General features: G+C 46.2%; 1 protein-coding gene and 1 long non-coding RNA gene across 2 annotated transcripts; one reads left to right on the forward strand and one right to left on the reverse strand.

Moving 5' to 3' along the window:
• The first annotated feature begins 18,353 nt into the window (after positions 1-18,353).
• LOC119878562 lies at positions 18,354-36,013 on the forward strand. Its single transcript, XR_005386999.1, has 2 exons — positions 18,354-18,725; positions 35,342-36,013. It is a non-coding gene; the product is annotated as an uncharacterized LOC119878562 (long non-coding RNA).
• OR4A40 (olfactory receptor family 4 subfamily A member 40) lies at positions 23,095-24,040 on the reverse strand. The gene is given in 2 exon segments (NM_001389174.1): positions 23,095-23,474; positions 23,476-24,040. Coding segments are annotated over 2 exon segments (945 nt in total).
• Positions 36,014-71,777: the final 35,764 nt, after the last annotated feature.

Here is a 71,777-nt window from a genome sequence, read left to right on the forward strand (position 1 = left end):
GTTCAGACCCTATTTGTGACCCAGTATGTGGTCTATTCTGGAGAAAGCTCCATGTGCACTTGAGAAGAATGTGCATTCAGTTGAGTTTGGATGTAAAGTTCTGTAGATTTCTGTGAAATCCATCTGGTCCAGTGTATCATTTAAAGCTCTCGTTTCTTTGGAGATGTGCTTAGAAGACCTATCGAGGGTAGAAAGAGCTAGATTGAAGTCACCAAGTATAAGATAATTATTATCTAAGTATTTCTTTACTTTGGTTATTAATTGGTTTAAGTATTTGGCAGCTCCCATATTCGGGGCATATATTGAGGATTGTTAAGTCCTCTTGTTGGATAGATCCCTTAAGTATGATTTAGTGTTCCTCTTCATCTCTCACTACATTCTTCGGGGTAAATTTTAGTTTATCTGATATAAGGATGGCTACCCCTGCTTTCTTTTGAGGACCATTTGAATGGTAAATGGTTCTCCAACATTTAATTTTCAGATTGTAGGTGTCCTTCTGTCTAAAATGAGTCTCTCGTAGGCAGCAAATAGATGGGTCCTGCTTTTTTATCCAGTCTGAAACCCTGGGCCTTTTGATGCGGTCATTAAGCCCGTTCATGTTCAGAGTTACTATCGATAGATATGAGTTTAGTGTCATCATGATATCTATTCAGTTCTTGTTTTTGTGGATTGTTCCACTGAACTTCTTCTTAAAGGGGAATTTTAAGAGTCCCCCTTAAAATTTCTTGCAGAGCTGGTTTGGAGGTCACATATTCTTTCAGTTCCTGCCTGTCTTGGAAGCTCTTTATCTCTCCTTCCATTTTGAATGAGAGCCTTGCTGGATAAAGTATTCTTGGTTGCATGTTCTTCTCATTGAGGACCCTGAATATATCCTGCCAGCCCTTTCTGGGGTGCCAGGTCGCTGTGGAGACGTCTGCTGTTACCCTAATGCTCCTCCCCATAAAGGTCAGGGATTTCTTGTCTCTTTCTGCTTTAAGGATCTTCTCTTTATCTTTGGAATTTGCAAGCTTCACTATTAAATGTCGAGGTGTTGGATGGTTTTTATTGATTTTAGGGGGGAATCTCTCTATTTCCTGGATCTGAATGCCTGTTTCCCTTCCCAGATTAGGAAAGTTTTCAGCTAGGATTTGTTCAAATACTTATTCTGGCCCTCTGTCCATTTTGGCGCCCTCGGGAACCCCAATTACACGTAGGTTTTCTTCCTCAGGCTGTCGTTTATTTCCCTTAATCTGTCTTCCTGGTCTTTTAATTGTCTGTCTCTTTTTTCCTCAGTTTCCCTCTTTGCCATCAACTTGTCTTCTATGTCACTCCCTCGTTCTTCTACCTTGTTAACCCTCGTCGTTAGGACTTCTAGTTTGGATTGCATCTCATTCAATTGATTTTTACTTTCTGCCTGATTGGATTTAAATTCTGCAGTCATGAAGTCTCTTGAGTCCTTTATGCTTTATTCTAGAGCCACCAGTAGCTGTATAATAGTGCTTCTGAATTGGCTTTCTGACATTGAATTGTAATCCAGATTTTGTAACTCTGTGTGAGAGAGGACTGTTTCTGATTCTTTCTTTTGAGGTGAGCTTCTCCTTCTAGTCATTTTGCTCAGTGCAGTGGCCAAAAACAAATTGTATTGGGAAAAGGAGAAAAAGAGAGGAGAGAAAGAAGGAAAGAAAAGAGAAAAAGAAAAAAGAATAAAGGAAGATAGAAGGAAAAAAGAGAAAGAAAAAGAAAGAAGGGGGAAAAAGGGAGGGCGAAGCAATCAGAAATAAAAAAATAAAACATGGGGGAGTATCTTCTGATTCTGTATACTTTAAGTCCCTTGACTTCCCCTGGAACTTGTCCGTCTAGCTGGACTTCTGGGGCGGGGCCTGTTGTGCTGATTTTCAGATGTTAGCACTTGGGGGAGCTGCTCTGTCCACTGCCTGGTGCAGGGCTCAGTGGGCGTAGTTTACCCCGTGAGGCCTCTGGAGGAACAACCCCAGTGGCAGCGGCCAGCTCTGGATACCTGTATTCAGCACCCACAGTAACTCCAGAGCAGTCCATCTGCAGGGCCTGGAGGCTCTGGGGCGGGACCGCTGATCTGCTCAGCTCTGGGCAGGAGCGTCCTTGCTGTCCTGGGCCATCCGGGCCTCTGCCTGTCCCCGGGGAGGCCTAATCCTGGGCTGTGTCCTGGCGCCCTGTGCTCTGGGGCCTGCGCTGTTGGATTCACGCTCCTGTCTGTGCAGCCGCCTCTCCCCGGAGCTGCCGCCCAGCCCCTCTGAGCTGCTCCTGGTCGGGCAGCCCCCTCAGGGAGCCGCCGCCTGAGCACCTCCGAGTTGCTTCCGGAGCCGCACAGCCCCCTCTGCACGGAGCCACTTCCTCTGCTTGAGGCACTGCCACCAAGCTGCTCCCGGGGCATGCAACCTGCTCCACGCAGAGCCCTGCCCGAACCCCTCTGAGCTGCTCCCAAGTCAGTGCACGTGCCCTGCAGCACTTAGGGAGCTTGGTGCACTCTCCTGGGAGTGCAGGTGTCTCTTAGTGTCCCAGGGAGCCCGTGGGTATCCCCGCCCTCCTGGGGTCCTGCTCTGAATCCCTGTGGGCGCCATTCTGCCCAGGAAGATTGGTGCAGATCCTGCTTCTCTGGAACAAAGCTCTCCTGACCAGGGGGCACACCGCCTGGCCTTAGCCCGGCTCCTCGTGGGGCCCCTCCCCTTGGATGCCTTTTGTTTCTTTATTTCTTTTTCCCCAGTCATCCTACTTTGATAGAAGCGCGAACTTTTCTCACTGTAGCATTCCAGCTGGTCTGTCTTTAAATCTCAGGCAGAATTCGAAGATTTTCAGGATGATTTGAAGGTTATCTAGGTAATTTGGAGGGGACAGGTGACTTGGGGACCCTACTCTTCCGCCATCTTGCCCCTCCTCCTGTATGTTGCCTTTTAGCTTTGGTTGTTTCCTTCACTTTGCAGAAGCTTTTCAATTTGATGAAGTCCCAATAGGATTTTTGCTTTTGTTTCCCTCACCTCAGAGGCATATCTAGAAAGAAGATCCAATGGCCAATGTCAAAGTCATTGCTGCCTATCTTTTCTTCTTTATATGTTTTTTGGTCTCACATTTAGGTCTTTCATCCATTTTGAATTTATTTTTTATATATATGGTGTAAGAAAGTGGTCCAGTTTCATTCTTCTGCATGTGGCTGCCTGGTTTTCCCAACACCATTTGTTCTTATCCTGCAGTCAGGGTTAGGGTTTGTTGAAGAGACTGTCTTTCTGCCATTGGATATTCCTTCCTGCCTTGTTGTCCATTATGGGTCATAGATACATGTTTGTATCTTGTTTTGGCTTTCCATTCTGTTCTATTGATCTAAGCATCTCCTGTTGGGAGATTCTTGATTCCTGATTCAATTTCTTTGCTGGTTAACTGTCTGTTCAAATTTCTTATTTCTTCATTTTTAATTTTTGCTATGTTATATATTTCCAGGAATTGATCTATTTCTTCCAGGTTCTAGGTTGCTGGCATATAATTTTTCATCATATTCTCTTATAATCTTTTGTATTTCTCTAGTGTTGGTTTTTATTTCTCTTTTCTCATTTGTGATTTTATTTGGATCCTTTCTCATCTTTTTATATTTTTTCTTTTTTAAAGATTTTATTTATGTATTCATGCGAGACACAGAGATGCAGAGGTATAGGCACAGGGAACATGAGGCTCCATGCGGGGAGCCTGATGTGGGACTTGATTCTCCAGGACCCCGGGATCATGACGTGAGCCAAAGCACATGCTCAACCACTGAGGCACCCAGGTGCCTTGCTGATTCAATTCCTTTGCTAGTTATGGGTATGTACACATTTTCTATTTCTTCCTATTTCAGTTTTGCTCATTTGCACATTTCTAGGGATTTGTCCATTTCTTCCAGGTCTCCCAGTTTGTTAACGTATATTCTTTCATAGTATTCCCTTATAATTGTCTAATTTTTCTGGTGTTGATTGTGATCACTCTTCTCTCATTTGTGATTTTATTTATTTAGGTCTTTTCTCTTTTCTCGTCCATAAGGCTGGATAGGGCTTGATCCATTCTATTAATTATTTTGAAGAACCGGTTCTTAGTTTCATTATTCCATTCTACTGTTTTTTTTATTTATGTATTGTTTGTTTCTGCTCTCATCTTTATTTTTTCCCATCTTCTGTAGGCTTTAGTCTTTGTTTGCTATGCTTTTTCAGCTCCTTTAGGTGTAGGGTTAGGTTGTGTATTAGAGACTTCTTGTTTCCTTTTTTTTAAAAACATTTTATTTAATTTTTATTTATTTATGATAGTCACAGAGAGAGAGAGAGGCAGAGACATAGGCAGAGGGAGAAGGAGGCTACATGCACCAAGAGCCCGATGTGGGATTCGTTCCCGGGTCTCCAGGATCGCGCCCTGGGCCAAAGGCAGGCGCCAAACCGCTGCGCCATCCAGGGATCCCAGACTTCTTGTTTCCTGAGGTAAGCCTGTATTGCTATGTACTTCCCTCTTTGGACTGCCTTTGCTACATCCCAGAGGTTTGGAGAAACATGTTTTCATTTTCATTTGTTTTAAATTTCCTCTTTAATTTCCTGGTTGCTCCATTCATTCTCTAGTAGGATGTTCATAATCTCCACGTATTTTTGGTCTGTCCAAATTTTTTCTTACTGTCGACTTCGAGTTTCATAGCATCGTGGTCAAAAATATACAGGTTGTGATATCAACCTTCTTGAACCTGTTGTACCTGTTGAGGGCTGATTTGTGGCCTATGATATAATCTGTTCTGGAGAATGTCCCATGTGCACTTGAAAGGAATGTGTATTTTGCTTTAGGAAGAAATGTTCAGACTATATTTGTTGGGTCCCTGTGGTCCAGTGTGTCAAGGCTATTGTTCCCCTGTTGATTTCTTGCATAGGCAATCGGTCCATTGCCATAAGTGGGTGGGTGTTAAAATCCCCTGTCATTGTATTATTATCAGTGTGTTCCTGTACGTTTGTTGGTAATTGTTTTCCATATTTAGGTACTCCCATGTTGGCAGCATAAATATTTAGTTGTTTGATCCTGATAGAGAGTCTTTTTAACTATGAAATAATGCCCTTCTTCATCACTTCTTACAGTATTTGTTCTTTCTTTTTTGAGATTGAATATTTAATTTATTTATTCATGAGAGATACACAGAGAAGCAGAGGCAGGAACATAGGCAGAGGGAGAGAAAGGCTCCCCAAAGGGATGCCGATGTGGGACTCAATCCTGGGATCCCAGGAACACACCCTGAGCCGAAGGCAGATGCTCAACCACTGAGCCACCAGGTGTCCCCCAGGGTTTGGTTTCAAATCTAGTTTTTCTAATATAAGCATTGGTCCTCCAGCTTTCTTTTCATAACCATTAGCATGATAGATTATTTTCCATCCCCTGACTTTCAATCTGCTGGTGTCTATAGGTCTAAGGTGAGCATCTAGTAGGCAGCATACCTATGGACCTTGTTTTTTTAATAACGATTTTATTTTTGAGAGCATGAGAGAGAGAGAGAGAGAGAGAGAGAGAGAGGCAGAAAATTAGGCCAAGAGAGAAGCAGGCTTCCCACCAGGAGCCCAATATGGGACTCGATCCCAGACTCTAGGATCACATCCTGATTCAAAGGCAGAGGCTCAAACCCTGAGCCACCCAGGCATCCCGGATCCTGTTTTTTAAGGCACTCTGATACCCTATATCTTTTGATTGGAGCATTTAGTATCAGCATTCAGAGTGCTTATTCAAAATATGAACTTTGTGCCTTTGTGTTACCAGTAGAGTTGGTGTTTCTGGTGACGTTCTCTGGTCCTTTCTAGTCTTTGTTGCTTTTGGTCTCTTTTTTCCCCCACTAGAATGGTCCCTCTGAAAATTCCTTACTGGACTGATTTAGTGGTCATGAACTCCTTTATACTTTGCCTGTCTGGGAAAATCTTTCTCTCTCTTTCTATCCTGAATGACACCCTTGCTGAAGCAAGAATTCATACAAATTGGACTCCAATAAAAAGAAATATAAAAACTTAAAATAAATTTTTGCTATTATAATTGTGGAAAATGGCATTTAGTAGGACAAGCAGAAGCTGAAATAGAAGAGGAATGATTTCACCATCCATGGCCTTCACAGGGACTGGTGTCCTTTCCTAGGAGGGCCCCCCCTTCTGTAGGATGCTTCCTGCCCCTCTGCGCTCCTTTTTGGAACACAGCAGGCACATCTCCGTGCCTCCAGCACCTCTGCAGTCATGATTTATAGCATCTTCCAGGTATCCTATTGGGGACCACGGCATCGTGTATATAACCATCCAGCTGCTGTTTGACAACATTGGGGGGATTCTGACTTTTGTTGGTTGTGGGGTGTGTGTGTGTCTATCACATGAAGCTATCACATGCAGCTATCAGATCTTCCGGCTGGGTCACCCAAATGCCGAAACGGTTGGTACAACATCATTTCTGGTGCTGATGTTGGGTGGCTAGCTGGGCTCTCCTGGCTGACCCAGGGCTCGCTCCTGAGGTGAATTTCAGCCAGAGGGTCAGCTGAGGTGGAAGGTCTGGCTCGGCCACAATCCCATGTCCGGCAGTGGGTCTCCCCTAGCGCCGCCTGCTTCTCCTCTCCCCGATGCCTCTCCAGCAGGGAGCCGGACCTCGGGGCCACCCTGGGGGGATCTCCAGAGGTGCCGGGTGCCCATTACAGGGAGCCATGGGGCAGCCTGTGTGTGGGAGTAGGGGTGGTGATGGGGCTGGTGTTCCTCGGTCCTCTGTGCTGCCTGGCCTTCAGGACAAGCCCCATGCTCACCCAGCCCCTACTCACTAGGGTGAGGAGGGTGCCCTCTACACACTGGTGTGAGAGATCCAGCACCACAAGGTGTGCACAGTGAGTCCACCTGGTGAGGTGGCCCAGGTGCATGATCTTCAAGTGTGGGGCCCAGGAAATTTATCAAAAATCCCCTACCCCTGGACAAGCAGAGCAGGACTGATTCAATTTTGTGCTACAACCGCCACCTCCCCTATGACCCCCACATGACCTGCTTATGTCTTAAGGCGTTGCCCCAACCCAGTCAAGCCGCTGGGCACACCGTAATCGTAAATCAGCTCATAACAATGTAACCCTGCTTTGTGCCTGCCAAAACTGCATGCCGATTCTGACCAAAGAAATAGGCCAGGTCAAGTGGATCCTATAGGGTAAGATGTAATTCAATCGGCCACCTGCATGTGGACCGACACGACTGTGCAACTTTCTGTGTATCCCATGGGCCACTGGCCCCTATAAAGCTGCTACGCCTCTTAGTCTCAGGGTCCAAATCCCTGCTCCGCTGTGTCGGCTGCACTAGGACACAAGCTCCAGATTGTAAGGAACCCTTGGGAGTTTGCATCGGTGTTGGCTCCTCAGTAGTTTCTCTGATTCACAATCTTGAGCACAACTCAAAGGCCTACTGTCCTAACTTCCCTTCTAGGACCATGCTGACCACCCGGTAGGCCCTCTCTGCCCCAAGCACACAGGCACAGGAATGCGGGGAGGGGAGGAAGTGCCCCGTACCCGGCCAGCCACGGCCTCCTGGACAGAGGGAGCACAGACCTCTGGGTCGCTTTGCATAGACCCTGGTGACCTGAGGCTTCCTGGTGTCACTCTGTCCCAGGCCCTCCTGGCCCGTGGGGCACAGCCTGAGTCCCAGTAAAGTCTGTTGGGTCCTGACCCCGGCATCTGGCCACCCGTGGAAGGCACGTGGGGACGTCAGCTGGGCGTTCGTGGTGGCGTCCCTGCAGGGGCTGGTGGGGCCTAGGTTGTACCCCCTCCTCCTCTCTGGGGGTCTCTCCATGCCCCGTGAACAGTGTTCTGGGAGACACAGAAGCGGGCTGGCTGTGCATTTTCACACCACAAGACTTTATTGACTTTCTACAGTAAACGGGCTCAGAGCTGAGGGTGCACGCCTTCCCCTGGGGATGGAGACCTTTCTGTCCTTTAGGGAAGGGCAAGAATGACATGGGTTGGAGACGGTTGCCGGAGTCCCCCACCTGGAAGATGTGTGGACTCTGGGTGGGGGCGTGTGTCCTGAGGTTTCAGTCTGAGAGACGGTTCTGAGGACAGCAGAGCTGACCTGGACCTGCAGCTCATGGGCTTCTGTGCTGGGTCTCCACAGGGCAGCTGGACCCCGGCCTCAGGCTCCCTGGGGCCCCAGCACCTGTAGGAGCCAGCCTCCTTGTGTGGGTGCGGGTGGGGCCCACCGTCCAGCTGTGAGAGGGCTGGCTCAGCCCGGGGCCAGAATCCAGGGCTAGCCAGGGCCGTGTGGGCTGGATCCCATTAGTGTTTGTGTTGGGCCTGTGGTGGGGGCTCAAATCACCCCAGCCCTCACAGAGTCCAGGGCCAGGCCAGCCCAGATCCCCATGGGTTAGGGGCTGGTGTCCTGTGCAGTGTTTGACGCCCTAAATGAGGGACAGTGGGCGGAGTCAGGGCACAGTGGGTCCTCTGCACCACTCACCTGCACCCACGCTGTCGGGGGCTTCCTGTCTTCCCTCCTCCCTGCAACCCCCGAGAACTCTATGGGACACCCGGGCTTCTGATGGGATTAGGGTATCCAGAGAACCCCGGGGAGGCTGAGCTTGTCCCACAGGGGGCACCTGCATTGGTTCATTGCTGGGGGCCAATGGTGTGGTAGTGGATGGTGTGGGGGCAGGGGTATGATGGTGGTGGAGTGTGGGGGATTGTGTAGGGGTGATGGTGTTGGGGTATAGTGGGAGTGCGGATTGTGTATGGGCTGTGGTGGTGTGAGGGGGATGTGTATGTGGGGATAAACCATTGGGGATGATGATGTAGGAGGATGGGTGGTGAGAGGTGGGGAAATGTGGGGGATTGTCCGTGGGGGGGCCGGCGGACACAAGGAAATATCCTTCCTCTATGATGCTAAGGAGACTCTACAGTTAAAGGCGACTAGTCTGGGTTGCAGTGACCCTGTCCCTGGGGCTCCGTGGTGGTCAGTGCAGGGCCTGGCTGGACGGGGGCATTATCTGGGGTAGGGGCTGCCCTGGTGGAGACCTGTTCTCTTCCTGCCCGGGAGGGTGTTCTCGCACTCCTGGCCTTTGCTGGTCTGTCCCAGGAACTGGGCCCCATGACTGCACAGGGGTTTGCAGCTTATGGCCACACAGGGCAGACAGCTCGCCCGAGCCCTGCTGCTCTCAGCCGGGTTCCTGCTCCTGTGCCTGGGAACAGTTGGCGCCACCATCCTTGGGACCCCTGGGATCCTGAGCCCACCCTGTAGCTCCAGGGACTGCCCCCCACTTCTCCACTTGAACACCTTAAGGCTAGTGTGTCCCCCACTCTAGGAGACTTCTGAAAGTTCAATTTTTGTGCACTGCTGCTTATAATATTGTGAGTAGATTCATCAGTTGGCTCTCTGCCCTTGTGGGATCCGGGGCTATGTCTCTCCAAGATCAACTCATTGATTTTTTTAAGATTTTATTTTCTGTAATGTCTACAGCCAACATGGGGCTTGAACTTGTTACCCCAAGAACAAGAGTCCCATGTTCTTACGAACCGCACAGATCCGGTCAGACTCTCTTTGATTGATTGATACATGTTAATTGAAGCAGGGGTCTTGCATGTGTCAGGGCAGAAACTGAGCCCACGCTTTGAGATGTGGTGGAGTCATTTGGACCTGATCAATGTGAAAGAAACCATAGCTTCCCTGGGAGCCCAGGGAGCAGGGCCCACACACGTGAAAAGTTGATAATTTCCTTTACTGTAGTAGTTATTTTACTATTTATTTAAAGTGCTATTCAATGGTAAATGTCAATCTAGGATTGGGATACAGTGAGAACGTTCTAGGATTCGGGGGTAACTAAAGCTTCCCATCCAGGACTTAATGTTCCAGTTGGATGCAGAGATAGGCAAGGAAGCAAAGAGTTATGAAACATGGCAGTGGGGTGCCTGGCTGGCCTGGTTGGGGGATCTTGATCTCAGGGTTGTGGGTTTGAACTCCATGTTGGGTATAGAGAGGACATTAAATGAAAATATTTAACAAATAATAAATGGATGAACAAATAAAGCATGACATCAAAGGTAAGTGTTTGCTTATGTCTCACCTGTGAACTATTCTTGATCGCCCCGCTTGTACTACTTAGCCCAGATGACGTCCTCCACAAGGGATAGTCCTGCCTCAGTGTAAGTGGGCGTTTTTCATTGTAAGACCTGTGGTTCCCCTCATTCTGCAGGGAGAGAAGAGCCATGAAGGCACGACTTCAGGGGATCAGCATACACCTAGGCAATGACCATTTCTGAACCCGGTAGCCAGAGCTCGGCCTCCTTTAGGACGCGATGTCATAACGAAGCCTCTTTGGTCATTGTCTTGGATGCAGGGTGGAGGCTAAACTAGAATTAGGAAAAACAAAAGAGGAGGAAAACCAGAAGCTGAAAGAGAGGAGGACAGATATCACCATCTGTAGCCTTCACAGGGACCTGGTGTCCTTTCCTAGGAGGGGCACCCCGTCCGTAGGATGCTTCCAACCTCTCTGTGCTCCTTTTTGAAACCCAGCAGGCACATCTCCGTGCCTCCAGTACCTCTGCAGTCATGGTTTATAGCATCTACCATGTATCCTATTGGGGACCACAGCCTCGTGTATGTAACCATCCGACTGCTGTTTGACAACATTGGGGGATTCCGACTTTTGTTGGTTTTGGGTTGTGTGTGTGTCTATCACATGCAGATATCACGTGCAGGTATCTGATCCTCTGGCTGGGTCACCCAAATGCCAAAATGGTTGGCACAACATCATTTCTGGTGTGGCGCTGGGCAGATAGCTGGGTTCTCCTTGCTTACTCGGGGCTCGCTCCTGCAGTGACTTTCCTCTGGAGGGTCAGCTGAGCTTGAAGTTCCCGACTCGGCCAAATTCCCATGTCCTGCAGGGGGTCCCGCTGAGCGCAGGCTGCTTCTCTTCTCCCCGATGCCTCTCCATCAGGGAGCCAGACCTCAGCGCTGCCTGGGGGAGATCCTGAGGAGCTGCCCATGGCGGAGAGCCCTGTTGCTGCCTGTGTGTGGGAGTCGAGTTGGGGTGAGGGCTGGGGTTCTCGGTCCCCTGTGCTGCCTGGCCTTGTGGCGAGCCCCATGCTCACCCAGCCCCTACTCACTAGGGCAAGGAGGGTGCCCTCCACACGTTGGTGTGAGAGATCCAGCACCACAAGGTGTGCAGGCTGAGTCCACCTGGTCAGGGTAGCCGAGGTGCATGAGCTGCAAGTGTGGGACCCAGGAAAGTTAACAAAAATCCCCTACTCCTGGACAAGCAGGGCAGAACTGATTCCATTTTGTGCTACACCCGCCACCTCCCCTATGACCCCCACATGACCTGCTTATTGCTTAAGGTGCTGCCCCACCCTAGTCAGGACGCTGGGCACACCCTAATTGGAAATCGGCTTATAACAATGTAACCCTGCTTTGTGTCCCCCAAAACTGTGCGACGATTCTGACCAAAGTAATAGGCCAGCTCAATTGGATACTATAGGGTAAGGTGTAATTCAATCAGCCACCAGCTTGTGGACCGGCATGATCGTGCAACTTTCTGCGATTCCCATGTGCCACTGGCCCCTATAAAGCTGCTATGCCTCTTAGTCTCGGGATCCACGTCCCTGCTCCGCTGTGTTGGGTGCAATTAGACCCAAGCTCCAGCTTGTAAAGAAACCCTCGGGAGTTTCCATCGGTGTGGGCTCCTTGCTGGTTCCCCTGATTTACAATCTTGGGCACAACACCAGGGCCTGGTGTCCTGGCAACCCTCTCAGGGCCACGCTGACCGCCCCACAGGCCCTCTGTGCCCAAGGCACACAGGCACGGGGATGCGGGGAGGGGAATAAGTACCCCGGAACTCGGCCATCCTCGTTCATCAGGACAGAGGGAGCACAGACCTCCCAGGTCGCTGTGCACAGACCCTGGTGACCTGAAGCTCCCTGGCTGTCACTCTGTCCCAGCCCCTCCTGGCCCAGTGGGCAGAGCCTGAGTCCCAGGAAAGTCTGTGGGTCCTGACCCTGGCATCTGGCCGCCCCTGGAAGACACGTGGGGACGTCAGCTGTGTGTAACTGGCGGCGCCCCTGCAGGGGCTGTTTGGGGCCTGGATGGTGCCCCCTCCTCCTCTCTGGGTATCTCTCCACGCCCCATGCAGAGTTCTGGGAGACACAGAAATGGCCTGGCTATGCATTTTCACACCACAAAACTTTATTGACCTTTTACAGCAAACGGGCTCAGAGCCTAATGTGCGCCTTCCCCTGGGGAGGGAGACCTTTCTGTCCTTTAGGGGAGGGCAAGAATCACACAGTGTGGGGGGGCGGGTGCTAGAGTCCACATTGTGGGAGCATGTGTAAACTCCGGGTGGGGGCGTGTGTCCTGAGATTTCAGCCTGAGTGACTGTTTTGAGGACAGCAGAGATGACCTAGACCTGCAGCTCATGGGCTCCTGACTGGAACCCACAGGGCAGCTGGACCCCGTCCTTGGGCCCTCTGGGGCCCCAATACCCAATACCTGGAGCCTGCCTCCTGGTGTGGGGTCGGGTGGGGCCAACCGGCCTATCCATCTTCTCCCCACACTGGGTTGTCCCGGGATCCGCCAGCCTGCCCTAGGTCAGTGACCTGGATCTGTGGGGCACACACAGGGCCCAAGAGGCCACGTCCAGCTGTGAGAGGGCTCACTCAGCCTGGGGCCAGAATCCAGGGCTAGCCAGGACCATGGGGGCCTGGATCCCATTAGTCTTTGTGTTGGGGCTGGGTGGGGCTCAAATCACCTCAGCCCCCACAGAGCACGGGGCCAGGTCAGCCCAGGTCCCTTTGGGTTAGGGGCTGGTGTCCTGTGCAAGGTGTGCCGACCTCCAGGAGGGACAGTGGGCAGAGGCAGGGCCCAATGTGTCCTCTGCACACTCACCTGCACCCACCATTTCAGGGATCCTTGCCTTCCCTCCTCCCTGCAAGCCCTGGGTTCTCTATGGGACAATTAGGCTTCTGATGGGAGCAAGGTATCCGGAGAACCCTGGGGAGGCTGAGCATGTCCCACAGGGGGGCAGCTGCACTGGGTCCTTGCTGGGGGCCGGTGGTGTGGTGGTGGATGGTGTGGGGCAGGGATATGATTGTGGTGTTATATTAGTCCGGTACTAATATTAGCTAATGAATCAATATTAAAATAGTCGCATTAACCAAAGACCATACATTATACAGATTTCCTTAGATTTTGCTAAGTTACTATCCTTCATCACATTCCATTTGTACTCGTGTTTTCTTAGGATCCTCTGGATTGTGACAGTCTTTCAGCCTTTCCTTGTTGTCGTTGAACTGGAACACTTTGAGAAGTAGAGTATTTTGTAAAATTTACCTCAGTTGGGACATGTCTGTTGTATATCTCATCATTGAACTGTTTTTGTGGATTATATACAGAGATATAATGCCATTTTTATTATATAAAGGATAGATATTATCAACATGATTTATCAGTCTTGGTATTGATCTGATCATCTTGCTGAGGTAGTGTTTGTCAGCTTTCTCAATAGTAAAGTGATTTTATTATTATTTTTTTATTTTTATATTAAGATTTTCATATTGTATTTTGTAGAAGGAAGTTACTATGTGTATTCCACACATAAGAGTGGGAGGCTATGCTAATCAACTTGAGGGTGGAATGTCTGGACAACTTCTTTGAAATTCTACTACATGGGAGATTTCTCTTCCTTCTGTTTGTTTCTTTTTCAGGATGTTATTTATTTATTTGAGAGAGAGAGGAGGGGATCCCTGTGTGGCGCAGTGGTTTAGCGCCTGTCTTTGGCCCAGGGCGCGATCCGGGAGACCCAGGATCGAATCCCACATCGGGCTCCCGGTGCATGGAGCCTGCTCCTCCCTCTGCCTGTGTCTCTGCCTCTCTCTCTCTCTCTCTCTGTGTGTGTGACTATCATAAATAAAAAATTAAAAAAAATTAAAAAAAAAAGAGAGAGAGAGGAGAGAAAAACCATTAGCGAGAGGGACAGATGGAGAGGGAGAAGCAGGTTCCCTGCTTCAGAGAGCCTGCCTTGGGACCTGGATCATGATCTGAGCCTAAGGCTGAAGCTTAACTGACTGAGCCACCCAGATGCCACTTTTGCTTTCTTTCTTTCTAATAATAAATTTACTTTTTATTGGTGTTCAATTTGCCCACATACAGAATAACACCCAGTGCTCATCCCGTCAAGTGCCCCCGTCAATACACGTCACCCATTCACCCCCACCCCCATCGTCCTCCCCTTCCATCACCCCTAGTTCATTTCTCAGAGTTAGGAGTCTTTATGTTCTGTCTCCATTTCTGATATTTTCCACACATTTCTTCTCCCTTCCCTTATATTCCCTTTCATTCTTATTTATATTCCCCAAGTGAATGAGAACATACAATGTTTGTCCTTCTCTGATTGACTTACTTCACTCAGCATGATACCTTCCTGTTCCATCCACATTGAATCAAATGGTGGCCATTTGTCTTTTCTAATGGCTGAGCAAGGCCCACCTTTTCTCTCTCTTCATCATCTGAGTCTCCTATGATATGAATGTTATTGTTTTAATAAGTGGCTGAGTTCCCTATGTCTGCCTCTGTGGTCCATAACCTTTCTTGTTTTGAAGGCTTCCACTTGGCACTGCATCTCAGTTATAGCATTTTTAACATTGGCCTGACTAGATTTTAGTTCTTTTATTTCTACAGTAGGAATTCTCTAGTTTTCTTCTGTGCTCTTTTTCCAGCCCAGCTGCTACCTTTATAATCATTGTTTTAAACTGTAGTTAGACATCATATATGTGTATTGATGAACTTCCTGGCTGTGAGTACTACCTCATGTTATTTTATGGAGTTGAATTTCTCCATATCATTATATTTTCCAGAAAAGAAAGAAGGAAGAAAAAGGAAAACCAAGAAAAACAATAACAACTACCCTCCCAAAATAAAAAACACCAGATTACTTTGGCCTGCTTGTTAAAGATTCTAAATTCCAAAATAAGAAACACAATTAAAGTACCATGATAGTAAAAATAATAAATATATAAGGTACATACATAAAAATTAAAATAAGGCAATTAATAAAAAAGAATCAAAGAAAATAAATGAAAATAAAGCACAAAGAACAAAGGAAGCTAGACCCTACTTTCCAGGCAGAGCTGAAGCTCTGCAGCCTCTGTGGTCCGACAACTTGGTGGCAGTGAGTGTCTGTGCAGGGTCTTGGGATGGGCCATGGCGCTGATTCTTAAGTGCACATCTGCCTGGGAGATGCAACTGTGGGGTCAGAGGCTGGGTGGGCGTCAGCGCCTCTGGCCTCCAGTGGGCGGCGCTGTGCTGCTCCCTGAGACTCTCCTGATGGGCGGGATGTGGGTGGGGACGCTGAGTCCTCTGGCTCTGGGGCTGAGCAACCCCCCAACCCCCACCCCCCCACCCCCGCCCCCCCACCCCTGTCTGCAAGGGCTTACACAAAAGACCTGCCAACACCCCGGGTCTCCACTGATTCTCTCAGAACCTTGCTTTTACTCTGCCTGCGTCCGAGCTTCTTTTGGTTTTGTTTTTTTTCTCAGACTGTTTTGCCCAAGATTGCGAATCCGAGAAACCACCGAGAAGCCAACACCAATGCAAACACACGAGGGTTTATTTACAAGCTCGAGCTTGTGTCCAAGTGCACCCGACATAGCGGAACAGGGACTTGGACCCCGAGGTGGGTTTTAGCTTAGTTTTAAGTGCTGGTCTCGGGACCTCCAGGAGGGCTGGAGCAATTCCTCAAGTTCTCTTTACATTTTGATAGGGGCATTCTAGGGCATTGAGCTCTGTTCTCATTCTAATAGGGGCTTCCTGCCCTTTGCCTGGACTCAGTTTTTATTCTATTGTCGGGCTTTCTAGGACATTAAGCTGTAAACAGCAAAGATTCCACAACTGGAAGGGGAACTCACACTGTCCCTGTATGCTGAAGACGTGGTACTAGAAACAGGAAAGTCGAGAGCCTCTATCAAGCTTGTTAGAACTAAGGAGTGAGTTCAGAAAAGTCAGGGGACACAAACTGACCCTACAGAGCAGAATAGCCTTGCTGTATCCCGACAATGAGCACTCAGGAAGGAAATGAAGGGCGTGACTCCCTTCTCAGGAGCATCACAGAGAATAAATAATGAGACAGAAACAAAGGAGCACAAGACTTGTGCACTGAGCCATACCAGGCTCTGGGAGGCCGTCCTGGGCTTGTGGGGTGGGAGCCTCATCTTGTGAAAATGTCCGCAGTTCCTGAAGCCACCCTCAATTTCAATGTCATTCCAATCAAAATCATGGTCGCAGATCTTAGAAATAGGAAAAAAAACCCATAACATCCATCCGCCCCCCAAAAGGACCCTGGACAGCAAATCAGTATTGGAGGAGCAGGCCAAAGAGGGACATGGCACTTTCCTATTTCAAACGATGTCACAGAGACACAGGATATAGCAGTGTTGTTCTCGCACCCCCGGCTGGCTGTCAGTTGGGCATTCGACACCTGACCTCACCTCCCGTCCTGATCTCGGGGTCGTGAGTTCTAGCCGTGGGCTGGGCCATGGATGAGGCGTGGAGCCTACTTAAACAAACCAGACTCAAGGGGGGTGGTCCCGGCATAAGCTGAAGGAGCAGAACAGAGATTCTAGAAGGAATTGTGCTCTGATACAACTGATTTTTTTAACTTAATTTAATTTAAACCCAATTAATTAACAGATAGTGTATTATACTTTCAGAGGAAGAATTCAGGGATTCACCAGTTGGAGATAACAGCAGTGCACGTGACATCACGTGCCCTCCTTCATGCCGGTCCCCTGTGATCCCCTCACCCGTCCCCTACCCTCCAGCGACCCTCAGTTAGTTTCCTATAATTAAGAGTCTGTATTTCCTGCATCTGTTTTCATCTTCTTTGTTTTTCCTTCCCTTCACAGATGTTCATCTGCTTTGCTTCTTTAATTCCACCTATGAATGACACCCCACAGTCATTCTCTTTCCCGACTGACTTATTTCACTTAACATGATTTCTCTAGTTCTATCCACGTCATTGCAAATGGCAGGATATCCTTCTCTTTGATACCTGAGCACCATTCCTCTCTCTATGACCATCATCTATCTCCCATCCTCTTTATTCATCATCTGCCTGAGGGCACCGAGATACCTCACACAGTGTGGCTACTGTGGACCTGGCTGTTGTGGACATTGGGGTGCAGGTGCCCCGAGTCTCACTGTATCTGTATCTTCGGAGTCAGCTCCATGCCCTGCACCTGCTGGTCGCAGGGTGTCTGTATTTGTAACTTCCTGAGGAGCCTCCACACAGTTTCCAGGGCGGCTGCACCAGCCCGCAGTCCCGCCCACAGTGGAAGGGAGTTGAGTGAATTTTGCAGGACTTGCTAAAGTCTGGTCCACATTTCATTTTGCAGTCTGTGGGCTCCAATTCCTTGTCCTTAAGTATTTCTGGGGAAGCCGGGTGTTGGGCTCCTTTTCAGTGAGACATTTCCAATGCTAACAGGCCACAGCTGGAGCCTGGAAGGAGGCAGGTACGGCCCCCTGCACCAGCAAGCCGCCTCCTGCTCAGCCTCCTGCAGCGCCTAGCATCACAAAGGGGAGCGCCCAAGCCCAGGCCTCACCCAGGGTGCACACATGTGCAGTAGGCCTCGTCTGCCTGCACTAAAAGGAGCCAGCCTGTGCTGGGGAAGCCTGATGAAGACATGGGGACGCATCCACCCTGATGAGCCACAGCCTCCTCAGGACGCGCAGGGAGTCTAAAGGGGGATATTGGGCCGTGTTCACGCTGACAGGAGCATCGGTCCTCTCAGGACCCTTGGTGAGGCTTCAGGAAGATGTTGGCCCGCATACACCCTGATAGGAAACCCTGAGCTACCTCAGGACCCGCGGTGAGGCTTCAGGATATTGTGGGCCCGCATCCACGCTGACAGGAGCCCCTGGGCCACCTCAGGACCCGCGGGAAGGGTTCAGGAAGATGTGGCACCGCGTCCTCTCTGGCAGAAACTCCCAGGCCCCTCAGGATATAAGTTGAGGCTTCTGGAAGCTGGGGGCCGCATTCAGAGTGACAGGAGCCATGGCCTCCTCAGTACCCTCAGTGACATTTTGGTAGTACGTGTGGTCATGTCCACACAAAAGGACGCTGACTTCCTCAGGACCCCTGGTCTAGTCTTTGGGAAATATGGGTATGCGTCCATGCGGACAGAAGACCCCAGCCTTGTCAGGGCCTCTGGTGAGGCTTAAGAAATATGTGGGTGCCGTATGCACACTGACAGGAACCTCCGGCCTCCTCAGGACACACTGTGAAGTTTTGGGAAGATTTGGAGCCCTGTCAATGCTGACAGGAGCCCCCAGCCTCCTCAGGTCTTATGGTGAGGCTTGAGGAAAATGTGGGACCACGTCAACACTGACAGGACCCCCGTCCTCCTCAGGACATGCACTTTGGCTTCGGGAAATATGGGGCTGGGTCTATGCTGACAGGAGCCCACAGCTTCATCAGGACCCACAGTGAGTTTTCTGGGGGATGTGAGGCCATGTCTAGGCTGACAGGAGACCCCAGCCTCCTGAGGACTTGCTGTGAGGCTTCCAGAGGATGTGAGGCATAGTCCACAGTGACAGGAGACGCGGTGTCCTCTGGACCCACTGACTATGACACAGGAACACGTGGGGCCATGTCCGCACTCACAGGAGCCTGGCTTCCTCAGGACCCCCTGGAGGACTCTGGAGGCGCCGTTGGGGGCCACGTCCATATCAGAACGGACTCCTCTGAACCACAGGGTAAGTGAATGGGTAGAATGAATGGTAGGGTCAGGGGAGGGGAGGCAGTTGGTGGTTAGCCTTAGGTTAGATGTTAGGTGTTAGTGATTATGCTTATGGTTATGGATTAGAGGTTAGGGTGAGGGATAAGGGTAAGGGTCAGTGGTTAGGAGTTAGGATGTGGGTTAGGGGTAGGGATAGGATTTAGAGTTAGGTTAGGGTTTAGGCTTTAGGGATTAGGGCACGAGTTTTGGAGTTGGGTTTAGGGTTATGGTTAGAGTTAGTGTTGGGCTTAGGTTTGCATTTAGGGTTAGGGGTTAGGGTGTGAGTTAGGGTTAGGGGTTAGAGTTAGGGGTTAGAGTTAAAGTTAGTGCTAGGTTTAGGGTTAGGGCAAGGGTTAGGATTAGGATAGGGGTTAGGGCTAGGGTTAGGGTTAGTGTTTGGTTAGGGGTTAGGGTTAGGGTCAGGTCAGGGTCAGGGTACGGTTTTGGAAAGGGTAAGATATAGGGTTAGGGAGTGGGTTAGGGGTTGGTTTTAGGGTACGGGTTAGGGTACAGTTCGGGGTATTAGATAGGTTTAGTATTAGAGGGTTAAGGTTAGGGTACAGGTTAAGGTTAGGAATAGGATTTGAATACCTTATTTTAAGGTTAGGGTTAGAGGTTAGTGTTCGGGTTAGATTTAAGTTAGGGGTCAGGGTGAAGAGTTCATAATAGGATTAAGAGTTAGCGTGAGGGTTGGCAGGAAGGTTCAGTGAATGTGTTTTGGTCTTGGGGTTTGTGTTTGGTTTTCGATTAGTGATGGGTCTTGTTTAAGGGTTAGGTTAACATTATGATTAAGTGTAGGGTTAGGGTTATGTCTGTGTATGGTTAGAGTTTGGGTCTTGGCATGTGCCTCCACGGGGACTCCTAGTATCTTGTGCAGTTTAGATTTATGCACTCTATTTAGGTTTTGGGTTCAAAGATAGCCTGACTCCACCAAGTCAGTGGCCTCCCCAGAGAATCAAAATACAGGCTTCTGTTGGGGTCAGAATAGACATGGCAGGATTCTCCCGAGCTGAGCTAAGGAGGGGATTTGAGGCTCTAAAGACTCTTTATTTGGATTTTCAGTTGCCTTTCTGATTTTATCTCTAGTGCACACATATTTCATCAATACTACCAATTATTATTTTAAAGTTTTACTTGAATTACTGTTTCTAACACAGTATGATATAGTTTCAGGTTTACCATATAGTGATTCAACCCTTGGATAGAACGCCTGGTACTGGTCACAGGTGCCCTCCACTATCCCCATCCCCTGATTCCCCATCCCCCCCACATATCTCTGGTATTTATTAGTTTATTCTCTGTGGTTAAGAGTGTGTTTTTTTTTTGTTTGCTTCTGTCATCCCCCCCTCTGCCCCTTTGCCAGTTTGTTTGGTTTCTTAAAATTCACATGTGAATGCAATTGTATGGTATTTGGTATCTGTCTTTCTCTGACTGACTGAGTTCATTTAGCATAAGTCCTTTCCACTTCTCCTACGTCATTGTAAATGGCTACATTTCATCCCTTCTGATGACCCAGTGATGTCGCAGTGTGTATATTTACCACATCGTCTCTGCCCATTCATCAGTTGATGGACATCTGGGCTGTATCCACAGTTTGGCTCTTGTTGATAATGCTGCTACAAACACTGGGCTGCTTGTCCCTCTTTGAAACTACTAAACGACTTTTGTATCCTCGGGGTAAATACCTAGCTCTGCAATTTTGGAATCGTAGGGTAGCTCTATTTTTAACATCTTTTATAAATTTTTTTTATGATAGTCACAGAGAGAGAGGCAGAGACACAGGCAGAGGGAGAAGTAGGCTCCATGCACTGTGAGTCCGACATGGGATTCCATCCCGGGTCTCCAGGATCACGACATGGGCCAAAGGCAGGTGCCAAACCACTGCACCACCCAGGGATCCCCTTTTTTTAACTTCTCGAGGACCCTCCACAGTGTTTTCCGCATTGGCTGCACCTGTTCGTATTGTGATGTATTTCCCCCTTAGGACTGCTTTTGCTGCATCCCAAAGATTTTGAATGGTTGTATGTTCATTCTCATTAGTTTCCATGAATCTTTTTAATCCTTCCTTAATTTCCTGGTTGACCCTTTCGTCTTTTAGCAGGATGATCCTTCACCTCCACGTGTTTGAGCTCCTTCCAAACTTCTTGTTGTGATTTAGTTCTAATTTCTTTTTTTCATTATTTTATTATTTTTTTTAATTTATGATAGTCACACAGTGAGAGAGAAAGAGAGGCAGAGACATGGGCAGAGGGAGAAGTAGGCTTCTAGCACCGGAAGCCCGACGTGGAATTCAATCCCGGGTCTCCAGATTCATGCCCTGGGCCAAAGGCAGGCGCCAAACTGCTGCGCCACTCAGGGATACCTTAGTTCTACTTTCAAGGCATTATGGTCTGAGTATATGCAGGGGACAATCCCAATCTTTTGGTATCGGTTCAGACCCGATTTGTGCCCCAGTATGTGGTCGATTCTGGAGAAAGTTCCATGTGCACTTGAGAAGAATGTGTATTCAGTTGAGTTTGGATGTAAAGTTCTGTAGCTTTCTGTGAAATCCATCTGGTCCAGTGTATGATTTAAAGCTCTCGTTTCATTGGATATGTTGTGCTTAGAAGACCTATCGAGGGTAGAAAGAACTAGATTGAAGTCACCAAGTATAAGTGTATTATTATCTAAGTATTTCTTCACTTTGGTTATTAATTGTTTTAATATTTGGCAGCTCTCACATATGGGGCAATATATTGAGGATTGTTAAGTCCTCTTGTTGGATAGATCCTTTAAGTATGATTTACTGTCCCTCTTCATCTCTCACTACAGTCTTCGGGGTAAATTTTAGTTTATCTGATATAAGGATGGCTACCCCTGCTTTCTTTTGAGGACCATTTGAATGGTAAATGGTTCTCCAAACATTTATTTTCAGGCTGTAGGTGTCCTTCTGTCTAAAATGAGTCTCTTTTAGACAGCAAATTGATGGGTCCTGCTTTTTTATCCAGTCTGAAACCCTGCGCCTTTTGATGGGGTCATTAAGCCCGTTCACATTCAGAGTTACTATCAACAGATATGAGTTTAGTGTCACCATGATATCTATTCAGCCCTTGTTTTTGTGGATTGTTCCACTGAACTTCTTCTTTTTTTAAGATTTTATTTATTTATTCATGAGAGACACACAGAGAGAGGTAAAAACACAGGCAGAGGGAGAACCGACGCAGGGAGCCGGATGTGGGACTCAATCCGGGGCTCCAGGACCACACCCTGAGCTGAAGGCAGTGGTAAACCACTGAGCCACCCCAGCTGCCCCTTCTTCCTAGTTTACAGTGTTCCGGGATGGACTGCAGACAGAAAAACCTGTTATCGGTATTTTTTGCATGACTGTGAAAAACAAATTTTGTTTAGACCAAAGAAAACATTGCTAAGTCTATAAGTACAAAGTATTTAAATTGAATACAACTTTTGGGAAACATATTGCTATGCAAAATAATGCATTTCTTTTTTTTAATAAGGTTTTATTGGTGTTCAATTTGCCAACATTTAGAATAACACCCTGTGCTCATCCTCTTTCTTTACCCATATCTTCAGTATCATGAAAACAAAATAAACAGTTCTATCTCTTCTTTGAAGAATTGCAAAAATGTACCTAATAACTAATGAAGGAAAGGATAAAAATATGTTTATAATTTGGATGAGTATGGTTTTCTGTGCTCAGATCGAGAACTAGAATCTGTTTTTATCATTAACTATCCCACACAGTTTCATCCCAACATGTGAAAACATCCAACATCCCATTTAACAAAATTGCTCACTGATAGTGTCTAACCAAACACTATATCATCCTCCATATAAATGTCTTGAACTGCAGAAGCATAAGCACTGACCTGAGGAATGGAAATAATTTTAAAGGCAGGATGCACAATGCAGGTACAGAAGGTTGCCACACTGATAGAATAATGAACATTAAAATCTAGAAACCACTCTTTTGGCCCCAGTAACTTATTCTAAGTATTAGCCAAATTGTTTTCTCATTAATTTAGGTGAGAGTAAATTTTCAAAGGTAATTGCTTTTCACATTTTAAACTTAAAAATTCATTTCTAAATACCCATTTTGATATGAGCCAAGAAAAATAAGGCTACAAAGTGAAATTAATTTTATTTTTACTTATAATTGGAAAAATACCTGTGCCTTTTATCCATCCTTTTACCTATCAGATTGATTCTTACTTCAAAAGATAATTTATTCTATTTTTGATGGCTTTGTTTAAAATAAAAAGAAATATCTCTAGAGAATCCATTGAATTGGCTAAATCCATTGTTAGAATTTTACCTTTTTTCTTGCTTTAGAATTAAAATAAGTGTATTCAGTTTAGGTGACACATTCTTATTCTACCTTTTGTTAAATTTTTACACCAGAATTTTTCCATAGCATTTTTCATCTCTGAATTTCTCAAGGTATATATTAAAGGATATAACATGGGAGTGATAACTGTATAAACCAGAGTTACAGACTTATCAATGGGCAAGTTAGAAACAGGTCTAACATACATGAAAATGCAGGGAACAAAAAAAAGGACAACCACTGTGGTGTGGGAACTGCAGGTAGACAGGGCTTTGCGCCTCCCTTCTGGACTGTGACTTTTAAGAGAATTTAGAATGACTCCATAGGAGATGAGTAGAAGGATAAAGATGACCATACAGATTGCTCCACCGTTGGCAATCACAGTGAGGCCTATTAAGTAGGATGTCAGTGCAGGCAAGTTCTAATAATGGGTACAGTTCACAGATAAAGTGATCAATGACATTGGGGCCACAAAATGGGAGGCTGTACACAAAGAGAAGCTGAACCATAGAGTGCACAAGACCTCCAATCCAGGCCACCACTATCAGCAGGATGCAAACCTGTCGATTCATAACAGTCAGGTAATGCAGTGGCCTACAGATGGCCACATAGCGATCATAGGCCATCATGACCAGAAGGAAGACCTCAGAACCCCCAAAGAAGTGTTCTAGAAAGAGCTGACCCATGCAAGCTGGGAAAGAAATTGTCTTTTTGTCACAGAGTAAGTCTATAATCAATTTGGGTGAAATGACAGTGGAATAAACAGCTACCATAAGTGACAGATAGGCAAGGAAAAAGTACATGGGGGAGCCCAGAGAGGGGCTGCCAAAAACAGTCACTACAATGAGTAGGTTGCCCACCATTGTCACAATGTAGATGAGTAAAATCATGACAAATAATGCTTTCTGCCCCTCAGGATCCTGAGTGAGGCCAAGGAGGACAAATTCTGTCACATTATTATTTCCCATGTACTCTTTCTGTAAGGCCTGTTTCAAGGTTGAGAGATGAGAACAAGACTTCTTGGGTCTTTTCTCTGGACGTTAAAAATAGTGCTTCTGGGATCCCTGGGTGGCGCAGCGGTTTGGCGCCTGCCTTTGGCCCAGGGCGCGATCCTGGAGACCCGGGATCGAATCCCACATCGGGCTCCCGGTGCATGGAGCCTGCTTCTCCCTCTGCCTGTGTCTCTGCCTCTCTCTCTCTCTCTCTATATGTGACTATCATAAATAAATAAAATTTAAAAAAAAATAGTGCTTCTACCACTGTGGATAGCAATAGATACTTCACATATCTATGTGTTACCACAGAACATATAATAATGTGTGGCTGATCAGTCCACCTAGAAATAGTTCCAAATGGTCACACTTTCCACATTTCCATGCAGGCTCACCATCATCTCAGTCTTTCAGATGAGTGTAGAACTATCCATGTGGATGCTTCACTCAGCATAAGACCCTCCAGTTCCATCCACGTTGAAGCAAATGGTGGGTATTTGTCATTTCTAATAGCTGAGTAATATTCCATTGTATACATAAACCACATCTTCTTTATCCATTCATCTTTCGTTGGACACCGAGGCTCCTTCCACAGTTTGGCTATCATGGCCATTGCTGCTAGAAACATCGGGGTGCAGGTGTCCCGGCGTTTCATTGCATTTGTATCTTTGGGGTAAATCCCCAACAGTGCAATTGCTGGGTCGTAGGGCAGGTATATTTTTAACTGTTTGAGGAACCTCCACACAGTATTTCAGAGTGGCTGCACCAGTTCACATTCCCACCAACAGTGTATGAGGGTTCCCTTTTCTCCGCATCCTCTCCAACATTTGTTGTTTCCTGCCTTGTTAATTTTCCCTATTCTCACTGGTGTGAGGTGGTATCTCATTGTGGTTTTGATTTGTATTTCCCTGATGGCAAGTGATGCAGAGTATTTTCTCATATGCATGTTGGCCATGTCTATGTCTTCCTCTGTGAGATTTCTGTTCATGTCTTTTGCCCATTTCATGATTGGATTGTTTGTTTCTTTGGTGTTGAGTTTAATAAGTTCTTTATAGATCTTGGAAACTAGTCCTTTATCTGATATGTCATTTGCAAATATCTTCTCCCATTCTGTAGTTTGTCTTTGAGTTTTGTTGACTGTATCCTTTGCTGTACAAAAGATTCTTATCTTGATGAAGTCCCAATAGTTCATTTTTGCTTTTGTTTCTTTTGCCTTCGTGGATGTATCTTGCAAGAAGTTACTATGGCCGAGTTCAAAAAGGGTGTTGCCTGTGTTCTTCTCTAGGATTTTGATGGAATCTTGTCTCACATTTAGATCTTTCATCCATTTTGAGTTTATCTTTGTGTATGGTGAAAGAGAGTGGTCTAGTTTCATTCTTCTGCATGTGGATGTCCAATTTTCCCAGCACCATTTATTGAAGAGACTGTCTTTCTTCCAATGGATAGTCTTTCCTCCTTTATCGAATATTAGTTGCCCATAAAGTTCAGGGTCCACTTCTGGATTCTCTATTCTGTTCCACTGATCTATGTGTCTGTTTTTGTGCCAGTACCACACTGTCTTGATGACCACAGCTTTGTAGTACACCCTGAAATCTGGCATTGTGATGCCCCCAGATATGGTTTTCTTTTTTAAAATTCCCCTGGCTATTCGGGGTCTTTTCTGATTCCACACAAATCTTAAAATAATTTGTTCTAACTCTCTGAAGAAAGTCCATGGTATTTTGATAGGGATTGCATTAAACGTGTATATTGCCCTGGGTAACATTGACATTTTCACAATATTAATTCTGCCAATCCATGAGCATGGAATATTTTTCCATCTCTTTGTGTCTTCCTCAATTTCTTTCAGAAGTGTTCTATAGTTTTGAGGGTATAGATCATTTACATCTTTGGTTAGGTTTATTCCTAGGTATCTTTTGCTTTTGGGTGCAATTGTAAATGGGATTGACTCCTTAATTTCTCTTTCTTCAGTCTCATTGTTAGTGTATAGAAATGCCACTGACTTCTGGGCATTGATTTTGTATCCTGCCATGCTACCGAATTGCTGTATGAGTTCTAGCAATCTTGGGGTGGAGACTTTTGGGTTTTCTATGTAGAGTATCATGTCATCGGCGAAGAGGGAGAGTTTGACTTCTTCTTTGCCAATTTGAATGCCTTTAATGTCTTTTTGTTGTCTGATTGCTGAGGCTCGGACTTCCAGTACTATGTTGAACAGCAGTGGTGAGAGTGGACATCCCTGTCTTGTTCCTGATCTTAGGGGAAAGGCTCCCAGTTCTTCCCCATTGAGAATGATATTTGCTGTGGGCTTTTCATAGATGGCTTTTAAGATGTCGAGGAATGTTCCCTCTATCCCTACACTCTGAAGAGTTTTGATCAGGAATGGATGCTGTATTTTGTCAAATGCTTTCTCTGCATCCAATGAGAGGATCATATGGTTCTTGGTTTTTCTCTTGCTGATATGATGAATCACATTGATTGTTTTACGGGTGTTGAACCAACCTTGTGTCCCAGGGATAAATCCTACTTGGTCATGGTGAATAATTTTCTTAGTGTACTGTTGGATCCTATTGGCCAGTATCTTGTTGAGAATTTTTGCATCCATGTTCATCAGGGATATTGGTCTGTAATTCTCCTTTTTGGTAGGGTCTTTGTCTGGCTTTGGAATTAAGGTGATGCTGGCCTCATAGAACGAATTTGGAAGTACTCCATCTCTTTCTATCTTTCCAAACAGCTTTAGGAGAATAGGTATGGTTTCTTCTTTAAACGTTTGATAAAATTCCCCTGGGAAGCCATCTGGCCCTGGACTGTTGTGTCTTGGGAGGTTTTTGATGACTGCTTCAATTTCCTCCCTGGTTATTGGCCTGTTCAGGTTTTCTATTTCTTCCTGTTCCAGTTTTGGTAGTTTGTGGCTTTCCAGGAATGCGTCCATTTCTTCTAGATTGCCTAATTTATTGGCGTATAGCTGTTCATAATATGTTTTTAAAATCGTTTGTATTTCCTTGGTGTTGGTAGTGATCTCTCCTTTCTCATTCATGATTTATTAATTTGAGTCTTCTCTCTCTTCTTTTTAATAAGGCTGGCTAATGGTTTATCTATCTTATTAATTCTTTCAAAGAACCAACTCCTGGTTCTGTTGATCTGTTCCACAGTTCTTCTGGTCTCGATTTCGTTGAGTTCTGCTCGAATCTTTATTAACTCCCTTCTTCTCTTGGGTGTAGGAGCTATTTGCTGTTTTTTCTCTAGCTCCTTTATGTGTAAGGTTAGCTTTTGTATTTGAGTTCTTTCCAGTTTTTGAATAGATGCTTGTATTGCGATGTATTTCCCCCTTAGGACTGCTTTTGCTGCATCCCAAAGATTTTGAACGGTTGTATCTTCATTCTCATTAGTTTCCATGAATCTTTTTAATTCTTCCTTAATTTCCTGGTTGACCCTTTTATCTTTTAGCAGGATGGTCCTTAACCTCCACGTGTTTGAGGTCCTTCCAAACTTCTTGTTGTGATTTAGTTCTAATTTCAAGGCATTATGGTCTGAGAATATGCAGGGGACGATCCCAATCTTTTGGTATTGGTTCAGACCCGATTTGTGACCCAATATTGGTCTATTCTGGAGAAAGTTCCATGTGCGCTTGAGAAGAATGTGTATTCAGTTGAGTTTGGATGTAAAGTTCTGTAGATATCTGTGAAATCCATCTGGTCCAGTGTATCATTTAAAGCTCTCGTTTCTTTGGTGATGTTGTGCTTAGAAGACCTATCGAGTATAGAAAGAGCTAGATTGAAGTCACCAAGTATAAGTGTATTATTATCTAAGTATTTCTTCACTTTGGTTAATAATTGATTGATATATTTGGCAGCTCCCACATTCGGGGCATATGTATTGAGGATTGTTAAGTCCTCTTGTTGAATAGATCCTTTAAGTATGATATAGTGTCCCTCTTCATCTCTCACTACAGTCTTTGGGGTAAATTTTAGTTTATCTGATATAAGGATGGCTACCCCTGTTTTCTTTTGAGGACCATTCGAATGGTAAATGGTTCTCCAACCTTTTATTTTCAGGCTGTAGGTGTCCTTCTGTCTAAAATGAGTCTCTTGTAGACAGCAAATAGATGGGTCCTGCTTTTTTATCCAGTCTGAAACCCTGCGCCTTTTGATGGGGTCATTAAGCCAGTTCACATTCAGAGTTACTATTGAGAGATATGAATTTAGTGTCCTCATGATATCTATTCAGTCCTTGTTTTGTGGACTGTTCCACTGAACTTCTTCTTAATGGGGAATTTTAAGAGTCCCCCTTAAAATTTCTTGCAGAGCTCGTTTGGAGGTCACATATTCTTTTAGTTGCTGCCTGTCTTGGAAGCTCTTTATCTCTCCTTCCATTTTGAATGAGAGCCTTGCTGGATAAAGTGTTCTTGGTTGCATGTTCTTCTCATTTAAGACCCTGAATATATCCTGCCAGCACTTTCTGGCCTGCCAGGTCTCTGTGGAGAGGTCTGCTGTTACCCTAATACTCCTCCCCATAAAAGTCAGGGATTTCTTGTCTCTTGCTGCTTTAAGGATCTTCTATTTATCTTTGGAATTTGTAAGCTTCACTATTAAATGTCGAGGTGTTGAATGGTTTTTATTGATTTTAGGGGGGGATCTCTCTATTTCCTGGATCTGAATGCCTGTTTCCCTTCCCAGATTAGGAAAGTTTTCAGCTAGAATTTGTTCAAATACATATTCTGGCCCTCTGGCCCTTTCAGCGCCCTCGGTTACCCCAATTAAACGTAGGTTTTTCTTTCTCAGGCTGTCGTTTATTTCCCTTAATCTATCTTCATGGTCTTTTAATTGTTTGTCTCTTTTTTTCTCAGTTTCCCTCTTTGCTATCAACTTGTCTTCTATGTCACTCACTCGTTCTTCCACCTCCTTAACCCTCGTCGTTAGGACTTCTAGTTTGGATTGCATCTCATTCAATTGATTTTTAATTTCTGCCTGATTAGCTCTAAATTCTGCAGTCATGAAGTCTCTTGAGTCCTTTATACTTTTTTTCTAGAGCCACCAGTAGCTGTATAATAGTGCTTCTGAATTGGCTTTCTGACATTGAATTGTAATCCAGATTTTGTAACTCTGTGGGAGAGAGGACTGTTTCTGATTCTTTCTTTTGAGGTGAGGTTTTCCTTCTAGTCATTTTGCTCAGTGTAGAGTGGCCAAAAGCAAATTGTATTGGGAAAAGGAGAAAAAGAGAGGAGAGAAAGAAGGAAAGAAAGAGAAAGAGAAAATAAAGGGAAGAAAAAAAACGAAAAAAAAAAGAAGAAAAAGAGAAAGAAAAAGAAAGGAGAAAAAAAAGGGGTGGGGGAAGGAAACAAATCAAAAAGCAAAACAAAACAAAACAAAACAAAAAAGAACCACGGGGGAGTATCTTCTGATTCTGTGTACTTTAAGTCCCTTGTCTTCCCCTGGAAGTTGTCAGTCAGTCTAGCTGGTCTTCTGGGGGAGGGGCCTGCTGTGCTGATTTTCAGGTGTTAACAGTTGGGGGAGCTGCTGTGCCCCTGCCTGGTGCAGGGCACAGTGGGGGTTGTTTACCCCGTGAGGCCACAGGAGGAACAGCCCCAGTGGCGGGGCCAGCTCTGGAAACCTGGATTCAGCTCAGGCAGGAACTCCGTCTGCAGGGCCTGGAGGCTCCGGGGCGGGGCCGCTGATCTGCTCAGCTGGGGCAGGAGCGTCCTTGCTGTCCTGGGCCCTCCCGGCCTCTGCCTGTCCCGGGGGAGGCGGGATCCTGGGCTGTGTCCCGGCGCCCTGTGCTCCGGGGCCTGCGCTGTTGGAATTCGCGCTCCTGGGCCGTGCAACCCCCTCCGCGGAGCTGCCGCCTGAGCCCCTCCGAGCTGCTCCTGGAACCGCGCAGCTCCCTCTGCACGGAGCCTCTTCCTCTGCCCGAGCCCCTCCGAGCTGTTCCTGGGGCCGCACAGCCCCCTCTGCGGAGCCGCCTGCCCGAGCCCCTCCAAGCTGCTCCGGGTCCCGCCGGGTCCCGCCGTGCGCGCTGCAGCCCTTAGGGAGCTCGGCACACTCTCCTGGGCGCGCAGTTGCTCTGTTACTGTCTCAGGGAACCCGAGGGCATCCTCGCCCTCCTGGGTCCTGCTCCAACTCCCTGCGAGCCCCTTTCCGACCGGGAAGGTTGGTGCAGCTTCTGCTCCTCCGGGAAGGGGCTCTCCTGTCCTGGGGACACTCGCCCCGGCTTCAGCCCGGCTACTCGCGGGGCCCCTCCCCCTTGGAGACCTTTGTTTCTTTATTTCTTTTTCCCCGTCTTCCTACCTTGATAGATGCGCGAACTCTTCTCACTGTAGCATTCCAGCTGGTCTCTCTTTATATCTCAGGCCGAATTGATAGATTTTCAGGATAATTTGAAGGTTTTCTAGGTAATTTGGTGGAAACAGGTGATTTGGAGACCCTACTCTTCTGCCATCTTGCTCCTCCCCCCCCCCCATCCCCTGACTTTCAATCTCCCGGTGTCTATAGGTCTAACGAGAGCATCTTGTTGGCAGCATACAGATGGATCTTGTTTTTTTAATAACGATTTTATTTATGAGGGAGTGAGAAAGAGAGAGAGGCAGAAAATTAGGCAGAGAGAAAAGCATGCTCACCACCAGGAGCCCAATATGGGACTGGATCCCAGACTCCAGGATCACAGACTGAGTCCAAGGCAGAGGCTCAAACCCTGAGCCACCCAGGCATCCCGGATCCTGTTTTTTAAGCTACTCTGATACCCTATATTTTTTGATTGGAGCAATTTTTCTATCAGCATTCAGAGTGATTATTGAAAAATATGAACTTATTGCCTTTGTGTTACCGGTAGAGTTGGTGTTTCTGGTGACGTTCTCTGGTCCTTTCTAGTCTTTGTTGCTTTTGGTCTCTTTTTTTCCCCCACTAGAAGAATCCCTCTTAAAATTCCTTACTGGACTGGTTTAGTGGTCATGAACTCCTTTATACTTTGTCTGTCTGGGAAATCTTTATCTCTCCTTCTTTCCTGAATGACACCCTTGCTGAAGAAAGAATTCATATGAATTGGACACCTGTAAAAAGAAATTTAGAAACATAAAATAAATTTTTGTTATTTTCATTGAGGAAAATGACATTTAGGAGGAAAACCAGAAGCTGAAAGAGAGGAGGACAGATTTCACCCTCTGTAGCCTTCACAGGGACCTGGTGTCCTTTCCAAGGAGGGCCCCCCCCCTCCGTAGGATGCTTCCTTCCCCTCTGCACCTCTTGTTGGAACCCACCAGGCACATCTCCGTACCTCTGACACCTCTGCAGTCATGGTTTGTACAATCTTCCATGTATCCTTTTGGGGACCACAGCATCGTGTATGGAATCATCCGGCTACTTTTTGACAACATTGGGTGGATTCCAACTTTTGTTGGTTTTGGGGTGTGTGTGTGTCTATCACATGCAGCTATCATGTGCAGCTATCGGATCCTCTGGCTGGGTCACCCAAATGCCGAAATGGTTGGCACAACATCATTTCTGGTGCTGGATCTGGGCAGCTAGCTGGGGTCTCCTGGCCGACCCTGTGCTCGCTGGTGCAATGACTTTCAGCTGGAGGGTCAGCTGAGCTGGAAATTCCGGCTCAACCACATTCTCATGACCTGCAGTGGGTCCCGCCAGGTGCCAGGTGCTTCTATTCTCCCCGATGCCTCGCTAGCAGGGAGCCAGACCTTCGGGCCGCTCTGGGGGGAGCTCCTGAGGAGCCGGTTGCCCATGGCGGGAGCCCTGGGGCTGCCTGTGTGTGGGAGTCGGGGTGGGGATGGGGATGGGGTTCTTCAGTCCGCTGTGCTGCCTGGCCTTCAGGCCGAGACCCATGCTCACCCAGCCCCTACTCACTAGGGTGAGGAGGATGCCCTCCATATGCTGGTGTGAGTTATCCAGCACCACAAGGTGTGCAGCCTGAGTCCACCTGGTGCGGGTGGCCCAGGTGCATTAGCTGCAAGTGTGGGACCCAGGAAATTTAACAACAATCTCCTACCCCTGGACACACAGAGCAGGACTGATTCCATTTTGTGCTACACCCGCCACTTCCCCTATGACCCTGACATGACCTGATTGTTGCTTAAGGCACTGCCCCACCCTAGTCAGGCTGCTCAACACACCCTAGTCAGAAATCAGCTCATAACAATGTAACCCCGCTTTGTGCCCGCCAAATCTGTGCGCCGATTCGACCAAAGTAATAGGCCAGCTCAAGTGGATACTATAGGGTAAGGTGTAATTCAATAGGCCACCTGCGTGTGAACTGACATGACAGTGCAACTTTCTGCGTATCCCATGGGCCACTGGCCCCTATAAAGTTGCTATGCCTTTTAGTCTCGGGGTCCAAGTCCCTGCTCTGCTGTGTTGGGTGCACCTGGACACAAGCTCCAGCTTGTAAAGAAATCCTTGGGAGTTTGCAATGGTGTTGGCTCCTCAGTGGTTTCTCAGATTCACAATGTTGGGCACAACACAAGGGCCTACTGTCCTGACATCCCTTCTGGGGCCATGCTGACCGCCCTGCAGGCCCTCTCTGCCCCAGGCACACAGTCAAGGGAATGCAGTGAGGGGAGGAAGAGCCCCACACCCAGCCAGCCACAGCCTCCTGGACAGAGGGAGCACAGACCTCCGGGTCGCTTTGCACAGACCCTGGTGACCTGAGGCTTCCTGGCTGTCATTCTGTCCCAGGCCCTCCTGGCCCGCGGGGCGCAGCCTGAGTCCCAGTAAAGTCTGTTGCGTCTTGACCCCGGCATCTGGTCCAGTGGAAGGCACGTTGGGATGTCAGCTGGCTGTTGCTGGCGGCGCCCCTGCAGGGGCTGGTGGGACCTAGGTGGTACCCCGTCCTCCTCTCTGGGGGTCTCTCCATGCCCCGTGAACAGTGTTCTGGGAGACACAGAAACGGGCTGGCTGTGCATTTTCGCACCACAACACTTTATTGACTTTCTACAGCAAACGGGCTCAGAGCTGAGGGTGCACTGCCTTCCCCTGGGGAGGGAGACCTTTCTGTCCTTTAGGGGAGGGCAAGAATGACATGGGTTGGGGGGCGGGTGCTGGAGTCCCCCACCTGGGAGCATGTGTGGACTCTGGGTGGGGGCGTGTGTCCTGAGGTTTCAGTCTGAGAGATGGTTCTGAGGACAGCAGAGCTGACATGGACCTGCAGCTCATGGGCTTCTGCGCTGGGTCCCAGGAAGGGCAGCTGGAACCCGGCCTCGGGCTCCCTGGCACCCCAGAACCTGGAGGAGTCTGTCTCCTGGTGTGGGTGTGGGTGGGGCCCACCATCCTACCCCAGGGTCCAGGAGTCAACATTCAGCTGTGAGAGGGCTCGCTCAGCCCAGGGCCAGAATCCAGGGCTGGCCAGGGCCATGAGGGCTGGATCCCATTAGTCTTTGTGTTGGGCCTGGGGTGGAGGCTCAAATCACCCCAACCCTCACAGAGCCCAGGGCCAGGCCAGCCCAGATCCCCATGGGTTAGGGGCTGGTGTCCTGTGCAGGGTGTGTATGCTAAATGAGGGACAGTGGGCGGAGGCCCGGCACAGTGGGTCCTCTGCACCACTCACCTGTACTCACCCTGTTGGGGGTTCCCTGTCTTCCCTCCTCCCTGTAACCCCTGGGTATTCTATGGGACACCCAGGCTTCTGATGGGAGCAGGGTATCCAGAGAAACCCGGGGAGGCTGAGCATGTCCCACAGGGGGCACCTGCACCGGGTCCTTGCTGAGGGCCGATGGTGTGGTGGTGGATGGTGTGGGGGCAAGGTTATGATGGTGGTGGAGTGTGGGGGATGGTGTAGGGGTGATGGTGTTGGGGTATAGTGTGAGTGGGGATTGTGTGGGGCTGTGTGGGTTTGAGGGGGATGGTGTAGGTGGGATGCCAATGGGGATGATGATGTAGGGAGATGGTGTGGGAGTGGGGAATGAGCGGGATGTCGTGGGGGGCCTGCGGACACAGGGCATCTCCTTCCTCTAAGATGCACAAGGAGACGTCTACAGTTAAAGGCGACTAGTCTGGGGTTTGCAGTGACACCTGCCCCTGCCCTGGCTGGACCAGCAGCATTATCTGGGGATCATTATACTATGTATGTTTTCAAATTGCAAATTGTCTCAAATTAAATGCATAGAATTTAGAATAATATAAAGCATCAAGAGTGGGTGTCACTCTGACCCGTCTGACCCTCATGGGATCGATGTTTGTCCTGCTCCAGCAGCGGCCATGCAGCCTGGCCACCAGGTCTGGTTCCTCCCCCCACATCCCCCACCCCATCCCCTGCTTCTCAGGGGGCAGTCCCTCTTCCCTTTGGTGTTCAGCTCCCATGGCAACACCTGAAGGCCCCATCCTTCTGGCCTCCTCATCCCCGAGGCATCGGGAGTGTGGGCACGGGAGTTATCCCCAGCATCCTACCATGGAGCAGTGTGTTTTTGGCTTCTATTGCTCCCCCGGCCTCAGAAGCCCCATTTTCCCTACCCAGAAGGACCCGGGCCTCCCTCAGGGCCCCGAATCCCCCTGGCCCAGCAGCCTCACCCGACCCCCTAGCCATCTCAAAATATGGTGTGGCTGCCGAACGTCCTGTTGACGTCCAAGTCTACCTGCGTGATGTCCCTGGAGGAGACCAGGGCCTCCTCCTTCATTTCCTGTGAGAAAACCGAGGAGAAGCAGGCGTCAGGGAAACAGACCCCGACTTCTCACGAGCTGCTGTGCTGGGCAGGGAGCCCTGGGGCCACCATGGGAGTGTCTACTGCCGAAACCTCCTTCCTTTCTCTGGGAGGCCGGGCATGGTGGGAGTGCCCACCGTGCCCGTGACACCTGTGTGAGGGCCTGTGCCCAGCTGTTGTGGGCGGGGAGGTGACTGAGTGTCAGCCTGGGTGGGAGGGGATAGGGGTTCAGCCCAGGTGGGAGGGGACATGGGGGTGTTGTGCCCAAGATTGTGAATCTGAGAAACCACTATGGAGCTGACACTGATGCAAACCCACAAGGGTTGATTTCCAAACTCAAGTTTGCGTCCAAGTTCACCCGACACAGAGGAGCAGGGACGTGGACCTCATGGTGGGTTTTTCCTTAGTTTTTAGGACTTGTCTCAGGGACCTCCAGAAGGGCTGGATAATTCTTCAAGTTCTGTTTACATTTTGATATGGGGCCTTCAAGGACATTGACCTCTGTTCTCATTCTAATAGGCGCTTCCAGCCCTTGGGGTGGGATCAGTTCTTATTCTATTGTGGGGCTTTCTAGGACATTAAGCTGCAAACTTTTGTTTTTTTCCTGTAACTGAAGTAATGTAAATTTTACCTCTTCTTCACAGGGGCCTGGGATGGATGGACCTGTTCGAACCCTGAACTTAAAGAGGAAAGACCTTCATTTTCTTGGCCTCCTTGTGTCCCCTCCCATCCTATCTAGCTCTTTCCCCCTTCCCCGGAGCTCCTGAGAGAGCAATTGCAAATTACCTCAGCTTGGCAGGGTCTGTTGGGGGACAGGCCCAGGGATTTGGTATCAGGAAGACCTGGGGTGCGGGCATACCGGCTGTGCATCAGGATTTGATGCTGCAGACTCATTCCCTAAGGCTATCTTGACAACTGACTTTATACATAGAAAAGCTCTCCTTTATCTTTAAAAGATGAAGAGCCAGTCAAAGCCTTTTTTCTCTGCCCATCTGATTGCTCAGATTCCAATGTGAGACGTATTTCCTGTTAATAAGGATAATTTACTATCCGTAGTACTATGGTTAAAATATTCTGACACAAGTAATTCAGAGGGATGAGGGTTTCTCATCTCTTTCTTCACAGCTCAGTCACTCCTCAGGAAATGCATCGTTATGGATTTGGAAATAACTGAGAGACATTATTACCAATGGTCCTATTATTATGTGAAGGATCCTTCCCTGAGATTCTTCCCCTGTTTCAACTGACACTGAAACACTTTGAACTCTTTGGAAGACAAATGTCAAGGAAATAAATGTTATGCATTGCTAATTTTATTTTTTTATTTTTTTTTATTTATGATAGTCACAGAGAGAGAGAGAGAGAGGCAGAGACATAGGCAGAGGGAGAAGCAGGCTCCATGCACCGGGAGCCCGATGTGGGATTCAATCCCGGGTCTCTAGGATAGCGCCCTGGGCCAAAGGCAGGCGCCAAACCGCTGCGCCACCCAGGGATCCCTGCATTGCTAATTTTAAATGCACTTGCAATATGGTGTTTATTATAATAGAAGTATTTTTATCTGGTTTTTGCTATTTATTAATCGTTCCTGCTTTTCAGGTTGAGGAGGCATTGTACGTGTTCATAAGTGTTTTTCTTTCCTTCTGATATAAAATTCTTACTTTGTTTCCATCAAAGGAACTCTTTAAGAATAAGGCAAAAGTTAATTCAACTATTCTTAAAATGTCTTCACACTTGCAGCCTGATTCATTTAAGTCAATTTTCAAAATAAATCTTATTTATTAGGAAAAAAAACAAAGATTTATAGGGAAATTGAGAAGATAGTACAGAGCATTTGCATGCACTTGCACTCAGTTTCTCCAATGATTGATATCTTAATCAGTACGGTACAAATATTAGCTAATGAATCAATATTAAAATATTCGCATTAACCAAAGACGATACTTTATTCAGATTTCCTTAGTTTTTGCTAAGTTGCCATCCCTCATAGGACATTCCGTTTGTCCTCCTGTTTTCTTAGGCTCCTCTGGATTGTGACAGTCTTTCAGCCTTTCCTTGTTGTTGTTGCACTGGAACACTTTGAGAAGTAGAGTATTTTGTAAAATTTCCCTCAGTTGAGACATGTCTGTTGTTTATCTCATGATTGAACTGTTTTTGTGGATTATATACAGAGATATACTGCCATTTTTATTATATCATATAAAGGATAGATACTATCAACATGATTTATCCATCTTGGTATCAATCTGATCATCTTGCTGAGGTAGTGTTTGTCATCTTTCTCCGTAGTTAAGTGATTCTTCTTCTTCTTCTTCTTCTTCTTCTTCTTCTTCTTCTTCTTCTTCTTCTTCTTCTTTTTTCTTCTTCTTCCTATTATTATTATTATTATTATCATTATATTATCATTATTATTTTAAGTTTTTCATAATATATTTTGTAGAGGGAAGTTACTATGTGTATTCCACACGTAAGAGTGGGAAGCTATGCTCACCAACTTGAGGGTGGAAAGTCTGCACAAATTGTTTGAAATTCTTCTATATGGGAGATTTCTCGTCCTTCTTGGTTTGTTTTTTTTTTCTTTTTCAAAGATGTTATTTATTTATTTGAGAGAGAGAGAGAGGAGAGAAAAACCATGAGTGAGAGGGGCAGATGGACAGGGAGAAGCAGATTCCCTGCTGAACAGGGAGCCTACATTGGGACCTGGATCATGATCTGACTTAAGGCAGAAGCTTAACTGACTGAGCCACCCAGGTGCCCCTATTTCTTTCTTTCTTTCTTTCTTTCTTTCTTTCTTTCTTTCTTTCTTTCTTTCGTTCGTTCGTTCTTTCTTTCTTTCTTTCTTTCAATAATAAATTTACTTTTTATTGGTGTTCAATTTGCCAACATGCAGAATAACACTCAGTGCTCATCCCGTCAAGTGCCCCCCTCAGTGCCCGTCACACATTCACACCCACCCCTGCCCTCCTCCCCTTCCATCACCCCTAGTTCATTTCTCAGAGTTAGGAGTCTTTATGTTCTGTCTCCCTTTCTGATATTTCCCACACATTTCTTCTCCCTTCCCCTATATTCCCTTTCACTATTATCTATATTCCCCAAGTGAATGAGAACATACAATGTTTGTCCTTCTCCAATTGACTTACTTCACTCAGCATAATACCTTCCAGTTACATCCACGTTGAAGCAAATGGTGGGTATTTGTCCTTTCTAATGGATGAGCAAGGCCAACCTTTTCTCTCCCTTCATCTTCTGAGTCTCCTATGACATGAATGTTATTGTTTTAATAAGTGGCTGAGTTCCCTAAATCTGTCTCTGTGGTCCATAGCTTTCATTGTTTTTAAGGCTTCCACTTGGGACTGCATCTCAGTTATAGCATTTTTAACGTTGGCCTGACTAAATTTTTTTTTTTTTTGGCCTGACTAAATTTTAGTTCTTTTATTTCTACAGTAAGGCATGCTCTAGTTTTATTTTGTGCTCTTTTTCTAGCCCAGATGCTATCTTTATAATCATTGTTTTAAACGGTAGTTAGACATCATATATTTGTATTGATGGACTTCCTGGCTGTGAGTACTACCTCATGTTATTTTATGGAGTTGAATTTCTATATCTCATTATTTTTTCCAGAAAAGAAAGAAGGAAGAAAAAGAAAAACCAAGAAAAACAATAACAACTTCCCTCCCCCCCCCCAAAAAAAAAAAAACACCAGATTATTTTGGCCTCCTTGTTAAAAGATTCTAAATCCCAAAATAACAAACACGGGGATCCCTGGGTGGTACAGTGGTTTGACGCCTGCCTTTGGCCCAGGGCGCGATCCTCGAGACCCGGGATCGAATCCCACATCAGGCTCCCGGTGCATGGAGCCTGCTTCTCCCTCTGCCTGTGTCTCTGCCTCTCTCTCTCTCTCTGTGACTATCATAAATAAATAAATAAATAAATAAATAAATAAATACTTAAAAAAAAAAGACCAAAATAACAAACACAATTAAAGTACCATGAGGGTAAAAATAAGAAATATATATGGTATGTACATAAAAATTAAAATAAGGCAATTAATAAAATAGAATCAAAGAAAATAAATGAAAATAAAGCACAAATTGCAAAGGAAGCTAGACCCTACTTTCCAGGCAGTGCTGAATCTCTACAGCCTCTGTGGTCCGACAACTTGTTGGCAGTGAGTGGTCTGTGCGGGGTCTGGGGATGGCCCATGGTGCTGATTGTCAGGTGCACATCTGCCTAGTTGATGCACCTGCAGAGTCAGGGGCCGGGTGGGTTTCAGTGACTCTTGCCTCCAGCGGGTGGCACTGTGCTGCTCCCTGAGACTCAGCGCTGTTTGGCATGATGCCGGCGGGGATGCTGGGTCCTCTGGGTCTGGGGCTGATCATCCCACCCCCAGTCTGCAGGCCCTCCACAGAAGAGCCCCCAAGCTCATTTCTCAGAATCCTGCTTTCACTCTGCCTACGTCCGAGCTGCTTTTGGTTTTGTTTTTTTATCTCAGACTGTTGTGCCCAAGATTGCGAATCCGAGAAACCACCAAGAAGCCCATACCGAAGCAAACACACAATGGTTTATTTATAAGCTCGAGCTGGTGTCCGAGTATACCCGACACAGCAGAGCAGGGACTTGGACCCCGAGGTGGGTTTTAGCTTAGTTTTAACGGCTTGTCTCAGGGACCTCCAGAAGGGCTAGAGGAATTCCTCGAGTTCTGTTTACATTTTGATATGTGGCCTTCAAGGGCATTGATCTTTGTTCTCATTGTAATAGGGGCTTCCTGCCCTTGGCCTGGGCTCAGTTTTGATTCTATTGTGGAGCTTTCTAGGACATTAAGCTGTAAACAGCAAAGGTTCCACACCTGGAAGGGGTATGTCACACTGTTGCTATATGCTGAAAATGCGGTACTGGAAACAGGAAACCCGGGAGCCTCCACCAAAACGTGTTAGAACTAAGGAGTGAGTTCAGTAAAGTCACGGGACACAAACTGACCCTACAGAGCAGAGTAGCCTTGCTGTGTCCCGACAATGAGCACTCAGGAAGGAAAGGAAGGACATGAAGGCCTTCTCAGGAGCATCAAGGAGAATAAATAATGAGACTGAACCAAAGGAGCACAAGACTTGTGCACTGAGCCATACCAGGCTCTGGGAGGCCGTCCTGGGCTCGTGGGGTGGGAGCCTCATCTTGTGAAAATGTCTGCAGTTCCTGTAGGCACCCTCAGTTTCAATGTCATTCCTATCAAAATCATGGTGGCAGGTCTTAGAAATAGGAAAAAAAAATCCATAACATCCATCCACCCTCACAAATGACCTGGGACAGCAAATCAGTATTTGAGAAGCAGGACAGAGCGAGATGCAGCACTTTCCGATTTCAAATGATGTCACAGAGACACAGGATAAAGCAGTGTGGTTTTCGGGCCCCCATCTGGCTCCGTTGGTTAAGCATCCGACTCCTGACCACACCTCCTGTCCCGATATTAGGGGTGGTGAGTTCTAGCCCTGGGCTGGGCCATGGACGAGGCATGGAGCCTATGTAGGCAAACCAGTCCCACGGCGGGTGGTCCCAGTATAAGCTGAATGAGCAAAACAGAGAGTCCAGAAGGAAATGTGCTTTGATACAACTGATTTTTTAACTTAATTTAATTTAAACCCAATTAATTAACGGATAGTGTATTATACTTTCAGAGGAAGAATTCAGGGATTCACCAGTTGGAGATAACAGCAGTGCTCATGACATCACATGCCCTCCTTCATGCCGGTCTCCTGTTAACCCACCCTCCCCGCCTCCAACGACCCTCAGTTTGTTTCCTATCATTAAGAGTCTGTATTTCCTGCAACTGTTTTCATCTTGTTTTTCCTTCCCTTCACAGTTATATGCTTTGCTTCTTTAATCCCACCTATGAATGACACCACACGGTCATTCTCTTTCCTGACTGACTTATTTCACTTAACATGATCCCTCTAGTTCTATCCACGTCATTGCAAATGGCAAGATTTCTTTCTCTTTGATAGCTGAATACCATTCCTCTCTCTATGACCATCATTTATCTCCCATCCTTTTTATCCATCATCTGCCCGAGGGAAACCGAGGCTCCTCCCACAGTGTGGCTACTGTTGACCCGGATACTGTGAACATCAGGACATGCAGGTGTCCCGATTCTCACTGCATCTGTATCTTCGGAGTGAGCTCAGGCCTTTCATCTGCTGGTCGCAGGGCGGCTCTATTTGTAACTTCCTGAGGAGCCTCCAAACTGTTTCCAGGGTGGCTGCACCAGCCCGCAGTCCTGCCCACAGTGGAAGAGGGTTGAGTGAGTTTTGTGGGATGTGGTAAAAGTCTGGTCCACATTTCATTTCGCGTCCTGTGGGCTCCAATTCCTTGTCCTTTAGTATTTCTGGGGAAGCCGGGTGTTGGGCTCCGTTTCAGTGAGACGTTTCCGAAGCTAACAGGCCACAGCTGGAGCCTGAAAGGAGGCAGGTGCTGTCCCTGAAGCGCCCGCTGCCTCCTGCACAGCCTCCTACAGCGCCTGAGCGTCCCGCAGGGGGCGCCCGAGCCCAGGCCCCACCCAGGGGGCATGAATGGGCAGTAGGCCTAATCTGCCTGCAATAACAGGAGCAAGCCTGTGCTGGGGTAGGCCTGGGAGGACGTGGGGAAGCGTCCACACAGATGAGCCGCAGCTTCAGTAAATTGTGGGCTTGCACCCAGGCTGAAAGGAGCCCCTGGGCCACTCAGGACCCACGGGGAGTCTTCAGGAAGATATGGGCCCACATCCACGCTGACAAGAGCCCCTGGGCACCTCAGGACATAAGTTGAGGCTTCTGGAAGTTGGGGTCCGCATTCACAGTGACAGGAGCCCCGGTCTCCTCAGAACCCTCAGTGATGTTCGGGAGGACGTTGGGTGACATCTACACAACAGGATGCTGACTTCTTTAGGACCCCCGGTGTTGACTTGGGGAAATATGGGATACGTCCATGCGGACAGAAGACCCCAGCCTTGTCAGGGCCTGTGGTGAGGCCTCAGAAAAATGTGGGTGGCCAATCCACACTGACAGGAATCTCCAGCCTCTTCAGGACCCACTGTGAAGTTTTTGGAAGATTTGGGGCCACATCTATGCTGACAGGAGCCCCCAGTCTCCTCAGGTCTTATGGTGAGGCTGAGGAAAATGTGGGGCCACGTCAATCCTGACAGGACCTGGACTTTGGCTTCTGGAAATATGGGGCTGCGCCTATGCTGACAGGAGCCCACAGCCTCCTCAGGATGTGCCGTGAGTTTTCTGGGGGATGTGGGGCCATGTCCAGGCTGACAGGAGCCCCCGGCCACCTGAGGACCTGCTTGAGGCTTCCAGAGGATGTGAGGCATAGTCCACAGTGACAGGAGACCCAGCATCCTCAGGACCCGCTGACTATGACTCAGGAACACGTGGGGCCACGTCCGCACTCACAGGAGCCCTGCTTCCTCAGGACCCCCTGGAGGACTCTGGAGGCGTTGTTGGGGGCCACGTCCACATCAGAAGGGACTACTCAGAACCACAGGGTAAGTGAATGGGTAGAATGAATGGTAGGGTCAGGGGAGGGGACGCAGTTGGTGGTTAGGCTTAGGTTAGATGTTAGGTGTTTGTGATTAAGCTTATGGTTACAGATTACAGGTTAGGGTGAGGGATAAGGGTAAGGGTCAGTGGTTAGGAGTTAGGATGGGTGTTAGGGTTAGCGATAGGATTTAGAGTTAGGGTTAGGGTTTAGGCTTTAATGATTAGGGCAGGAGGTTTGGAGGCGGGGTTAGGGTTATGGTTACAGTTAGGGTTGGGCTTAGGTTTCCATTTAGGGTTAGGGGTTAGGGTGTGAGTTAGGGTTAGGGGTAAGGGTTAGGGGTTAGGGTAAAAGGCTATGTTTAGGGTTAGGGCAAGGGTTAGGTTTAGGATAGGGGTTAGTGCTGGGTTTAGGGTTAGTGTTTAGTTAGGGATTAGGGTCAGGTCAGGGTCAGGGTATGGTTTTGGAAAAGGGTAAGAGATAGGTTTAGGGTGTAGTTTAGGAGTTAGTTTTAGGGTACAGGTTAGAGTACAGTTTGGGGTATGTGATAGGATTGGTATTGGGTTAAGGTTAGGGTACAGGTTAAGGTTAGGAATAGGATTTGAGTATATTAAGTTAAGGTTAGGGTTAGAGGTTAGTGTTAGATTTAATGTAGGGGTCTGGCTTAAGGGTTTAGAATAGGTTTAAGATTTAGGGTGAGGGTTGGCAGAAAGTTTCGGTGAATGTGTTTTGGTCTTGGGGTTTGTGTTTGGTTTTCGATTAGTGATGGGTTTTGTTTAAGGGTTACGTTAACATTAGGATTAAGTATAGGGTTAGGGTTATGTCTGTGTATGGTTAGAGTTTGGGTCTTGGCATGTGCCTGCACTCGGACTCCTAGTATTGGGCAGTTTAGTTTTATGCACTCTAGGTTTTGGGTTCAAAGATAGCATGACTCCACCAAGTCAGTGGCCTCCCCGGAGAATCAAAATACAGGCTTCTGCTGGGGTCAGAATAGACATGGCAGGCTTCTCCCGAGCTGAGCTAAGGAGGGGATTTGTGGGTCTAAAGACTCTTTATTTGGATTTTCAAATGTCTTTCAGATATTATCTCTACTGCGCCCATGTTTCATCAATTACTGCCAATTATTATTTTAAAGTTTTCCTTGAGGGATCCCTGGGAGGTGCAGCGGTTTGGCGCCTGCCTTTGGCCCAGGGCGCGATCCTGGAGACCCGGGATCGAATCCCACATCGGGCTTCCGGTGCATGGATCCTGCTTCTCCCTCTGCCTATGTCTCTGCCTCTCTCTCTCTCTCTCTCTCTCTCTCTCTCTGTGACTATCATAAATAAATAAAAATTAAAAAAAATAAAAAAATAAAGTTTTACTTGAATTCCTGTTTGTAAACACAGTATGATATAGCTTCCGGTTTACCACATAGTGATTCGACCCTTGGATACAACACCTGGTACTAGTCACAGGTGCCCTCCACTGTCCCTATCCCCTGATTCCCCATCCCACCCCCTTCCTCTGGTATTTATTAGTTTATTCTCTGTGACTAAGTGTGTGTCTCTTGGTTTGCTTCTCTCATCCCCCCTGAGCCCCTTTGCCAGTTTGTTTGGTTTTTAAAATCCACATGTGAATGCAATTGTATGGTATTTGGTAACTGTCTTTCTCTGACTGAGTTCATTTAGCATAAATCCTTTCCACTCCTTCCACGTCATTGTAAATGGCTTCATTTCATCCCTTCTGATGACCGAGTGATGTCGCAGTGTGTATATTTACCACATCTTTCTGCCCATTCATCTGCCGATGGACATCTGGGCTGTATCCACAGTTTGGCTGTTGTTGATTACGCTGCTACAAACACTGTGCTGCGTGTTTAGAATCTACTAAAGTACTTTTGTATCCACGGGGTAAATACCTAGCTCTGCAATTTTGGAATCGTAGGGTAGCTCTATTTTTAACTTCTTTTTTAAAAATCTTTTTATGATAGTCACAAAAAGAGAGGCTGAGACACAGGCAGAGGGAGAAGCAGGCTCCATGCACTGGGAGCCCGAAGTGGGATTCCATCTCGGGTCTCCAGGATCGCGCCCAGGGCCAAAGACAGGCACCAAACCACTGCACCACCCAGGGATCCCCTTTTTTTAACTTCTCGAGGACCATCCACACTGTTTTCCACAGTGGCTACATCTTTTTGCATGCCCACCAGGAGTGTAAGGGTGCTACCCCTTCTCCATAGCCTCACCAACACCTGTTGTTTCTTGTGTTGTTAATATTAGCCATTATGACGGTTGTCAGGTGACATATAATTGTGGCTTTGGTTTGCATTTCCCTGATGATGGGTGACGCTTAGTGTCTTTCCGTGTGTCTGGTGGCCATCTGGCTGTCTTGTCAGAGACAAAGTCCATTCATTTTTCTGCCCATCTCCAGTTACATAATTTGTTTTTAGGATCTTGAGATTTATATTTCCTTTATGTGTTTTGCATACTAACTCTTCACTGGATGTGTTGTTTACCAATTACTCCTTTCATTTTGTATGTTGCCTTTTAGCATTGGTTTTTTCCTTCACTTTGTGGAAGCTTTTCAATTTGATGAATTCCCAATAGTATTTTTGCTTTTGTTTCCTCACCTCAGAGGCATATCTAGAAAGAAGATCCAGGGATCTCTGGGTGGCGCAGCGGTTTAGCGCCTGCCTTTGGCCCAGGGCCCGATCCTGGAGACCTGGGATCGAGTCCCACGTCAGGCTCCCTGCATGGAGCCTGCTTCTGTCTCTGCCTATGTCTCTTTTTCTCTCTCTGTGTGTGTGTGACTATCATAAATAAATATAAATTTAAAAAACAAATATATATATATATATATATATATATATATATATATATATATATATATATATAAAAGAAGATCCAATGGCCAATGTCAAAGACGTTGCTGCCTATCTTTTCTTCTTTGTATGGCCAAGTCTCACATCTCACATTTAGGTCTTTCACCCATTTTGAATTTATTTTTTATATATATGGTGTAAGAAAGTGGTCCAGTTTCATTCTTCTGCATTTGGCTGCCTGGTTTTCCCAATACCATTTGTTCTTTTCTTGGGGTCAGGGTTAGGGTTTCTTGAAGAGACTGTCTTTGTGCTTTGGATATTCCGTCTTGCCTTGTTGTCGATTAATGGATCATAGAGTTACAGGTTTGTATCTTGTTTCGGCTTTCCATTCTGTTCTATTGATCTAAGCATCTCCTGTTGGGAGATCCTTGATTACTGATTCAATTTCTTTGCTGGTTATCTGTCTGTTCAAGTTTCTTATTTCTTCCTTTTTCATTTTTGCTATGTTATATATTTCCAGGAATTGATCTATTTCTTCCAGGTTCTAGGTTGCTGGCATATAATTTTTCATAATGTTCTCTTATAATCGTTTGTATTTCTCTAGTGTAGGTTGTAATATCTCTTTTCTCATTTGTGATTTTATTTGGGTCCTTTCATCTTTTTATCTTTTTTCTTTTTTAAGGATTTATTTATGGATTCATGAGAGACACAGAGAGGCAGAGGTATAGACACAGGGAAATTGAGGCTCCATGCGGGGAGCCTGATGTGGGACTTGATTCCCCCAAGACCCCTGGATGATGACCTGAGCCAAAGCAGAAGCTCAACCACTGAGGCACCCAGGTGCCTTGCTGATTCAAATCCTTTGCTAGTTATGGGTCTGTTCACATTTTTTATTTCTTCCTATTTCAGTTTTGCTCGTTTTCACATTTCTAGGCATTTGTCCATTTCCTCCAGGTCTCCCAGTATGTTAGTGTATAATCTTTCATAGTATTCCCTTATAATTGTCTCATTTTTCTGGTGTTGATTTGATCTCTCTTCTCTCTTTTGTGATTTTATTTATTTAGGTCTTTTCTGTTTTCTCGTTGATAAGGCTGGCTAGGGCTTGTTCCATTTTCTTAATTATTTTGAAGAACCATCTCTTTGTTTCGTTATTCCATTCTACTGCTTTGTTGTTTATGTATTATTTGTACTCTCATCTTTATTTTCCCCCTCTTCTATAGGCTTTAGGCTTTGTTTACTAATCATTTTCCAGCTTCTTAAGGTGTAGCGTTAGGCTGTGTATTGGAGACTTCTTGTTTCTTGAGGTAGGCCTGTATTGCTATGTACTTCCCTCGTACGACTGCCTTTGCTACATCCCAGAGGTTTGGAGAAACATGTTTTCATTTTCATTTGTTTTAAATTTCCTCTTTAATTTCCTGGTTGCTCCATTCATTCTCTAGTAGGATGTTCATAATCTCCACGTATTTTTGGTCTGTCCAAATTTTTTCTTACTGTTGACTTCGAGTTTCATAGCGTCGTGGTCCGAAAATGTACAGGGTGTGATATCAACATTCTTGTACCTGTTGTACCTGTTGAGGGCTGATTTGTGGGCCAGGATATGACCTGTTCTGGAGAATGTCCCATGTGCACTTGAAAGAAATGTGTATTCTGCTTTAGGAAGAAATGTTCAGACTATATCTGTTGAGTCCCTGTGGTCCAGTGTGTCAAGGCTATTTTTCCCTTGTTGATTTTCTGTATAGACGATCGGCCCATTGCCATAAGTGGGTGTTAAAATCCGCTGTCATTGTATTATTATCAGTGAGTTCCTGTACGTTTGTTGTTAATTGGTTTCTATATTTAGGTACTGCCATTTTGGCAGCATAAATATATAGTTGTTTGATCTTGATAGAGAGTCTTTTTAATTATGAAATAATGCCCTTCTTCATCGCTTGTTACAGTATTTGTTCTTTCTTTTTTGAAATGTAAATATTTTATTTAGTTATTCATGAGAGACACAGAGAGCAGCAGAGGCAGAAACATAGGCAGAAGGAGAGGCAGGCTCCCCAAATGGAGGCCGATGTGGGACTCGGTCCTGGGATCCCCAAGCTAACAGGCACGGGGATGATAGGCGGAGGAGGGGCCCCGGAACACGGCCTGCCCCAGCCCCCTTGACAGAGGGAGCACAGACATCTGGGTGGCTTTGCACAGAAACTGGTGACCTGAGGCTTCCTGGCTGTCACTCTGTCCCAGCGCCTCCTGGCCCGCGGGGCACAGCCTGAGTCCTAGTAAAGTCTGTCAGGTCCTGAACCTGGCATCCGGCCGCCCCTGGAAGTCACATGGGGAGGTCAGCTGTGTGTGGATGGTGGCGCCCCTGCAGGGGCTGGTGGGGCCTGGGTGGTGCCCCCTCCTCCTCCCTGGGGGTCTCTCCAAGCCCCGTGAAGTGTTCTGGGAGACACAGAAAAGGTCTGGCTGTGCATTTTCGCACCACAACACTTTATTGACTTTCTACAGCAAATGGCCTCAGAGTCGAGGGTGCACGCCTTCCACTAAGGACGGAGAGCTTTCTGTCCTTTAGGGGAGGGCAAGAATGACACGGGTTGGGGGGGGCGGGTGCTGGAGTCCCCCACCTGGAGCGTGTGTGGAATCCGGGTGGGGGCGTGTGTCCTGAGGTTTCAGCCTGAGAGACGGTTCTGAGGAGAGCAGAGCTGACATGGACCTGCAGCTCATGGGCTCCTGTGCTGGGTCCCCGCAGGGCAGCTGGACCCCAGCCTCGGGCGCCCAGTGGCCCAGCACCTGGAGCAGCATGCCTCCTGGTGTGAGTATGGGTGGGGCCCACCAGCATACCCCTGCTCTCCCCACACTGGGGTGTCCCAGGATCCAAAGGGTGCCCTAGGTCATCGACCTGGATCGATGGGGTACGCCCAGGGCCCAAGAGGCCGCATCAAGCTGTGAGATGGCTTGCTCAGCCCGGGGCCAGAATCCAGGGCTGAGCAGGGCCATGGGGGGCTGGATCCCATTAGTCTGTGTTAGGCCTGCGGGGGGGTCTCAAATCAACTCAGCCCCCACAGAGCCCGGGGCCAGGTCAGCCCAGGTTCCTATGGGTTAGGGGCTGGTGTCCTGTGCAGGCTATGCCGCCCTCCAAGAGGACAGTGGGCGGAGGCAGGACACGTTGGATCCTCTGCACCACTCACCTGCACCCACCCTGTCGGGGGCTCCCTGTCTTTCCAGCTCCCTGCAACCCCTGGGTACTCTATGGGACACCCGGGCTTCTGATCAGGGTATACAGAGAACCCCGGGGAGGCTGAGCATGTCCCACAGGGGGCATCTGCACCAGGTCGTTGCTAGGGATAAATGGTGTGGGGGTGGATCCTGTGAGAGCAGGGGTATGATTGTGGTGGAGTGTGGGGGATGGTGTAGGGGTGGTGGTGTTGGGGAATAGTGTGGGTGGGGATTGTGTGGGGCTGTGTGGGTGTGAGGGGGATCATTTAGGTGGGATGCCTTTGGGGATGATGATGTAGGGGGATGGAGTGGGAGTGGGGAATGAGGGGGATGTCGTGGGGGGCCTGCGCACACAGGGTATCTCCTTCCCCTAAGATGCACAAGGAGACATCTACAGTTAAAGGCGACCCCAGTCTGGGGTTTGTTGTGACACCTGCCCCTGGGGCGCGGTGTGGTCAGTGCAGGGCCCTGGCTGGACCGGGGGCATTATCTGGGGGTCATCATAATATGCATGCTTTCAAATTGCAAATTGTCTCAAATTAAATGCATAGAATTTAGAAATATATAAAGCACCGAGAGTGGGTGTCACTCTGACCCGTCCAACCCTCATGGGATCGATGTGTATCCTGCTCCAGCCATGGCCATGCCACCTGGCCCCCAGGTCCGGTTTCTGCCCCCCACATCCCCCACCCCATCCCCTGCTTCTCATGGGGCCGTCCCTCTCCCCTTTGGTGTTCAGCTCCCATGGCAACCCCTGGAGGCCCCATCCTAGTGGCCTCCTCATCCCTGAGGCCCAGAGGGGTGGGCACAGTGGTCATCCCAATCACCCTACCATGGAGTGGTGTGTTGTTGGCTGCTGTTGCTCCCCCTGGTGTCAGAGGCCCCGTTTTCCCTACACAGAAGACCCCGGGGCCCCAAAGCCCCCTGGCCCAGCAGCCTCACCCGACCCCTAGCAGTCCTAATATATGATGTGGCTGCCGAACGTCCTGTTGACGTCCAGGTCTACCTGCGTGATGTCCCTGGAGGAGACCAGGGCCTCCTCCTTCATTTCCTGTGGGAAAACCGGGGAGGAGGAGCAGGCGTCAGGGACAGACCCCGACCTGTCACGAGCTGCCGTGCTGGGCAGGGAGCCCTGTGGTCACCATGGGAGTGTGTCCTGCCAAAACCTCCTTCCTTCCTCTGGGATGCCAGGGATGGGGGGAGTCCCCACCGTGCCCGTGGGACCTCTGTGAGGGCCTGTGCCCAGTTGTTGTGGGTGGGGAGGTGACGGAGTGTCAGCCTGGTTGGGAGGGGATAGGGGTTCAGCCAAGGTGGGAGGAGACATGGGGGTATTGTGCCCAAGATTGTGTATCCGAGAAACCACTAAGGAGCTGACACCGATTCAAACACACAAGGGTTGAATTCCAAACTCGAGTTTGCGTCCCAGTACACCCAACACAGCGGAGCAGGGACTAGGACCCGGAGTTGGGTTTTAGCTTAGTTTTAAGGGCTGGTCTCAGGGACCTCCAGAAGGGCTGGAGCAATTCCTCAAGTTCTGTTTACATTTTGATATGGGACCTTCAAGGGCATTGAGCTCTGCTCTCATTCTAATAGGGGCTTCCTACCCTTGGCCTGGGCTCTGTTTTGATTCTATTGTGGGGCTTTCTAGGACATTAAGCTGTAAACTTTTGTTTTTTTCCTGTAACTGAAGTAATGTAAATTTCATCTCTTCTTCACAGGGCCCTGGGATGGCTGGGCCTGTGCGAATGCTGAATTTAAATTGGAATGGCCTTAATTTTCTCGGCCTCCATGTGTCCTGTCCCATCCTATCTAGTTCCTTCCCCCTTCCCAAGAGCTCCTAAGAGAGCAATTGCAAATGACCTCAGCGTGGCATCCTGTGTTGGGGGGACAGGCCCAGTGATTGTGATCAGGAAGACCTGGTGTGTGGGTGTCCCAGCTGTGCAGCAGGATTCGATCCTGCTGACTCATTCCCTAAGGCTATCTTGACAACTGACTTCGTACATAAAAAACTCTCCTTTGTCTATAAAAGATGAGGAGTGGGTCAAAGTGTTTTTTCTCTGCCCATCTGATTGCTCAGATTCCAATGTGAGACGTATTTCCTGTTAATAAGGATAATTTACTATCCGTAGTACTATGGTTAAAATATTCTGACACAAGTAGTTCAGAGGGATGAGGGTTTCTCATCTCTTTCTTCACAGCTCAGTCACTCATTAGAAAATGCATCTTTATGGATTTGGAAAGTACTGAGAGACATTATTACCAATGGTCCTATTATTATGTGAAGGATTCTTCCCTGAGATTCTTCCCCTGTTTCAACTGACACTGAAACACTTTGAACTCTTTGGAAGACAAATGTCAAGGAAATAAATGTTATGCATTGCTAATTTTAAATGCACTTGCAATATGGTGTCTATTGTACTAGAAGTATTTTTATCTGACTTTTGCTATTTATTATCCTTTACTGCTTTTCAGGTTGAGGAGGCATTATATGTATTCATAAGTGTTTTTCTTTCCTTCTGATCTAAAATTCTTACTATGTTTCCATCAAAGGAACTCTTTAAGAATAAGGCAAAGTTAATTCAACTATTCTTAAAATGTCTTCACACTTGGAGCCTGATTCATTTAAGTCAATTTTCAAAATAAATCTTATTTATTAGGAAAAAAACAAAGATTTATAGGGAAATTGAGAAGATACTACAGTGGATTCACATGCACTTGCACTCAATTTATCCAATTATTGATATCTTATATTAGTACGGTACAAATATTAGCTAATGAATCAATATTAAAATAGTCACAGCCTGGAGGAGCAAGATGGCGGAAGAGTAGGGTCCCCAAATCACCTGTCTCCACCAAACTACCTAGAAAACCTTCAAATTATCCTGAAGATCTATGGATTCGGCCTGAGATTTAAAGAGAGACCAGCTGGAATGCTACAGTGAGAAGAGTTCGCGCTTCTATCAAGGTAGGAAGACGGGGGAAAAAGGAATAAAGGAACAAAGGCCTCCAAGGGGGAGGGGCCCCGCGAGGAGCCGGGCTGAGGCCGGGGCGAGTGTCCCCAGGACAGGAGAGCCCCGTCCCGGAGAAGCAGGAGCTTCACCGACCTTCCCGGGCGGAAAGGGGCTCGCAGGGAGCTGGAGCAGGACCCAGGAGTGCGAGGATGCCCTCGGGCTCCCGGGGACAGTAACAGCAACTGCGCGCCCAGGAGAGTGCGCCGAGCTCCCTAAGGGCTGCAGCGCGCACGGCGGGACCCAGCGGGACCCGGAGCAGCTGAAGGGGCTCGGGGGCGGCTCCGCGGAGGGGGCTGCGCGGCCCCGGGAGCAGCTCGGAGGGGCTCGGGCAGAGGAAGAGGCTCCGTGCGGAGGGGGCTGCGCCGTTCCAGGAGCAGCTCGGAGGGGCTCGGGCGGCAGCTCCGCGGAGGGGGCTGCGCGGCTCCGGAGCGCGAATCCACCAGCGCAGGCTCCGGAGCACAGGGCGCCGGGACACAGCCCAGGATCCCGCCTCCCCCGGGACAGGCAGAGGCCGGGAGGGCCCAGGACAGCGAGGACGCTCCTGCCCCGAGCTGAGCAGATCAGCGGCCCCGCCCGGAGCCTCCAGGCCCTGCAGACGGAGTTCCTGCCGGAGCTGAATCCAGGTTTCCAGAGCGGCCCCACCACTGGGGCTGTTCCTCCTGCGGCCTCACGGGGTAAACAACCCCCACTGAGCCCTGCACCAGGCAGGGGCACAGCAGCTCCCCCAACTGCTAAAACCTGAAAATCAGCACAACAGGTCCCATCCCCCAGAAGATCAGCTAGACTGGACAACTTCCAGGAGAAGCCAAGGGACTTAAAGAACACAGAATCAGAAGATACTCCCCGGTGGTTCTTTTTTTGTTTGTTTGTTTTTGTTTTGTTTTGTTTTTGTTTTGTTTGTTTTGCTTTTTGATTTGTTTCCATCCCCCACCCCCTTTTTTCTCCTTTCTTTTTCTTTCTCTTCTTCTTTTTTTTTTTTCGTTTTTTTTCTTTTTCTTCCTTTTTTTTCTCTTTCTCTTTTCTTTCCTTCTTTCTCTCCTCTCTTTTTCTCTTTTTCCCAATACAAGTTGCTTTTGGCCACTCTGCACTGAGCAAAATGACTAGAAGGAAAACCTCACCTCAAAAGAAAGAATCAGAAACAGTCCTCTCTCCCACAGAGTTACAAAATCTGGATTACAATTCAATGTCAGAAAGCCAATTCAGAAGCACTATTATACAGCTACTGGTGGCTCTAGAAAAAAGTATAAAGGACTCAAGAGACTTCATGACTGCAGAATTTAGAGCTAATCAGGCAGAAATTAAAAATCAATTGAATGAGATGCAATCCAAACTAGAAGTCCTAAAGACGAGGGTTAACGAGGTAGAAGAACGAGTGAGTGACCTAGAAGACAAGTTGATAGCAAAGAGGGAAACTGAGGAAAAAAGAGACAAACAATTAAAAGACCATGAGGATAGATTAAGGGAAATAAACGACAGCCTGAGGAAGAAAAACCTACGTTTAATTGGGGTTCCCGAGGGCGCCGAAAGGGCCAGAGGGCCAGAATATGTATTTGAACAAATTCTAGCTGAAAACTTTCCTAATCTGGGAAGGGAAACAGGCATTCAGATCCAGGAAATAGAGAGATCCCCCCCTAAAATCAATAAAAACCGTTCAACACCTCGACATTTAATTGTGAAGCTTGCAAATTCCAAAGATAAAGAGAAGATCCTTAAAGCAGCAAGAGACAAGAAATCCCTGACTTTTATGGGGAGGAGTATTAGGGTAACAGCAGACCTCTCCACAGAGACCTGGCAGGCCAGAAAGGGCTGGCAGGATATATTCAGGGTCCTAAATGAAAAGAACATGCAACCAAGAATACTTTATCCAGCAAGGCTCTCATTCAAAACGGAAGGAGAGATAAAGAGCTTCCAATACAGGCAGCAACTAAAAGAATATGTGACCTCCAAACCAGCTCTGCAAGAAATTTTAAGGGGGCCTCTTAAAATTCCCCTTTAAGAAGAAGTTCAGTGGAACACTCCACAAAAACAAAGACTGAATAGATATCATGATGACACTAAACTCATATCTCTCAATAGTAACTCTGAATGTGAACGGGCTTAATGACCCCATCAAAAGGCGCAGAGTTTCAGACTGGATAAAAAAGCAGGACCCATCTATTTGCTGTCTACAAGAGACTCATTTTAGACAGAAGGACACCTACAGCCTGAAAATAAAAGGTTGGAGAACCATTTACCATTCGAATGGTCCTCAAAAGAAAGCAGGGGTAGCCATCCTTATATCAGATAAACTAAAATTTACCCCAAAGACTGTAGTGAGAGATGAAGAGGGACACTATATCATACTTAAAGGATCTATTCAACAAGAGGACTTAACAATCCTCAATATATATGCTCCGAATGTGGGAGCTGCCAAATATATAAATCAATTATTAACCAAAGTGAAGAAATACTTAGATAATAATACACTTATACTTGGTGACTTCAATCTAGCTCTTTCTATACTCGATAGGTCTTCTAAGCACAACATCTCCAAAGAAACGAGAGCTTTAAATGATACACTGGACCAGATGGATTTCACAGATATCTACAGAACTTTACATCCAAACTCAACTGAATACACATTCTTCTCAAGCGCACATGGAACTTTCTCCAGAATAGACCACATATTGGGACACAAATCGGGTCTGAACCGATACCAAAAGATTGGGATTGTCCCCTGCATATTCTCGGACCATAATGCCTTGAAATTAGAACTAAATCACAACAAGAAGTTTGGAAGGACCTCAAACACGTGGAGGTTAAGGACCATCCTGCTAAAAGATAAAAGGGTCAACCAGGAAATTAAGGAAGAATTAAAAGGATTCATGGAAACTAATGAGAATGAAGATACAACCGTTCAAAATCTTTGGGATGCAGCAAAAGCAGTCCTAAGGGGGAAATACATCGCAATACAAGCATCCATTCAAAAACTGGAAAGAACTCAAATACAAAAGCTAACCTTACACATAAAGGAGCTAGAGAAAAAACAGCAAATAGATCCTACACCCAAGAGAAGAAGGGAGTTAATAAAGATTCGAGCAGAACTCAACGAAATCGAGACCAGAAGAACTGTGGAACAGATCAACAGAACCAGGAGTTGGTTCTTTGAAAGAATTAATAAGATAGATAAACCATTAGCCAGCCTTATTAAAAAGAAGAGAGAGAAGACTCAAATTAATAAAATCATGAATGAGAAAGGAGAGATCACTACCAACACCAAGGAAATACAAACGATTTTAAAAACATATTATGAACAGCTATACGCCAATAAATTAGGCAATCTAGAAGAAATGGACGCCTTCCTGGAAAGCCACAAGCTACCAAAACTGGAACAGGAAGAAATAGAAAACCTGAACAGGCCAATAACCAGGGAGGAAATTGAAGCAGTCATCAAAAACTTCCCAAGACACAACAGTCCAGGGCCAGATGGCTTCCCAGGGGAATTTTATCAAACGTTTAAAGAAGAAATCATACCTATTCTCCTAAAGCTGTTTGGAAAGATAGAAAGAGATGGAGTACTTCCAAATTCGTTCTATGAAGCCAGCATCACCTTAATTCCAAAGCCAGACAAAGACCCCACCAAAAAGGAGAATTACAGACCAATATCCCTGATGAACATGGATGCAAAAATTCTCAACAAGATACTGGCCAATAGGATCCAACAGTACATTAAGAAAATTATTCACCATGACCAAGTAGGATTTATCCCTGGGACACAAGGCTGGTTCAACACCCGTAAAACAATCAATGTGATTCATCATATCAGCAAGAGAAAAACCAAGAACCATATGATCCTCTCATTGGATGCAGAGAAAGCATTTGACAAAATACAGCATCCATTCCTGATCAAAACTCTTCAGAGTGTAGGGATAGAGGGAACATTCCTCGACATCTTAAAAGCCATCTATGAAAAGCCCACAGCAAATATCATTCTCAATGGGGAAGCACTAGGAGCCTTTCCCCTAAGATCAGGAACAAGACAGGGATGTCCACTCTCACCACTGCTGTTCAACATAGTACTGGAAGTCCTAGCCTCAGCAATCAGACAACAAAAAGACATTAAAGGCATTCAAATTGGCAAAGAAGTCAAACTCTCCCTCTTCGCCGATGACATGATACTCTACATAGAAAACCCAAAAGTCTCCACCCCAAGATTGCTAGAAACTCATACAGCCATTCGGTAGCGTGGCAGGATACAAAATCAATGCCCAGAAGTCAGTGGCATTTCTATACACTAACAATGAGACTGAAGAAAGAGAAATTAAGGAGTCAATCCCATTTACAATTGCACCCAAAAGCATAAGATACCTAGGAATAAACCTAACCAAAGATGTAAAGGATCTATACCCTCAAAACTATAGAACACTTCTGAAAGAAATTGAGGAAGACACAAAGAGATGGAAAAATATTCCATGCTCATGGATTGGCAGAATTAATATTGTGAAAATGTCAATGTTACCCAGGGCAATATACACGTTTAATGCAATCCCTATCAAAATACCATGGACTTTCTTCAGAGAGTTAGAACAAATTATTTTAAGATTTGTGTGGAATCAGAAAAGACCCCGAATAGCCAGGGGAATTTTAAAAAAGAAAACCATATCTGGGGGCATCACAATGCCAGATTTCAGGTTGTACTACAAAGCTGTGGTCATCAAGACAGTGTGGTACTGGCACAAAAACAGACACATAGATCAGTGGAACAGAATAGAGAATCCAGAAGTGGACCCTGAACTTTATGGGCAACTAATATTCGATAAAGGAGGAAAGACTATCCATTGGAAGAAAGACAGTCTCTTCAATAAATGGTGCTGGGAAAATTGGACATCCACATGCAGAAGAATGAAACTAGACCACTCTCTTTCACCATACACAAAGATAAACTCAAAATGGATGAAAGATCTAAATGTGAGACAAGATTCCATCAAAATCCTAGAGAAGAACACAGGCAACACCCTTTTTGAACTCGGCCATAGTAACTTCTTGCAAGATACATCCACGAAGGCAAAAGAAACAAAAGCAAAAATGAACTATTGTGACTTCATCAAGATAAGAAGCTTTTGCACAGCAAAGGATACAGTCAACAAAACTCAAAGACAACCTACAGAATGGGAGAAGATATTTGCAAATGACATATCAGATAAAGGGCTAGTTTCCAAGATCTATAAAGAACTTATTAAACTCAACACCAAAGAAACAAACAATCCAATCATGAAATGGGCAAAAGACATGAACAGAAATCTCACAGAGGAAGACATAGACATGGCCAACATGCATATGAGAAAATGCTCTGCATCACTTGCCATCAGGGAAATACAAATCAAAACTACAATGAGATACCACCTCACACCAGTGAGAATGGGGAAAATTAACAAGGCAGGAAACAACAAATGTTGGAGAGGATGCGGAGAAAAGGGAACCCTCTTACACTGTTGGTGGGAATGTGAACTGGTGCAGCCACTCTGGAAAACTGTGTGGAGGTTCCTCAAACAGTTAAAAATATACCTGCCCTACGACCCAGCAATTGCACTGTTGGGGATTTACCCCAAAGATACAAATGCAATGAAACGCCGGGACACCTGCACCCCGATGTTTATAGCAGCAATGGCCACGATAGCCAAACTGTGGAAGGAGCCTCGGTGTCCAACGAAAGATGAATGGATAAAGAAGATGTGGTTTATGTATACAATGGAATATTACTCAGCTATTAGAAATGACAAATACCCACCATTTGCTTCAACGTGGATGGAACTGGAGGGTATTATGCTGAGTGAAGTAAGTCAGTCGGAGAAGGACAAAAATTATATGTTCTCATTCATTTGGGGAATATAAATAATAGTGAAAGGGAATATAAGGGAAGGGGGAAGAAATGTGTGGGAAATATCAGAAAGGGAGACAGAACGTAAAGACTGCTAACTCTGGGAAACGAACTAGGGGTGGTAGAAGGGGAGGAGGGCGGGGGGTGGGAGTGAATGGGTGACGGACACTGGGTGTTATTCTGTATGTTAGTAAATTGAACACCAATAAAAAAAATAAAAAATAAAAAAATAAAATAAAATAAAATAGTCACAATAACTAAAGACCATACTTTATTCAGATTTCCTTAGTTTTTGCTAAGTTACCATCCCTCATATCACATTCCATTTGTCCTCCTGTTTTCTTAGGCTCCTCTGGATTGTGACCGTCTTTCAGCCTTTCCTTGTTGTTGTTGAACTGGAACACTTTGAGAAGTAGAGTATTTTGTAAAATTTCCCTCAGTTGGGACATGTCTCATTTATCTCATGATTGAACAGTTTTTGTGGATTATATACAGAGATATACTGCCATTTTCATTATATCATATAAAGGATAGATACTATCAACATGATTTGTCAGTCTTGGTATCAATCTGATGATCTTGCTGAGGTAGTGTTTGTCACCTTTCTCCGCAGTAAACTGATCCTTTATTATTATTAATAATTATTATTATTATTATATTATCAATATTATTTTAAGTTTTTCACATTATATTTTGTAGAAGGAAGTTACTATGTGTATTCCACACATAAGAGTGGGAAGCTATGCTCATGAACTTGACGGTGGAATGTCTGCAAAAATTGTTTGAAATATTTCTACATGGGAGATTTCTCTTCCTTGTGGGTTTGTTTCTTTTTCAAATATATTTTTTATTTATTTGAGAGAGAGTGGAGAGAAAAAGCATGAGCGAGAGGGGCAGAGGGAGAGGGAGAAACAGGTTTCCTGCTGAACAGATAGCCTGCCTTGGGACCTGGGTCATGATCTGAGCCTAAGGCAGAAGCTTAACTAAATGAGCCACACAGGTGCTACTCTTCTTTCCTTCCTTCCTTCCTTCCTTCCTTCCTTCCTTCCTTCCTTCCTTCCTTCCTTCTTTCCTTCCTTTCCCTTTCTTCTTTCTTTCTTTCTTTCTTTCATTCTTCTTCTTTTAATAATAATTTTATTTTTTATTGCTCTTCATGTCGCCAACATACAGAATAACACCCAGTGCTCATCCCGTCAAGTGCCCCCCTCAGTGCCCGTCACCCATTCACACGCACTCCCTGTCCTCCTCCCCTCCCAGCATCCCTAGTTACTTTCTCAGAGTTAGGGGTCTTTATGTTCTGTCTCCATTTCTGATACTTCCCACACATTTCTTCTCCATTCCCTTATATTCCTTTTCACTATTATTTATATTAACGCATTGAATGACAACATTGGTTTGTCCTTCTCTGATTGACTTACTTCACTCAGCATAATACCCTCCAGTTCCATCCACATTGAAGCAAATGGTGGGTATTTGTCGTTTCTAATGGCTGTGTAATATTCCATTGTATACATAAACCACATCTTCTTTATCCATTCATCTTTCGATGGACACCATGGCTCCAACCACAGTTTCGCTATTGTGGACATTGCTGCTATACACATCAGGGTGCAGTTGTCCCAGCGTTTTATTGCATCTGAATCTTTGAGGTAAATCCCCAACAGTGCAATTGCTGGGTCGTAGGGCAGGTCTATTTTTAACTCTTTGAGGAACCTCCACACAGTTTTCCAGAGTGGCTGCACCAGTTCACATTCCCACCAACAGTGTAAGAGTCTTCCCTTTTCTGCGCATCCTCTCCAACATTTGTTGTTTCTTGCCTTGTTAATTATCCCCATTCAGTGGTGTGAGGTGGTTCTTATTGTGGTTTTGATTTGTATTTCCCTGATGGCAAGTAATGCAGAGCATTTTTCCATGTTCATGTTGGCCATGTCAATGTCTTCCTCTGTGAGATTTCTCTTCATGTCTTTTGCCCATTTCATGATTGCATTGTTTGTCTCTTGGTGTTGATTTTAAGATGTTCTTTATAGATCTTTGAAACTAGCCCTTTATTTGATACGTTATTTGCAAATATCTTCTCCCATTCTGTAGGTTGTCTTTTAGTTTGGTTGACTGTATCCTTTGCTGTGCAAAAGCTTCTTATCTTGATGAAATCACAATAGTTCATTTTTGCTTTTGTTTCTTTTGCCTTCATGGATGTATCTTGCAAGAAGTTACTGTGGCCAAGTTCAAAAAGGATGTTGCCTCTGATCTCCTCTAGGATTTTGATGGATTCTTGTCTCACATTTAGATCTTTCATCCATTTTGAGTTTATCTTTGTGTATGGTGAAAGAGAGTAGTCTAGTTTCATTCTTCTGCATGTGGATGTCCATTATCCCTGCACCATGTATTGAAGAGACTGTCTTTCTTCCAATGGATAGTCTTTACCCCTTTATCGAATATTAGTTGACCATAAAGTTCAGGGTCCAATCCTGGGGTCTGTTTTCTGTTCCACTCATCTATTTGTCTGTTTTTGTGCTAGTACCACACTGTCTTGAACCACAGCTTTGTAGTACACCCTGAAATCTGGCATTGTGATGCCCCCAGATATGTTTGTCTTTTTAAAAATTCCCCTCTATTCAGGGTCTTTTCTGATTCCACACAAGTCTTTTTTTTATGATAGTCACACACACACACAGAGAGAGAGAGAGAGAGAGGCAGGGACACAAGCAAAGCGAGAAGCAGGCTCCATGTACCAGGAGCCTGACATGGGATGCGAACCCAGGTCTCCAGGATGGTGCCCTGGGCCAAAGGCAGGCGCCAAACTGATGCACCACCCAGGGATCCCGATTCCACACAAATCTTAAAATAATTTGTTCTAAATCTCTGAAGAAAGTCCATGGTATTTTGATAGGGTTTGCATTAAACCTGTACATTGCCTTGGTAACATTGACATTTTCACAATGTTAATTCTGCCATTCCATGAGCATGGAATATTTTTCCATCTCTTTGTGTCTTCCTCAATTTCTTTCAGAAGTGTTCTATAATTTTTAGGGTATAGATCATTTACCTCCTTAGTTAGGGTTATTCCTAGGTATCTTATGCTTTTGGGTGCAATTGTAAATGGGATTGACTCCTTAATTTCTCTTTCTTCAGTCTCATTGTTAGTGTATAGAAATGCCATTGATTTCTGGCAATTGATTTTGTATCCTGCAACGTTACCAAATTCTGTATGAGTTGTAGCAATCTTGGGGTGGAGGCTTTTGGGTTTTCTAGGTAGAGTATCATGTCATTGGCGAAGAGGGAGAGTTTGACTTCTTTGCCAATTTGAATGCCTTTAATGTCTTTTTGTTGTCTGATTGCTGAGGCTAGGAATTCCAGTACTATGTTGAATAGCAGTGGTGAGAGTGGACATCCCTGTCTTGTTCCTCATCTTAGGGGAAAGGCTTCTAGTGCTTCCCCATTGAGCATGATATTTGCTGTGGGCTTTTCATAGATGGCTTGTAAGATGTCGAGGAATGTTCCCTCCATCCCTACATTCTGAAGTGTTTTGATCAGGAATGGATGCTCTATTTTGTCAAATACTTTCTCTGCATCTAATGGGAGGATCATATGGTTCTTGGTTTTTCTCTTGCCGATATGATGAATCACATTGATTGTTTTATGAGTGTTGAACCAGCCTTGTGTCCTGGGGATAAGTCCTACTTGGTCCTGGTGAATAATTTTCTTAATGTACTGTTGGATCCTATTGGCTAGGATCTTGTTGAGAATTTTTGTTTTGCATCCATATTCATCAGCGATATTGGTCTGTAATTCTCCTTTTTGGCAGGGTCTTTGGTTTTGGAATGAAGGTGATGCTGGCTTCATGGAACGAATTTGGTAGTACTCCATCTTTCTATCTTTCCAAACAGCTTTAGTAGAATAGGTATGAATTCTTCTTTAAACGTTTGATAGAATTCCCCTGGGAAGCCATTTGGCCCTGGACTCTTGTGTCTTGGGACGTTTTGGATGACTGCTTCAATTTCCTCCCTGGTTATTGGCCTGTTCATTTTTTCTCTTTCTTTCTGTTCCATTTTTTGGTAGTTTCTGGCTTTCCAGGAATGCGTCCATTTCTTCTAGAATGCCTAATTTATTGGTGTATACCCAATAATATAATAATAATTATAGCCAATAATATAATAATATTATAGCCAATAGTATGTTTTAAAAATCGTTTTATTTCCTTGGTGTTGGTAGTGACCACTCCTTTCTGATTCATGATTTTATTAAATTGAATATTCTCTCTCTTCTTTTTAATAAGGTTGGCTAATGGTTTATCTATCTTATTAATTCGTTCAAAGACCCAACTCCTCGTTCCGTTGATCTGTTCCATAGTTATTCTGGTCTTGATTTCCTTGTGTTCTGCTCGAATGTTAATTAACTCTATTCTTCTGTTGGGTGTAGGATCTATCTGCTGTATTTTCTCTAGCTCCTTTATGTGTAATGTTAGCTTTTGTATTTGAGTAGTTTCCCGTTTTTGAATGGATGCTTGTATTGTGATGTATTTCCACCTTAAGGCTGCTTTTGCTGATCCCAAAGGTTTTGAATGCTTGTATGTTCATTCTCATTAGTTTCCATGAATCTTTTTAATTCTTCCTTAATTTCCTGGTTGACCCTTTCGTCTTTTAGCAGGATGATCCTTCACCTCGACGTGTTTGAGGTCCTTCCAAACTTCTTGTTGTTATTTAGTTCTAATTTCAAGGCATTATGGACTGAGAATATGCAGGGGATGATCCCAATCCTTTGTTATTAGTTCAGACCCTATTTGTGACCCAGTATGTGGTCTATTCTGGAGAAAGTTCCATGTGCACCTGAGAAGAATGTGTATTCAGTTGAGTTTGGATGTAAAGTTCTGTATATATCTGTGAAATCCATCTGGTCCAGTGTATCATTTAAAGCTCTCGTTTCTAAAAATAAAATAAAATAAAATAAAATAAAATAAAATAATAAATAAATAAATAAATAAATAAATAAATAAATAAAGCTCTCGTTTCTTTGGAGATGTTGTGCTTAGAAGACCTATCGAGGGTAGAAAGAGCTAGATTGAAGTCACCAAGTATAAGATAATTATTATCTAAGTATTTCTTCACTTTGGTTATTAATTGGTTTAAATATTTGGCAGCTCCCGCATTCGGGGCCTATATTGAGGATTGTTAAGTCCTCTTGTGGGATAGATCCCTTAAGTATGACTTAGTGTCCCTCTTCAACTCTCACTACACTCTTTGGGTTAAATCTTAGTTTATCTGATATAAGAATGGCTACCCCTGCTTTCTTTTAGCACCATTTAAATGGTAAATGGTTCTCCAACATTTTATTTTCAGATTGTAGGTGTCCTTCTGTCTAAAATGAGTCTCTTGTAGACAGCAAATAGGTGGGTCCTGCTTTCTTATCCAGTCTGAAACCCTGCGACTTTTGATGGGGTCATTAAGCCTGTTCACGTTCAGAGTTACTATTGACAGATATGAGTTTAGTGTCATCATGATATCTCTTCAGTCCTTGTTTTTGTGGATTGTTCCACTGAACTTCTTCTTGAAGGGGAATTTTAAGAGTCCCCCTTAAAATTTCTTGCAGAGCTCGTTTGGAGGTCACATATTCTTTAGTTCCTGCCTGTCTTGGAAGCTCTTTATCTCTCCTTCCATTTTGAATGAGAGCCTTGCTGGATAAAGTATTCTTTATCTTCTCATTTGTTCTTCTCATTTAGGACCCTGAATATATCCTGCCAGCCCTTTCTGGGCTTCCAGGTCTCTGTGGAGAGGTCTTCTGTTATCCTAATGTTCCTCCCCATAAAGGTCAGGGATTTCTTTTCTCTTACTGCTTTAAGCATCTTCTCTATATGTTGGAATTTGCAAGCTTCACTATTAAATGTCGAGGTGTTGGACGGTTTTTATTGATTTTAGGGGGGAATCTCTCTATTTCCTGGATCTGATTGCCTGTTTCCCTTCCCAGATTAGGAAAGTTTTCAGCTAGAATTTGTTCAATTACTTATTCTGACCCTCTGCCCCTTTCGGCGTCCTCGGGAACCCAAATTACACGTAGGTTTTTCTTCCTCAGGCTGTCATTTATTTCCCTTAATCTGTCTTCCTGGTGTTTTAGTTGTCTGTCTCTTTTTTCCTCAGTTTCCCTCTTTCAGTCAACTTGTCTTCTATGTCACTCCCTCGTTCTTCCACCTCCTTAACCCTCGTCGTTAGGACTTCTAGTTTATATTGCATCTCATTCAATTGATTTTTAATTTCGGCCTGATTGGATCTAAATTCTGCAGTCATGAACTCTCTTGAGTCCTTTATGCTTTTTTCTAGAGCCACCAGTAGCTGTATAATAATGCTTCTGAATTGGCTTTCTGACATTGAATTGTAATCCAGATTTTGTAACTCTGTGGGAGAGAGGCCTGTTTCTGATTCTTTCTTTGAGGTAAGGTTTTCCTTCTAGTCATTTTGCTGAGTGCAGAGTGGCCAAAAACAAATTGTATTGGGTTAAGGAGAAAAAGAGAGGAGAGAAAGAAGGAAAGAAAAGAGAAAAATGAAAATGAATAAAGGAAGAAAGAAGGAGAAAAGAGAACAAATAGAAAGAAAAAGAAGGAAAGGGGGGAAAAGGGTGGGGAAGCAAACAGAAATGAAAAAAAACATGGGGGAGTATCTTCTGATTCTATATACTTTAAGTCCCTTGACTTCCCCTGGAAATTATCTGTCTAGCTGGTCTTCTGGGAGAGGGGCCTGTTGTGCTGATTTTCAGGTGTTAGCACTTGGGGGAGCTGCTCTGTCCCTTGCCTGGTGCAGGTCTCAGTGCGGGTAGTTTAACCTGTGAGGCCCCAGGAGGAACAACCCCAGTGGCACTGGCCAGCTCTGGAAACCTGTATTCAGCCCCCACAGTAACTTGGGAGCAGTCCATCTGCAGGGCCTGGAGGCTCTGGGGCAGGGCCACTGATCTGCTCAGCTCTGGGCAGGAGCATCCTTGCTGTCCTGGGCCATCCGGGCCTCTTCCTGTCTCGGGGGAGGCTGAATCCTGGGCTGTGTCCCAGCGCCCAGTGCTCCAGGGCCTGCCCTGTTGGATTCTCACTCCCGGCCGCATAGCCGCCTCACTGCGGAGCCACCGCCCAAGCCCCTCCGAGTTGCTCCCAGAGCCTCGCAGCCCCATCCGCATGGAGCATCTTCCTCTGCAGGAGGCGCCACCACCAAGCTGCTCCTGGGGCCTTGCAAACCCCTCCGCACAGAGCCACCGCCCAAGCCCCTCAGAGCTGGTCCAGGGTCAATGCATGTGCCCTGCAGCCCTTAGGGAGCTCGGTGCACTCTTCTGGGAGTGCTGTGTCTGTTAGTGTCCCAGGGAGCCCGAAGGCATCTCCGCTTTCCTGGGGTCCTTCTCTGACTCCTTGAAGGCGCCATTCCACCCTGGAAGATTAGTGCAGCTCCTCCTTCTCCCAGGACAGAGCTCTTTTGTCCTGTGAGCACTCGCCCCGGCCTTAGCCCGGCTCCTTGCAGGGCCCCTCACCCTTGGATGTCTTTTGTTCTTTATTTATTTTTCCCATCTTCCTACCTTGATAGAATCACGAACTTTTCTCACTGTAGCATTCGATCTCGTTTCTGTTTAAATCTCAGGCCGAATTCATAGATTTTCAGGATGATTTGAAGGTTATCTAGGTAATTTCATGGGGATAGGTGATTTGGGGACACTACACTTCCGCAATCTTGCCCCTCCTCCTCTATGTTGCCTTTTAGCTTTGGTTGTTTCCTTCACTTTGCAGAAGCTTTTCAATTTGATGAAGTCCCAATAGTATTTTTGCTTTTGTTTCCCGCACCTCAGAGGCATGTCTAGAAAGAACATCCATTTTTATCCGACAACATGGTGGCAGTGAGTGGTCTGTGCAGGGTCTGGGGATGGGCTCTGGCGCTGATTATCAGGTGCAGGTAGATGCACCTGTGGGGTCAGAGGCGGGGTGGGCCTTCTAAACACCTCTGGCCTCCAGTGGGCGGTGCAGTGCTGCTCCCTGAGACCCCCCTGATGGGCGGGATGCGGGTGGGGTCTCTGGGTCCTCTGGCTCTGGGGCTGAGCATCTGGTCCCCCAGTCTGCATGGGCCTCCACAGAAGAGCCCCCAAGCCCCCGGGTCTCGCTGATTCTCTCAGAAACCTGCATTTACTCTACCTGTGTCCGAGCTTCTTTTGGTTTTGTTTTTTTATCTCAGAGTGTTGTGCCCAAGACTGCGAATCCAAGAAACCACGGAGAAGCCGACACTGATTCAAACACACGTGCGTTTATTTACAAGCTCGAGCTTGTGTCCAAGTATACCCAACAGAGTGGAGCAGGGACTTGGATCCCGAGGCGGGTTTTAGCTTAGTTTTAAGGGCTGGTCTCAGAGACCTCCAGAAGGGCTGGAGCAATTCCTCAAGTTCTGTTTACATTTTGATATGGGACATTCAAGGGCATTGAGCTCTGTTCTCATTCTAATAGAGGCTTCCTGTCCTTGGCCTGGGCTCATTTTTTATTCTTTTGTGGGGCTTTCTAGGTCATTAAGCTGTAAACTTTTGTTTTTTTCCTGTAACTGAAGTAATGTAAATTTCAGCTCTTCCTCACAGGGACCTGGGATGGGTGGACTTGGGCTAACACTGAATTTAAATTGGAATGGCCTTAATTTTCTTGGCCTCCATGCTTCCTGTTCCATCCTAACTATCTCCTTCCCCCTTCCCCAGAGCTCCTAAGAGAGCAATTGCAAATGACCTCAGCATGGCAGCGTATGTTGGGGGACAGGCCCAGGTATTTGGGATCAGGAAGACCTGGGGCACGGGCTTCCTAGCTGCGCAGCGGGATTCCATGCTGCAGACTCTTATTCCCTAAGGCTATCTTGACAACTGACTTCGTACATAGAGAAGCTCTCCTTTGTCTTTAAAAGATGAAGAGCGAGTCAAAGCAATTTTTCTCTGCCCATCTGATTGCTCAGATTCCAATCTGAGACATATTTCCTGTTAATAAGTATAATTTACTATCTGTGGTACTATGGTGAAAATATTCTGACACAAGTAATTCAGAGGGATGAGGGTTTCTCATCTCTTTCTTCACAGCTCAGTCACTCATCAGGAAATGCATCTTTATGGATTTGGAATGAACTGAGAGACATTATTACCAATGGTCCTATTATTATGTGAAGGATTCTTCCCTGAGATTCTTCCCCTGTTTCAACTGACACTGAAACACTGTGAACTCTTTGGAAGACAAATGTCAAGGAAATAAATGTTATGCGCTGCTAATTTTAAATGCACTTGCAATACGGTGTCTATTATACTAGAAGTATTTTTATCTGATTTTTGCTATTATCGGTTCCTGCTTTTCAGGTTGAGGAGGCATTGTACGTGTTTATAAGTGTTTTTCTTTCCTTCTGATCTAAAATTCTTACTCTGTTTCCATCAAAGGAACTCTTTAAGAATAAGGCAAATGTTAATTCAACTATTCTAAAAATGTCTTCACATTTGGAGCCTCATTCATTTAAGTCAATTTTCAAAATAAATCTTATTTATTAGGAAAAAAAAGATTTATAGGGAAATTGAGAAGATAGTACAGAGCATTCGCATGCATTTGCACTCAATTTCTCCAATTATTGATATCTTATATTAGTATGGTAGAAATATTAGCTCTTGAATCAATATTAAAAAATTCGCTTTAAACAAAGACCAAAAACAAAAAACAAAAAACAAAAACAAAAACAAAAACGAAAACAAAGACCATACTTTATACAGATTTCCTTAGTTTTTGCTGTTTCCATCCCTCGTATCACATTCCATTTGTCCTCATGTCTCCTTAGGCTCCTCTGGATTGTGACAGTCTTTCAGCCTTTCCTTGTTGTTGTTGAACTGGAACACTTTGAGAAGTAGAGTATTTTGTAAAATTTCCCTCAGCTGGGACATGTCTGTTGTTTATCTCATGACTGAACTGTTGTTGTGGATTATATACAGAGACATACTGCCATTTTCATTATATCATATAAAGGATAGATACTATCAACATGATTTATCAGTCTTGGTATCGATCTGATCATCTTGCTGAGGTAGTGTTTGTCAGCTTTCTCCATAGTAAACTGATTATTATTATTATTAATTATTATTATTATATTATCAATATTTTAAGTTTTTCATATTATATTTTGTAGTAGGAAGTTACTATATGTATTGCACACTTAAGAGTGGGAAGCTATGCTCATGAACTTGAGGCTAGAATGTCTTCACAAATTGTTTGAAATTCTTCTAAATGGGCGATTTCTCTTCCTTGTGGGTTTGTTTGTTTGTTTCTTCTTCAAAGATGTTTTCTATTTATTTGAGAGAGAGAGGAGAGATAAAGCATGAATGAGAGGGGCAGAGGGAGAGGGAGAAGCAGGTTCCCTGCTAAACAGGGAGCCTTCCTTGGGACCTGGATCATGATCTGAGCCTAAGGAAAAGCTTAACTGACAGAGCCACACAGGTGCCACTCATTTTTTCTTTCGTTCTTTTCTTTCTTTCTTTCTTTCTTTCTTTCTTTCTTTCTTTCTTTCTTCTTTCTTTCTTCTTCTTCTTTCTTCTTTCTTTCTTTCTTCCTTTATTTTTAATAATAATTTTATATTTTATTGGTGTCAATTTGCCAACATACAGAATAACACCCACTGCTCATCCTGTCAAGTGCCCCCCTCAGTGCCCATAACCCATTCACCCCCACCGCCCACCATCCTCCCCTTCCATCACCCCTAGTTCATTTCCCTGAGTTAGGAGTCTTTATGTTCTGTGTCCCTTTCTGATATTTCCCACTCATTTCTTCTCTGTTCCCTTATATTCCCTTTCACTATTATCTATATTCCCCAAATGAATGAGAACATACAATGTTTGTCCTCCGATTGACTTACTTCACTCAGCATAATACCTTCCAGTTCCATGCACCTTGAAGTACACGGTGGGAATTTGTCGTTTTTAATGTCTAAGCAAGTCCCACCTTTTCTCTCTCTTCATCTTCTGAGTCTCCTATGGTATGAATGTTATGGTTTTAATAAGTGGCTGACTTCCCTACGTCTGTCTCTGTGGTCCATAACCTTTCTTGTTTTTAAGGTTTCCACTTGGGACTGCATCTCAGTTATAGCATTTTTAACATTGGCCTGACTAGATTTTCATTCTTTTATTTCTACAGTAAACGTTTCTCTAGTTTTCTTCTGTGCTCTTTATCCAGCCCAGCTGCTATCTTTATAATCATTGTTTTAAACTGTAGTTAGACATCATATATGTGTATTGATGATCTTCCTGGCTGTGATTAGAACCTCATGTTATTTTATGGAGGTGAATTTCTCCATCTCATTATTTTTTCCAGAAAAGAAAGAAGGAAGAAAAAGAAATTCAAGAAAAACAATAACAACTGCCCTCCCCCCCCCAAAAAAAAACAGATTATTTTGGCCTGCTTGTTAAAAGATTCTAACTCCCAAAATAGAAACAATTAAAGGGATCCCTGGTGGCGCAGCAGTTTAGTGCCTGCCTTTGGCCCAGGGCACGATCCTGTAGACTCTGGATCAAATCCCACATCGGGCTCCCAGTGCCTGGAGCCTGCTTCTCCCTCTGCCTGTCTCTCTCTCTCTCTCTCTCTTTCTCTCTGTTTGTGATTATCATAAATAAATTGAAAAAATTAAAAGAAAGAAACACAATTAAAATACTATGAAAGTAAAAATAAGAAATTTATAAGGTACATACATAAAAATTAAAGTAAGGCAATTAATATAAAAGAATCAAAGAAAATAAATGAAAATAAAGCACAAAGTACAAAGGAAGCTAGACCATACTTTCCAGGCAAAGCTGAAGCTCTGAAGCCTCTGTGGTCTGACAACTTGGTGGAAGCGAGTGGTCTGTGTGGGGTCTGGGGATGGGATGTGGTGCAGATTGTCAGGTGCACATCTGCCTGGGATATGCACCTGCGGGGATCAGAGACGGGGTGGGCGTCAGCATCTCTGGGCTCCAGCGGGCGGCGCTGTGCTGCTCCCTGAGACTCGGCGCTGATGGGGGGATGCGGGTGGGGACACTGGGTCCTCTGGCTCTGGGGCTGAGGATTTCGCCCCCCAGTCTGCAGGCTGCAGGAACCAAAGGAGCCGCCAAGCCGCCGGGTCTCTGCCGCTTCTCTCAGAACCCTGCTTTCACTCTGCCCGCGTCCGAGTTTCTTTGGTTTTGTTTTTTACCTCAGACTGTTGTGCCCAAGATTGCGAATATGAGAAACCACCAAGAAGCCGATTCCGATGCAAACACACGAGGGATTATTTACAAGCTCGATCTTGTATCCAAGTATACCCGACACAGCAGAGCAGGGACTTGGACCCTGAGGTGGGTTTTAGCTTAGTTTTAAGGGCTGGTCTCGGGGACCTCCAGAAGGGCAGAAGCAATTCCTCAAGTTCTGTTTACATTTTGATATGGGGCCTTCAAGGGAATTGAGCCCTGTTCTCATTCTAATATGGGCTTCCTGCCCTTAGCCTGGGCTCAGTTTTTATTCAATTGTGGGGCTTTCTAGGACATTAAGTTGTAAACAGCAAAGGTTCCACACCTGGAAGGGGGACGTCACACTGTCCCTATATGCTGAAGAAGAGGTACTAGAAACGAGAAACCCGAGAGCCTCCACCAAATCCTGTTAGAATTAAGGAGTGAGTTCAAAAGTCACGGGACACAAACTGACCCTACAGAGCAGAGTAGCCTTGCTGTGTCCCGACAATGAGCACTCAGGAAGGAAAGGAAGGATGTGAAGGCCTTCTCAGGAGCATCAAGGACAATAAATAATGAGACTGAACCAAAGGAGCACAAGACTTGTGCACTGAGCCAAACCAGGCTCTGGGAGACCGTCCTGGGCTTGTGGGGTGGGAGCCTCATCTTGTGAAAATGTCCGCAGTTCCTGAAGCCACCCTCAGTTTCAATGTCATTCCTATCAAAATCATGGTGGCAGATGTTAGAAATAGGAAAAAAAACCCATAACATCCAACCCCCACAACAAATGACCCCGGACAGCAAATCAGTATTGGAGAAGCATGACAGAGTGGGACGCAGCACTTTCCTATTTCAAAAGATGTCACAGAGATAAAGCAGTGTAGTTCTCAGGCTCCTGGCTGGCTCCATCGGTTAAGCATCCGACTCCTGACCTCACCTCCGGTCCTGATCTCAGGGGTTTTGAGTTCTAGCCCTATGCTGGGCCAAGGATGAGGCATGGAGCCTACGTAGACAAACCAGACCCACGGGGGGTGGTCCCGGCATAAGCTGAATGAGCAAAATAGAGAGTACAGAAGGAAATGTGCTCTGAAAGAACTGATTTTTTTAACTTAATTTAAACCCAATTAATTAACGTATAGTGTATTATACTTTCAGAGGAAGAATTCAGGGATTCATCAGTTGGAGATAACAGCAGTGCTCGAGACATCACGTGCCCTCCTTCATGCCTGTCCCCTGTTATCTGCCTCCTCCAGCTACCCTCAGTTTGTTTCCTATCATTAAGGGTCTGTATTTCCTGCATCTGTTTTCATCTTATTTGTTTTTCCTTCCCTTCACAGTTGTTCATCTGCTTTGCTTCTTTAATTCCACCTATGAATGAAACCACACGGTCATTCTCTTTCCCGAGTGACTTACTTCACTTAACATGATCCCTTTAGTTCTATCCACATTATTGCAAATGGAAAGATTTCCTTCTCTTTGATAGCTGAGTACCATTCCTCTCTCTTGACCATCATCTATCTCCCATCCTCTTTATCCATCATCTGGCAGAGGGTACCGAGGCTCCTCCCACAGTGTGGCTACTGTGGACCCAGCTGCTGTGGACATTGGGGTGCAGGTGTCCCAAGTCTCACTGCATCTGTATCTTCGGAGTGAGCTCCAGGCCGTTCACCTGCTGGTCGCAGGGCAGCTCTATTTGTAACTTCCTTAGGGGCCTCCACACTGTTTCCAGGGTGGCTCCACCAACCCGCGGTCCCACCCACAGTGGAAGACGGTTGAGTGAGTTTTGCAGGACGTGGTAAAAGTCTGGTCCACATTTCATTTCACGTCCTGTGGGCTCCAATTCCTTGTCCTTAAGTATTTCTGGGAAGCCGGGTGTTGGGCTCCTTTTCAGTGAGATGTTTCCAAAGCTAACAGGCCCCAGCTGGAGCCTGAAAGGAGGCAGGTGCAGCCCATAGAACACCTGCTGCCTCCTGCACAGTCTCCTGTAGCACCAGAGCATCCCGCAGGGGGCGCCTGAGCCCAGGCCCCTCCCATGGGGCACGCATGTGCAGTAGGCTTCCTCTGCCTGCACTAACAGGAGACAGCCTGTGCTGGGGAGGCCTGCAGAAGACATGGGGACGCATCTATGCTGATGAGCTGCAGCCTCCTCAGGACCCGCGGGGAGTCTTCAGGGGGAAATTGGGCCACATTCATGCTGACAGGAACCGCGGTCTCCTCAGGACCCGCGTTGAGGCTTTAGGAAGATGTGGGCCCGCATCCACCCTGACAGGAGCCCCTGGGCGGCCTCAGGACCCGCGGGGAGGCTTCAGGAAGATGTGGGCCCACATTCACGGTGACAGGAGCCCTGAGCACCTCAGGACTGGCAGGGAGGTTTCAGGAAATTGTGGGCCCACATCCACGCTGACAGGCGCCCCTGAGCAGCCTCAGGAACTGTGGGGAGGCTTCAGGAAGATGTGGCGACGCGTTCACTCTGGCAGGAGCTCCCGGGCCCCTCAGGACATAAGTTGAGGCTTCTGGAAGCG

This window comes from Canis lupus, unplaced genomic scaffold (assembly GCF_011100685.1).
Source record: "Canis lupus familiaris isolate Mischka breed German Shepherd unplaced genomic scaffold, alternate assembly UU_Cfam_GSD_1.0 chrUn_S1727H1922, whole genome shotgun sequence".
In the NCBI taxonomy this organism is placed as follows: domain Eukaryota; kingdom Metazoa; phylum Chordata; class Mammalia; order Carnivora; family Canidae; genus Canis; species Canis lupus.